The sequence below is a fragment of the Lactuca saligna genome, chromosome 1 (assembly GCF_052625555.1).
Source record: "Lactuca saligna cultivar CGN05327 chromosome 1, ASM5262555v1, whole genome shotgun sequence".
In the NCBI taxonomy this organism is placed as follows: Eukaryota; Viridiplantae; Streptophyta; class Magnoliopsida; order Asterales; family Asteraceae; genus Lactuca; species Lactuca saligna.
The window spans coordinates 105,874,141-105,939,598 of record NC_136417.1 but is presented as its reverse complement, the minus strand read 5'-3'; the positions used below and the strand labels follow the sequence as shown (position 1 = coordinate 105,939,598).

At 40.0% G+C, this 65,458-nt stretch overlaps 1 protein-coding gene across 2 annotated transcripts; it reads left to right on the top strand.

The window, feature by feature from the left end:
* The first annotated feature begins 18,766 nt into the window (after positions 1-18,766).
* Positions 18,767-25,113, top strand: LOC145042879 (disease resistance protein RPV1-like). Of its 2 annotated transcripts, XM_078991392.1 has the most exons (8): positions 18,767-18,881; positions 19,484-20,047; positions 20,771-21,891; positions 21,988-22,311; positions 22,425-23,345; positions 23,434-24,034; positions 24,165-24,230; positions 25,000-25,113. In XM_078991392.1, the coding sequence occupies exons 3-5, from the start codon at positions 20,983-20,985 to the stop codon at positions 22,725-22,727; spliced, it is 1,536 nt and encodes a 511-aa protein (XP_078847518.1). In that variant the 5' UTR covers positions 18,767-18,881; positions 19,484-20,047; positions 20,771-20,982; the 3' UTR covers positions 22,728-23,345; positions 23,434-24,034; positions 24,165-24,230; positions 25,000-25,113. The 2 variants fall into 2 exon arrangements, with proteins under 2 accessions (XP_078847518.1, XP_078847524.1); XM_078991398.1 differs by lacking the exon at positions 18,767-18,881 and having other exon boundaries at positions 19,449-20,047.
* The last annotated feature ends 40,345 nt before the right edge of the window (positions 25,114-65,458 follow it).

Below are 65,458 nucleotides of genomic sequence, written 5' to 3'. Positions count from 1 at the left end.
ATGTTCTCACTTCCTGAATAATTGTTGAAAATTGAAGATATATATGTAGTAATAATCACATGTGTGTGTGTTAAATAATAAATCCTTAAGTATATTATACATATTAATAACCGAGTTGACCGGGTTTACAATACCGATCAGTTCCGTAAGGGGCCGATCGAGGAGTACTCGGGATTCTGCAACTCGCCTAGGCAAGGGGGCGAGTAGCGAGTACTCGGAGGAGTAATCAGACAACTCGACGAGTTTTACAGCATTGAAGAAGACCCAAAGCCTAACAATAGCCCAAAGGCAGAAAGGCTAGTGACCCAACAAAACCTAAAACCCTAATAGCCCAAATATGGCCCAAACCATTAAAGCCCAAGATTGGGCCTAGTACGATATACGTACCAGAAGTACACCCAAATTATTGGGAAGCTTTCCTGATCAGGGGCTCGAACAGTTACGTGTAGCGTACGCTTATGTACGCCCAATATACGCACCCATTAAGCACTTTTTCCATTAAGGACTTAATGCTTACAACAAGACATCCAAACTTCAGATACAATCTTTAGGGAATGTCTTAATCATAAAGTTACTAGCTTGGATCCTTTTCAAGGCTCAAATGAACTCAAACCCTAGATTTAGCGTCCTACTTTCACCAAATGGACAAAAACCAATGCATGGTTGATCCTCAACCATCAAGATGCTAACTTTATGGACTAGGACATCAGAAACATTAAAAGAAGCAACTCCTAACTTCTGGAATGGAAGAATCCCACTAGATCTCATTTATGTGACTAAAAAGTCAATAGAACTCCTTAATAACTTGATCTAAGCATAAAATGACCAGGTTCCAAGATTTATACCTCGATGAAGCTGGAAATGATGAGTAGAATCTGAATCTATAAGCTCTCCCTAATCAAAGCTCCTTCTCCAAGTTTCTTCTTCCTAAAGGTTCACCAACACACACTAAAACACACACAAAGAGGTCAAATCTTCTCTATATGGGTCATGGTTTCTAAATAAGGCTTAAAGGGTAATGGAGGCTAGGAAGTGAGACGATCATAGGTCATAATGTTTCTTAAATAGGGTCCAAACCCTAAATTTAGAGTTTGTCCCCTGATTGCGTATGCCCAACATATGAGAAGTACGTCTAGCGTACTCCCACTTTTCTAAAAAGGAAATAACGCCCCTAGGGATGAAATTTACAAACTTTATACACACTAAGGATAAAAAATGAAAATTACCTTGAATTGGGTGTTATAATTCCTCTCCGTTTGAATTAGACTTTTTCCTTGAAGTCTTCTTCCGCAAATAAATCTGAGTAATGCTACCTCATCTCGTCCTCAGGCTCCCACGTCTATTCAGAACCCTTTCGGTGCTGCCACTACACCTTTACTAAATCCACCATCTTGTTTCGTAGAGTCTTCGCCCTCCTATCAAGGATCAGCACCGATATCTTTATATAATTTAGGCGGTCATCCACATGAATATCGTCTAATGAAACCACTTTGGAGTCATCAACCAACCACATCTTCAACAGAGAGACGTTAAAAGTGTTATGAATCTGACTAAGCTCTTCGGCAGATCAAACGATACGCCACCTTGCCCACCCGAGCTAAAATCTTGAAAGGACCAATATACATGGGGACCAAATTATCCTAATTCCTAAACCGGATGACACTTTTCCAAGGTGACATCATCAGGAGCACCATATCCTTAACGTGGAACTCCAAGTTTGACTGGTGTCTATCCACGTAACTTTTCTATCGGCATTGAGCTGTCTAAACTCTATCGCGGACCTTCTGAATCAATTTTTACGTCTTGAGTACCACCTTGGTACTCCTCATTACCCATTGACCGACCTCTCCCCAACGTATTTGGGTCCTCCACTTCCTTCCGTGAACTTCTCAAAAGGAGGTCGATGAATGCTGGCATGATAGCTGTTGTTATATGGAAATTATGCCAAAAGGAAGATACACATCCCATCGACCGTCAAAGGAGGAACTCGGCGAGTCCGAGCGGGATCCGGGTCGAGGAGTAAGTGACCGACTCGTCGAGTCGGCCAAAGGGACTCGGCGAGTCTGGTCTGTGCGAGGAAAACACTAAAATCGGGACTTTGAGCCTATTTAAACGCCTCATTCTCTCCCCTAGGGTTCCTTTACTGCCTCTTTCACCCAGAACATCAAACCTTATCCGCCATATCCATTATTTGAGCCATTTGTTGCCTTGAAGGGTGCATCAAAGCTTGGAGAAGGAAGAAGGAATTTGGAGGTGCAAGAAAGGACTAGAGATCTGGGATTGTGAGAGTATTTCTAAGCATTTGGAGGTAATAATCTAGTTCTTGGAGTCTTTTGCACCTAGATCTATGTGTGGTTGTTGGGGCTTTTTAGCCATACTGCTATTCATTTGAGTTAGAATCCAGATCTGAAGTTGCTACTTTAGATCTAAGCATTTTATGGTCTTGAGAAGCATAAAGTATCAGCCTTTGAGTTGTTTATGGAGCCTCTTTGCCTTAAACCCTAGTTTATGGTGTATTTTGCCTAGATCTCCTTCTCTACATGTAACGTTTGCAAATTTACGTGAGAAATAGGCTTGGGTAGGGTAGATCTACAGTTTGGAGTCCATGCATGACTCAAAAGCCCTCTGCATGTAAGGGGATTTGAATGGACTTGACGAGTAGCGTGAAGGTGAGGAGCAACTCGACGAGTGGGATGAACAGCTCGTCGAGTCAGATGAAGATTTCCTTGTACTTGGCGAGTCTGTTCTTGGACTCGGCGAGTCAGGTTGCGAAACCCCAAACCCTTCGAGTTGAGAGTTGAATCAGTGAGTCTGGTGGAGACTCGGTGAGTTGGACAAGTCAGGACTCAGAAATCGGTAGACTCGGCGAGTCAAGACGCAAAGAGAAGGATTCTGAATATATGAACTCGGCGAGTCAGTAGGGTGACTTGGCGAGTAGGGTTGCGAAACCCCAAATTACCCCCACCAACTAATGTGAAGGGCATTAGGAGTTTTTTGGGACACGCAGGTTTTTACCGGTGTTTTATAAAGGATTTTTCCAAAATCATGAAACCTCTAACACAATTATTACTTAAAGATGCACCCTTTAATTCTACGAAAGAGTGTTTAGAGGCATTTGAATTTCTAAAGGAACAATTAACTAATGCCCCGATCATTATAGCAGCAAATTGGAACTTACCCTTTGAGATCATGTGTGATGCTAGTGACTATGCATTAGGAGCGGTCCTTGGTCAAAGGGTTGATAAGCACTTTCAACTCATCTATTACGCTAGCAAGACCTTAAACCCCACCCAAGAGAATTATACTACTACTTAAAAAGAATTGTTAGCTGTGGTTTATGCTTTTGACAAATTTCGCCCTTACTTGGTTTTATCTAAAACCACTATTTTTACTGACCACTCGGCTATCAAGTATTTTTTTTCCAAACAGGATGCTAAGCCAAGACTGATACGATGGGTGCTGCTTCTTCAAGAATTCGATATAGAGATACGAGACAAGAAAGGAATGGAGAATGTAGCGGCCGATCATTTATCTAGGCTCGATAACCCGCAATTGCAAGAAGATAAAGATGGAGACGACTTTCCGGATGAATACATTATGATGTCTGTGGGAGAGGAGCCATGGTTCGCAGACATAGCTAACTATTTAGCTACAAATTATGTCCCGAAGGATTATAGTAGTCAGCAAAAGAAGAAATTCTTTGCGGAGATCAAATATTACTTTTGGGATGATCCATACCTCTTCCGAAGCTGTGCGGATGGAATTATAAGAAGATGTGTGTTCGGGAAGGAAAGCCGAAGAATACTAGAACATTGCCATAGCGGGCCCACGGGAGGACATCATGGAGCACACTATACCGCAAAGAAGATCTTTGACATTGGGTTCTATTGGCCTACAATCTTCAAAGATGCAGCCCAATATGTCAATGAATGTGATGCTTGTCAAAGGGTGGGAAACATTTCATCTCGAAATGAAATGTCACAACATAGCATTCAAGTGTGCGAGGTGTTCGACGTACGAGGCATTGACTTCATGGGACCTTTTCCCACATCCAAAGTAAACAAGTACATACTAGTGGCGGTCGATTATGTCTCAAAATGGGCAGAGGCGCATGCTTTACCTACAAATGACGGACATGTAGTGGTACGATTCTTAAATAAACTATTCTCATGGTTTGGTGTTCCGAAGGCCCTAATCAGTGACCGAGGCACACACTTTGCCAATGATCAATTGGAAAAGGTGCTCAAGAAATATGGGGTGACCCATAAGTTCTCCACGTCATACCATCCACAAACTAGTGGACAAACTGAAGTGACCAATCGAGCCTTGAAGCGTATTTTAGAGAAGTCGGTGGGAAGCAACCGCAAGGAATGGTCGGAGAAATTGGATGACGCGCTATGGGCATTTCGTACCGCTTTCAAAACACCTATTGGTTCTACACCATATAGGTTAGTTTATGGAAAGCAATGCCATTTACCGGTTGAGATCGAGCATAAGGCATATTGGGCTTTAAAGAGGTGCAACTTCGATATAGAAGAATTGAAGACCAACCGTTTGATGCAAATGAATGCCCTTGAAGAACTCAGAAATGATGCTTATTCTAGTTCGTGGCTCTATAAAGAAAAGACCAAGAGATGGCATGATAAAAGAATCAAGAGCAAAGACATTCATGAAGGCCAAAAAGTATTGCTTTTCAATTCCCGATTAAAACTTTTCTCGGGCAAACTCAAATCTAGGTGGGATGGTCCCTTTTTGGTCAAGACGGTGTTTCCACACGGGGCTATAGAGTTGATATCAAGAGACGGCACACCATTCAAAGTCAATGGTCATAGAGTGAAGAAATATGAAGAAGGTGTCCCCCGAAATGAAGGATTGGAGGAGTTGCTACTGTGCGGGATTGCAAACACGTAGACGGGGCGGAGTCCAGCTAATGACTCCATCAAAAGAAGCGCTTCTCGGGAGGCAACCCGAGTTTCAAGTTTGCATTTTCTTTCCTTTTCTTTATTTTTCATTTTGTTTTTTTTTCATTCTTCTTCGTTTATTCTATGTCTCTAATGCTTGAGGACAAGCTATGCTTTGAGTGTGGGGTGGATGGGCTAAACAAATGAATTGATACATTAAATTTTGCCAAATTACAAATTTTTTCAACCTGTGACATCTACTCGGCAAGTATATCGATTATACTCGGCGAGTAAATGCCCGATTGCAGCCAAAAGTTGATAACACGCGTGTCTACTCGGCGAGTAGACCCATTCTACTCGGCGAGTAGCCGGTTCAAACCTAGTAAAATAAAGCCTGTAAAAAAATGTTATTATTCACCAATTCATCCCAACACTCGCCGAGCACTTCCTCTCAGCCGCCTCTCTAAGCATTTTTCAAGATCTCTCCAAATTTCTACTTGTTTCTCTTCATTCAAGCAACAAGGTAACATCTTTACCCTTTAATTTCATGAAAGGTTCAATCTTTATCACAGATCTGCCCATATTTGATGTGATTTCGGATTTGGGGAGTTTTGCCCAAATTCTAGGGTTTTGATTTGTTCATGAATTAGATGTTGTTAGGAGTAATTTCTTCAAGATCTATGGTTAGATAAGTAATTATAACAAAACCCTATGAACAATTTGGACTATTGCACAGATTACATAGATCCGATCTCGATCTGTCACGAAGTTCATACTACTCGCCGAGTAGGTTCGTGTACTCGGCGAGTAGGTCACAATCAGATCATATATTTTCTTGTTTTAATTATTGGGTGTTGTTTGTTGTTGTGTTCTTGATATGTGTATGTAGGTAGCATGGCAAGAAGAGGCCAATCTTCACGAGGGTGAAGCCATAGTTAGCTTTTCAACAAATCACCTCCAAATCATCCAAAACTCGAGCCCTAAATAGGTTGGAAGCACTTCGACAGAAAGAAATCCACCTTCCAAATGCGGTGGATTGGGGATGGATGGGCAATGTTGGCTTGGAAGAAGAAGTCACCCCATACTTGGTGAAAGATTGTAACTTGGGCTATGCCAACATCACTTGTGATGGTTGGTTGCAATTGTTCAAAATCCAAGAGCCGGTATACGCGGAGTTGTGTTGGGAATTCTTTGCTACCATCTCATTCCGAGGTGGTAGTGAGTTTTACAATCCTAACACGATCTCGTTTTCCTTGGGTGGGAAGCTGCGACAATGCAGCATGGTTGAGTTCTCTTGGCGGTTGGGCATTTACGACCAAGACATGGCGATGACGGATTATTTTGAAGCCTTCTTGGAGAATACTTACAAAGAACTTCCCGAGGAGGTGGTGGCATCGACATGGTGGATTACAATTGCTAACCGAGTCTACATACCTTCCACTGCTCAAGAAGGTCATATCCGTTCTCCGATCCACCGATTCATTCACCGGTTCGTTGCAAGCATGATCAACATGCGGAAGGATGGGGACAAAGTTCCCACCCTTGACATCTTCTACTTGTGGAGTATCATCACTCCAAACGTCTTCTGCAACCTTCCGTACTGCATTGCCAAATTTCTTGCGGAGGGGGCGGTCAAGGAGAAGATAAATTCGAAGATAAATGGGGGCATGTTCATTACTCGACTTGCTAAATCATTTGGGATCTTGGATTTGCCGCAAGCTCAAGCGTTAATGATTATCCACCCTCCTCCATTCAACACTGCACTTTATAGGAGGGCTCGGATAGTTGAAAATTTTGGTGATTCCTTTACTATTCCGAATGAAGATGAGCCAGCGGTCCCCAAGGAGCCAGGAAGGCGGGTTCGGCCAAGGAGCGAACGGGTACGGGAAGACACACCGGTTATTCCGGTGGAGGATAACGATGGTTGGAACCAAGTAGAGTACCGACACTACTTGGATGATATTGGGCGAGGGGTTAATTACACCAATCAATCCTTCGAGTATCTTTTCCAACAAATGCACATTGCCCCGAGACTTGGACCCGGCTACCCTTATATCATGGATTGAGACGAGAGGATGCGAAGAAGGGATGGACAAGGAGGTAGTGGAGCAGGAGGAGCCGGAATGGAAGAGGGAGATTGAAGACTTTGCTGTGTTTTGTTTTTATTTATGATGTTTGTTTTAAGACAATTATTGACATGTTGGATTTTGTTATGGTGGTTGAAATATTAGTGTTACTGTTAGTTTTCTTTTCGGATATTGAAGATAGGAAGCATGCTAATTAGGAAGGGTCAAGAGAGGAATGAGAGACTTTTTGAGTGATTATGGAGTCTTGTTCCTAGGATTGAGTCCGTATGAGTCAAGAGTTTTATGGAGTGTTGCTGCTTAGGAAATTCGCGTGAGAGTACATTTATATTTCCATTTCAACACCAAAGTCAAGAGAGACAGCAATTCAAAGAAATCTGGAAATATACGCCCTACTCGCCGAGTTCACTAACACTACTCGGCGAGTACATCTGCTTTTACACGAACTGCTTTGCCATCGAGTTCTACTCGCCGAGTCTTCACGCCTACTCGCCGAGTCTTCACGCCTACTCGCCGAGTAGCCTGCTGCATGAAGAATTTCTGAATTGCTCTGGTTAATTTTTCTGCACCATTCATATACTCTTTATGAATTACTACTGAAGATTTTTCAACAACCCTGTTCCTTGGAGTTTTTCGAGCTATCAACCACACGAGACGTATGATGCCCGTGCCATGGATGAGCTGTTCCCATGGTTAAAGTCAATAGAAGAAGGAGCTGAAGAGGAGAGTGTCAACCTAGCGACTGTTACCCCAGGGGAGTTTGTTCCAACTTTCTCTCTATTTGCATTTTTAGTTGGTATAATATGCAATGAGGGCATTGCATAAAATAAGTGTGGGGTAGGGGGAAAGTCACATCTTAGAATCTTAATTTAGGCTAATTTTTAAAAATTGTTGCATACCAAAAATGCTTAGGTCTTAAATTAGAAAACTTTGGTAAAAGAATTAGGATTCCATGTTAGAATTGTGTTAATAATTGCATGAAAACCCAAATGTTTAGTTGAGCCTATATACGTTTTAGTGCATTTGTGGCTTCCTTATTTCAGTGAAATCATGAGACAAAAACACGACCTTGCTCAGCCTGAGGGATGCAATATGTTTAGCAGCCTAAACCTTAAATGTATCCAGGAAAGTTTTTATCATTAGCCAATAAAGGTTGAGATTGAGCGCCCCTACTTAAGCATGTAGGGATTTGAGTGAGAAAAAAATTGAGAAATACATGAAAAAAAAAGAAAAGAATTATTAGAAAAACTTATAAGAATTTTGGAGCAAATGAAGTGAAGATCTAAAGATCAAAATTCCAAGAAATCCAAAAAGTTGAAGATACCAAGAATCAATCAATACAAGGTGGTGAATTCAAAGATATCAAAGATCAAATATCAAGAAAGTGAAGAATTCAAAGAGCTCCATAGTGGTATTGAAAAGTTGTAATTCTAGAATATGTATGCTTGGGTTGCTCAATTAAAAATACCTTGAGGGTAAAGAGATTTTCTGAGGATGGATTCGGAGGGTTGCATAAAATGAGCATAGTTCGGGGTGAGTGGGCAAATGTTTATGAGGATTGTGAGTATTTGAAGTATGGGGGATTTTTTTAGGAAATTTTAGACACAAATGCATGCGTTGCGGTCTTGGCATAATGGCTAGGTTGGATTGGAGTTATTATATCTGATTCTAATATGTTTAAAATTTAGTTTTGCTTGGGGGCAAGCAAAAGTCAAGTGTGGGGTATTTTGATATGTGCATAATTAGTTAATTATTTAGCATATATTCTTAGTGATTTTTGATTAATTATGTGAGTAATGTGGACAAAAGGTACTTAAAATGTTGTGAATTTTGTTTTCAGTCCAAAAGATATGCTTGGAAGTAAAAAGGAGAAAAGGGAAGCAATTAAAGATCAAAGAGTGAAAGAAGGTGATATACTCGGCGAGTACACGAGGAAGTTCCAGAAGATAAATACGACTGCTGATTCAAGACGGATAAGTATGGATCTACTCGGCGAGTTGGTTTTGCTACTCGCCGAGTACACCCTGTTTTGGGATATCTATAAAATACGAATCCTTATCTCATGGCATGAGACTCCTGGCAATTTTTGAAGGTTTAGCTGCGACTAAGAGACCCAGAAGACGCTAAGGAACCCTAAGCTTGAATATTTGGAAGAATTCAAGCAATTAGGTTAATTCTACCACTTAGACTTAGGAATTGAATATGTTTGCTTTAGTAAACTTTGTTTTTATGTTTGTTTCTACTGCAATTATGAGCTAAATTCGTTTTTGTTTCTGTTTGGGGAATACCAAAGAACTCCTATGGTTTGATTATTGATTTTTGCTTAATTGTCTATTGGTGATTTATTAAATTAAGTTTGTTAAAGAACCTTATGTATTAATCACTACTATTTTCTGTTAATTGGAAGGCAATTAGGTTGCATGAACATCACTTAATTGTTAACCTCATATGTCTATGTGAATGCTAAACCATATGGTTAGAAGTAATGATTATGAAACTAAGATTAATAAGAAAATAGGAAGATTAATGTGTGAGCTTGTTTGAGAAACCATCAACAAGAGGTTAATTGAATTGATAACTTAATTGACCATTACAAATCTTATTTAATCCAAATAATTAATCTAGGGAATTAATTAGTTTAAACACTTGATCAACGCTTAAATTAGTTAATTGTCTAAGGGTTAGGAGTAATGAACATGAACCTAACTATTATAATTGGTAACCAATAGCAATTAATCTACCATAAACTTAAATAACCATAGGAGTGAATTGGTTGAACCTAAATGGAATCATCTTTATCAAATTTGGTGAATAGTTGTTGCTTTAGTTAATTAGTTAATTTAGTTTGTCTAAGTTTCTAGTCTTGAAAAACTAGAGAAAAACCCTTTACTTTTATTATTTGTTCTAGTTAAAATTAGTTATTAGTTTAATTTTCCGTTCCCTGAGTTCGATACCTTACTTATCAAACTATACCACTTAAAGACAGGTTCACTGCCTTTGTGTGCTCAATTTATTAATTAAAAGTAGGGATAAAACTAGTTGGTTAAACACACATCAGTGAGAGCACGCAAATCCAGAACGAGTACGTGACTTCTGAGAAGGAAAAGAGGTAGTTCAGCGTTTGATGATTGAGGAGTTCAGGGTTAGGAGTTTGAGAAACTCCCCCTCAGCCAGTACGTGTATTGGTGATGGTTATGTTGGATTAGTGTCTAAGTCCATAACTATTTTGGTATGTACTTGACCCGATGGTGCATGGTCCTTTTGGGTTGCCTTCACCAAAGCAACTTGATTGGAGAAATGAATAAAGAGAGAGAGGATAATATGATTTATTAATATGTTATAAGAATAATATATTAAAGGAGAAATCATATTTGTTTAATTAATATTGGTCAATAATTAATTAAGAATTAGTTTTGTGATCAAATGTAATTAATTAAACTAGAGGGGCTGATTTGTAATTATGTGATAGTTACAAAATAAGGTAAGAATTATCTTATATATATGGTGAACGAATTTGAGGTGTAAATCCCTTAGAATTAGAGTATGATAAGGATTCAAGGATTATCTTATTGGTTGCTTAATGGATAATCAACTAGATAAGGATAATGACTGAAACCCTATCTCTACACCTATATAAACACCCCTAGGGCCATGAATTCGTGTATCCCTTCCCAAGAGGTCCTAGATACGAATTCTAACCTCTCACTTCTCTCTTTATACCTTCTCCATTTGCTTATGGTGTTTGTAAGCCATTAGAGGAGTGACACTTGTGACTCTAAGCATTCCAAAGTCAATACAAGGAGATTTGGGATTGTTATTGCTACATAACAATCAAGGTAACACTACAAACTTATTCTCATGTTAATATGATTATATGTATGCTAGAATTAGGGTTTATAGTCTTGGATTCAAAGCATGTACAATAGAGAAACCTAGATCCAAGCATTAGGGTTTGTATGAGCACATAGGATGTCTTATGACCAAAACCCATCAGGTTAGTATGTGGTTGGGAATTCAGGTTGAAGGATCGCCTGTAGGACTCGTGTGAGCCGGAACGAAGATCTTGAGGTCAGATAGCATGAGATGCTTTCGTGTTAGTACACCGTGGAAGAGACAGCATGTAGAGCGGGAGAGCCTCAGCCTTTTTCAGCAGTCAGTGGTGGAAGGTGTTGTAAGACTACGGGGCAGCCGTAGCATTCACTAGCAGTTAGTGGTGGAAGGTGTTGTAAGACTACGGGGCAGCCGTAGCATTCACTAGCAGTCAGTAATGGAAAGTGTTGTCAGACTACAGGTCAGCCGTAGCATTCACTAGCAGATGGTGATAGAAGGTGATGTAAGACTGCGGGTAAGCCATAGCATTCCATAGTAGCTTCGTTGGTAGAGTTGGGGCGAGGCCCTTATCTCCTGGCATTCCAATAGAGATCAGGAATGGGTAATGGATGAGAATGGTAAGGAGTTTTCCTATGTAGCCCTTGAGAGGTGAGACCTTGGGAGAGGCCGTTCTAGGATATATAGTGGCTGAGAACCACGGGCGAGGCCCGAATGAGAATAACAGTGTAGGTGAGACTTGAGAGCAGGGTTGCTCAGTAGTATGGTTGGGTGAGACCCGTGGGCGAGGCCCTTGCGAGAGTAGTTAGGCAAGCAAGACTAGAAGGATAGGGGCGGGTGAGACCCGTGGGCGAGGCCCGTGAGTTTTAGCAGCACAGTTGGGACCTGGTAGGGATCTTAGTGTCTAGATAGTGGATTGGGGATCCCAAGAAATCGTAGTGCCAGCATGGTAGAATAGATTGAGCAGTATAGGTGGTTGAAGTTTCTTCGAATGTCGTTGGGAGCGACTAGCGGTTGTGTTGGGACAACGATCAGTGGGAGCCGGTAATCCAGATATTGATAGGTTGGTAGGGACCAGGGTGGTCTCAGTTCATCCAGAAAGCCAGATAAGGAATAGCAGAATTTCCAGTCAGTAGCAGTGCGAGTATTCAGCGTATGGTGGAATTCAGTTAGTCGATTGTGCGGTGCTCGACACCAAATGATAGTAGAAAGAATGCCCAGTGGATACTGGCGATGATGACCCGTACTGGGAGTAGCTGGAGTAATAGATTTAGTGGAGACAGGGTCTTCACAGTGGCAGAGGAGATAGATGGTTATGGAGCATTGCCTTGGGAAGGCAAGGAAATCGCGCAAGGAAAGAAGGGATGCACCCTGTGGGGTCAGTGCAGTAATTGCAGATTAGCAGAAGGATTGTCGGTTGAGTAAGTTGTGTTTTCAGAATGTTCAGGGTCAGGATGGACCCGGGATTATTATCCGTAAGGATTGATGCTAGCCTGAATGACTGAGTGGAAGGCCAGCAAAGGTAGGCAGCTGGTGGTAGAATAATTGGAGGGGTATTGGAGGCAGATCGCAGGCGGTGGATCATAGAAAACTTCGAGGATGAAGTTTAGTTTAAGTGGGGGAGAGTTGTAACACCCAAAGTCTGGAAGGCCAAGAAAGGAAAGAAAACCCTAATTTTAAAGGGCGACTCTATTATTCAAAGGAGGAACTCGGCGAGTCCGAGCGGGATCTGGGTCGAGGAGTAAGTGACCGACTCATCGAGTCGGCCAAGGGGACTCGACGAGTCTGGTCTGTACGAGGAAAACACTAAAATCGGGACTTTGAGCCTATTTAAACGCCTCATTCTCTCCCCTAGGGTTCCTTTACTGCCTCTTTCACCCAGAACATCAAACCCTAGCCGCCATATCCATTATTTGAGCCATTTGTTGCCTTGAAGGGTGCATCAAAGCTTGGAGAAGGAAGAAGGAACTTGGAGGTGCAAGAAAGGACTAGAGATCTGGGATTGTGAGAGTATTTCTAAGCATTTGGAGGTAATAATCTAGTTCTTGGAGTCTTTTGCACCTAGATCTATGTGTGGTTGTTGGGGATTTTTAGCCATACTGCTATTCATTTGAGTTAGAAGCCAGATCTGAAGTTGCTACTTTAGATCTAAGCATTTTATGGTCTTGAGAAGCATAAAGTATCAGCCCTTGGGTTGTTTATGGAGCCTCTTTGCCTTAAACCCTAGTTTATGGTGTATTTTGCCTAGATCTCCTTCTCTTCACGTAACGTTTGCAAATTTACATGAGAAATAGGCTTGGGAAGGGTAGATATACAGTTTGGAGTCCATGCATGACTCAAAAGCCCTTTGCATGTAAGGGGATTTGAATAGACTCGGCGAGTCCTTTGAGTGGACTCGGCGAGTAGCATGAAGGTGAGGAGCAAATCGACGAGTGGGATGAACAGCTCGTCGAGTCAGATGAAGATTGCCTTGTACTCGGCGAGTCTGTTCTTGGACGCGGCGAGTCAGGTTGCAAAACCCCAAACCCTTCGAGTCGAGAGTCGAATCAGTGAGTCGGGTGGAGACTCGGTGAGTTGGACAGGCCAGGACTCAGAAATCGGTAGACTCGGCGAGTCATGGACTGACTCGGCGAGTCGAGACGCGAAGAGAAGGATTCTGAATATATGAACTCGGCGAGTCAGTAGGGTGACTCGGCGAGTAGGGTTGACCTGGAAGGTTGACCTTGACCAGGACTTTGAGTTGGACCAGGGTTGACTTGGTTTTCTTTCGGGGGTCAGTTAGACTCAGTGTTGCATTGATATTGGTAGTTCGGGGAGCAAGGGGAGCAGGAGTGCAGTAAGTTGCCGGGCAGCAGCTAGTGAGATCATCATTAAGTTCAGCCAGTGCAGGTGAGTTTCCCTTTGTGTGAATGGGTCTAAGGCCACAATTTCGGCCCATGTAGTTATGAGTAGAAGACCCAGGGGTTAGCCCTAGGCACAGTATGCTAGTATGATATTCAGGATAGGTCCATTAATAGCGGGCGGGTGCCCAAGGATTTGTTTATATGATAGTTTATACTTGTTGTCTGTGTGATACATGTATGTGCCTGGTAGGGAGGTGAGTGTGGGCGAGGTCTCGTATCTCACCAATAGCAGAGTGTGGATGGGGTTCCATATCTCATTAGTAGCAGAACAGGGGCGAGGCCCAAGTTAGGGAAGGAGTGAGAGTGGGTTGGGCCCGTACCTCACTACCAGTAAGAGCGTGGACGGGGTTCCATGGCTCATCAGTAGCAGGACAAGGGCGAGGCCCAGGATAGGCGAGGCCTTAGGACAGAACCAGTTGTATGTGTTTAGTTTATGTGTTGTGATATGTTTATGTGTTATTATTCGTTGGCGGGCGAGACCATGTGACATGCAAGGCCTAAGTGAAACAGATCTGTATCCGAGCGGGGCTCGAAGCCTGGCGGAGCCTGGAGCGGCGGGGCTGTTGTAGCGGGCGAGGCTCGAGGCAAAGGGCAAGGCCCAAGATAGCGGGTGTGGCACAGTATGTGTAGCATGTGATTATGCTTGATATGTGGTAGGGTGGGGAACTCACTAAGCTTCGTGCTTATGGTTTTCAGTTTTGGTTTTAGGTACTTCTGGTAGCGGAGTGAAGAGCTCGGGGTGATCGCATGGCACACACCATAGATTAGACAGCCTGAGAATGCTTACTCTGATAATGAACATGTGTTTTGAAAATTAATACTCTGATTATGTTTTGGAATGATGACTTTGCTTAAAGTAATGTTTTATTAAAAGAAATTTTTGGTCTTGAATTTTGGGTCGTTACAACAACATATCTTCCAAAGTCTAGATAATCTACTCACTCTAACCGTCATTCTCTAGGTGAAAAGACATGCTAAAATGCAGACAAGTACCCAACTGCTCATGGAATCTCTTCCAGAACCTAGAAGTAAACCAAACATCCCTATCAGAGACCACATAAACTGGCACCCCATGGCATGCCACTACCTCCCGAATGTAGACATCGTCCAGCTTATCCACTGAAACACCCTCCTGAATCGGAATGAAATGTGTGCTCTTGGTTAATCAATCCACGTTGACCGATATCAAATCCACCATGTGCGCCGTCCGTGGTAACTTTCTAATGAAATCCATCGTAATATCTTCCCATTTCCAAACAGGAACTCCCAACGGCTCCATTTTCCATGAGGTCGCTAATGCTCGACCTTGACTTTCCTGCAAGTCAAGCACATCTCCGCATACCATGCCACATTTCGCTTCATGCATGGCCACTAATAGCCTATTTGGAGATCTGTATACATCTTTGTTGCTTCGGGGTGAATAGATAATCTCGACTTGTGCACCTCCTCCATCAAAACGTGACGTGCACCACCCTAATATGGAACCTATACCCTCCGATGAAGGATCAATAACCCCTGGATGTCATAATCAAAGGAAGTCACCTGACCCACTATGCGATCACTCTTCTAGAGCTTGTCCTTCATAGCCTTAACCTAAGCCACTCAAATTTTGTCTAAGAGGGGGTAATCACTATCATCCTCAAACACACATCCATAATCAAAGTAGCGAATGCCTTGTGGCTTCGAGCATCAACCGCCATATTGTCCTTCCCCGAGTGATAAAGGATCTCATAATCATAATCATTCACCACATCCAACAATCTATGCTGCCTCATATTCAGATTCGGTTGATCCATCAAATACCTCATGCTCTTGTGATCAATGTAAATAATACAGCGGGCCCCATAGAGGTAATGTCGCCAACTCTTGATGGCGAATAACACAACCCCCAACTCCAAATCGTGCATAGGGTAACTCACCTCTTGAGGATTCAGTTGCCTCAAAGCATCACAAAGTCCCCAACACCCTCCGACAGTATAGAATTGGCGCCTCACATAATTTCTGCCTTAGATTCTTAAAAGTTGCATGATGCTTAAGCCCCCAACAAAACATGACGGTGTTCTTCGTTAACCGGTCAAGGGAATTGTAATCTTGGAGAAATCCTGAATGAATATATGATAATAACCTTCCAATCCAAAGAAACTTTGAATCTTAGATGGAGACCTAGGAACCTCCCACTTCATCACTGCTTCAACCTTGGCCGGATCGACTAGAATATCTTTTTGGTTGACAAGGTGCCCTAGAAACTGCACCTCATGCAACCAGAACTCCAGTCGGAGAACTTTAAATATAATCTCTCCCTCATCATGGTCTCCAATACAACTCTTAGATGCTCGTCATGTTACTCCTAGGTCTTGGAGTAGACCATCATGTCATTAATAAACATAATCACAGACCGATCCAACATAGGCCTTCATATACAATTCATGAGATCCATGAATGTGGCTGGAGCATTGGTGATCCCAGAGGGCATCACCACAAAGTTATAATGACTTTAATGAGTTCAAAAGGCTGCCTTTTGCGTATCCTCTTCTCTGACCCTCATCTGATGACAACCAGCGTATGCACCATTGGCTAGTATGCTTAGCGTACGTGAATGTACGCTCCGCGTACTCTGTCAGTTTGGGCTTTATATTTTGGGCTTTGGATTGGGCCATATTTGGGACTTTGGGCCTTAGTGGGCCAGCAAAAGTTAGATGATGTGGGCCAAGAAGATGTTTGGGCCTGGGGTAAGGCCCATTAGAGGGTTTAGACCCGATTTAGCAAATTGGGCCTTTAGTGCACCACTAGTGGGTTTGGGAAGCCCATCTAGTGTTGGGCCTTTTATATTATGGTTTTGAGCCTTAGATATGGACCAAGTTAGACTAGGGGTAAAATGGTCATTTTACCCTAAGGAGGATTATTGATTTGGACTAACTGATATTTTGGCATTGATAGCTCGGGGATTCGAGGGATCAGCAGTTCGGGGATCTGCCAGCTAGTAACGAGAGGTTATTCGCAAGATTCTACAGTCAGCTTTGCGAGGTAAGTTTTCTCCTGTATGAACGGGTCTAAGGCACCAATGTCGGCTCGTTTATGTATGTTAGTGAATATCGGATTTAGATCCGATTTCGGGCGAGGCTCGAGGAAGGTTTATATGTATGTTTCCGAGCTACGGTTCGATGTCGGTTGGTACCCGAGGCAGTAGTGTAAGCGTAGTTATACTCTTTGTCTTTGTGATACATGTATGTGCCTGGTAGGTGGATGAGTGTGGGTGGGGGCCCGTATCTCATCACTAGCTGAGTGTGGATGGGGTTCTATATCTCATTAGTAGCAGAATAGGGGCGGGGCCTTGAGGCTAGCATTTATAGTATAGTGACTATGTTACCATGTTTATCTGTTATTTTTGTATGTGTGTAGCGGGCGGGGCCCGAAGATAGACAAGGCCTGGTAGAAACAAATATGTATACCGAACGAGGCTCGATGCTAGGCGGTTCCTGATGCCAGGCGGGGCCTGATGCCGATCGGGTACCGATGTAGCGGGCTAGGCCCAATATTTCCAGTATGTGATTATGTATGGGATGTGGTAGATTGGGGAACTCACCGAGCTTCGTGTTTACAGTTTATAGTTTTGGTTTCAGGTACTTCCGATAGCGGAGGGAGGAGCTCGGGATGACTGTCCCGCACACACCAGGAAGTTTAAGCCAGGGAGGCTTAAACTCTAATAAAAGAACATGTTTTGAGATGATACTCTACTTTGATATAACAACTTTTGTTTATGAACGATATGATTTGTTTATTATGGTTTATTTAATTAATTGAAAAGAAATTTTCGGGACCATGTTTTTAGGACGTTACAATAAAAGTAGAAAAAAATGGTAAAATTAGTCATTATACATACTCATAATGGTGAAACTTAATGGTATTGGTTAAAAGGACAAAATATGTAGCAACATGATATCTACCACGTGTATCTAGGGCTGTAAACGAACTGAACGTTCGGCGAACCGTTCGTGAACTGTTCGGCGGGAAGTTCGTTTATGTTCGTTTATTTAATAAATGAACGAACATGAACAAAAATTATCGTTCGTTTAGTTAAACGAACGAACATGAACAATGGTCTCGTTCGTTCATTTATGTTCGTGAACGTTCGTTTATGATGTTTGTTTACGTTCGTTTATGTTCATTCGTTTAAGTTTATTTATATTCATCTATATTTAATTAATTTTTATTATATTGCTATATTATATGTTCGTTTATGTTCATATATGTTCAATTGTGTTTTTTTTTTATCTTTGTTCGTTTATGTTTGTTCGTTTATGTTCGTTTAGCATGTTCACGAACATAAATGAACGAACATGAACAAAGTAATTTGTTAAACGAACGAACATGAATAAGGAAATCTCGTTCGTTTATCCGTTCGTGTTCGTTTGTTGTTCGGCTAACTTAAATGAACGAACATGAACAAGACCTTGTTCGTGTTCGTTTGGTTCGTTTACAGCCCTACGTGTATCAAAATCTAAAGTTGTCATGTACTTGAAAACTTTTCAACAACAAGGACCATTTATGTAATTTTGTATAATAAAAGCAGTAAAAAGCCAAAATCAATGTAATAATGTCTTTTTTTTAGTAAAAACCCAAAGTTAATGGAGCGAGACCAAAACAACAACAAAGTGAAACCACACTGATTATCCATGTAACTAAATCCAAAGTTGGACGAGTGTTGTAATTTTAATATACTACAATAATGACTTTTTCTATAATTAAATCATTATAATACGAGTAAATTAGAAATTTGATCATTATGATATACTCTCCGTTTTTATTAGTTTTTTTCAACCGTAAAATGATCATTAATAAGAAATCTACCACCCACTTAGATAAATTTCACCACACACATACCATATAGGCATCACATATACATAATATCAGGATGTCTTTGAGACATAATGGCAGTCATATCAAAACCTGCTAATTTGAGTGAAGTCAAGGGGCCATATGTATAATTTCCTAAAAAAAAGGGCCATATTGAAGGCGCTCCAGTAGAAAAAAAACCATTCTCCTCCGTCGTCGTCTCCCTTCTCCGTTGACCCGACATCTGAAGACTTACCACCGTTCGCTGTTCCTTCTGTCTGCCATTGCTTCGTCCACTATTCTCGCTGCTTTAGCGATCTTGTGTCCTCCAGGTAACTATGAAAGGACACTCTCACAAGCTACTTTGTCACGTTGTTAGACAATTTCCTCTTACTAATTATAAATCACATCATAATAATTTGTTTTTCAATTATCAGGCGATTGGAATTTCTATTATGTAAATGACTTTTTCTCTGTTTCTAAAGTGGTATTTGCTATTGATTTATAAACTGAACTTTAATTTGGATTTGTTTGGACAATGTTATGGAAGTATATGGTGTGTTATCGGATAAAGATAAAGGTTTTTTTATGTTGATTTAACAGACCGGTTCGATATTTTGTAGCACTAAATATAACCGGAAAACAGGTCAACCAATTAGTAAACAATTCGCATCTGAATGTTATATATGGGATTCAGTATAAATACATAATTGTATAAATGTTGATTATTTCTGAAGCATATTAAATTCACATTAAATGTTTGAAGGTGCATATGTATTTGTTTTTTAATTTTAATTATAAGCAGTTATCATTGAAGTTATTTTTCTGATGAGTCTTTAGTTGCATAAGGCATTAATAATATAGATTTTTCGGAACACAATACTTGCTTTCTAAGCGACCAATTCTAACTGATGATGTGTGGAAGAGTTTTCAGAGCTTACATGGATACACCAAATCATTAGGAGAAACGAGAAATAGAAATACACAAAATCGTGGGAAAGGTGAAGAGTCCTAAACCCATAACTCATAATGGTTGTTCTCCATGAAATGTCTAAAGGATCTTCATCTTCTTCATCAGCTCATGGTCATGGATATGATGTATTTTTAAGTTTCACAGGTCTTGACACTCGTCATAGTTTCACTAATCACCTTTATCATGCCCTCATTCATGCCAATATCACCGCCTTCTTGGATGATGAAGAGATTGAAATAGGGGAAGATCTGAAACCAGAATTGGAGAGTGCAATTAAAGCATCTAGGGCTTCTGTTATCGTGTTGTCTAAGACATATGCTGCTTCCACATGGTGTCTTATCATGTTGAGCCAACCGAAGTCAGGAAGCAACAAAATACCTTCGGAGATGCAATGGCTAAGCATAGACAGATAATGGAGGCAGAAACAAATGCAAGTAAAAGAAGTAATTGGGCTCAAAAGATGGACAGGTGGAATAAAGCCCTTACCGAAGTTGCTGGATTAAAAGGGAAGAACGTAAAAGGCAGGTAACTACTTTCTTAGCCATATTTCCATATTTTTTTTAATGTTGTTTAATCAACACATAAATTGTCATATCATCTTCTCCTTATGAATTTCGATACATTTCTTCATAATCATCAAATAGGCATATTTTTTATGCATTTAAAGTCGGATAAAATATGCTTGAAATTGATTATACTTTTGCAATTATGTAATCTCATAAGTTAATTCATGCAGGTAGGTTTAAGCATCCCGCTAATTTTAAAACATTTGTCATGCATTCTTTTATTTTATTGTAAATAAGTTCATTTTTATAAACCATTTTCATGATTTTATATGCTTTGAATAATTTAATTATATCTATATATAGCCATATTTTGATTGGTTGTAATGCATCGACTATTCTTTATATCATTCTACATTCAGGTCATATTGTATTTTATTATGATATTATAAGTACTATAGTTTAACTTATAATTATTCACTACCATTTTGTTACGATTCATTCAAAACCACGTCAATATTGAAGTTTGATTGCTTTGTAGAAAAAGAAAGAAATGTGGTTGACCCTTAATGAAGTCATACATTACCTTTGTGGCTCTGGTCGTATTATATGTAATAATTATGACCTTGCACATTAGACGCTTATATGATTAGAAGTGAAAATACCATAATATTTATGATATGAGAAATATTAGTTTTTTGGATTTGATTTTGTGGTTCTTACTTCTTATTAAATTAAATTTCAGGCCAGAGGTGGAGTTTATTGATGAAATTCTTAAGGATATCTTCCGTAAATTACGCTTATCATCAAGGTTTCCACTGCCACAACTTATTAGGATGGGCAATTCCATTAAATTCATCACTTCATGGTTGAAAGATGCATCCACACATACTGCAAAAGTACTCACTATTTTGGGTATGGGTGGGATCGGCAAGACGTCTTTAGCGAAAACTGCCTATGTGTTACATTCTCATGAATTTGACACAAGTAGCTTCATTGAAGATATTAGTAGGAGATGTGACGAAAGATATAATGGGATTATTGATGTACAAAAACAACTCTACGATGTCAAAACCAAATTCAATTCAAGTTCATGACGTTTCAATATACACCTCAATGATTGAGAATGCAGCAGCCCGTAAAAAAATATTTATGGTTCTTGATGATATTGGTAGTCTCGACCAATTAGATGCGTTACTTGGAAGAAAAGGTTTTCATCCGGGAAGCAAAATAATAATAACAACAAAGGACACATGGTTGACACAAAATTGTTCACTATTCAAAACGAACATTAAACCTAAGTTTACAATGCACAAGCTTGAAGGCTTATCTACTACTGAATCACAAAAAATTCTGTGTTTTCATGCATTCATGAGCAACAATCCTAAGGAACGTTATGAAGAAGTGTCTGAAAAGCTTGTGAGTTATTGTGAAGAGCATCCAATGGCTCTTAAGGTGTTGGGCAGGTCTCTATATAATCGAGATGTAAATTATTGGGTGGGGTACATAGACAGGTTGAAGAAAGAAAATGATTCCCCTATAAATAATGTGTTGAAAATGAGCTTTGACTCTTTGCCATCAGAAAATGATAACGAGTTGTTTAAACATATTGCTTGTATTTTTGTTAGAATGGATAGAAATGTTTCTATAACAATATTAGAGGCATGCAATATTGAAACAAAAACCAGGATCACGAATCTCATTGACAGATGCCTTCTTAGGATTGGACAAAATAACGAGTTGATGATGCATCAGCTTGTTCAAGAGATGGGAAGATTTGTAGTACGTAAAGAATCACTTTACAAACCATGGCAACGAAGTCGATTATGGGGTCATGAGTCATTTAGAGTGTTGAAACAAAAAAATGTAAGAGCCATGTACACTTGTTTAAAGCATGCATGTTGCATTTCTATATACATGTCTGTAATATTTTTAAGTATTTTTGCATCCACTTTTTCTTAGGGTACGGAAAATGTTCTTGGTCTCACTATTGACATGAGAATGCTTAAGAAAGAGAAGTTGCATGGATCAGTCGAGTTGAAAACAAATGTATTTGGTAACATGTATAGGCTAATGCTGCTACAACTCAACTATGTACAAATGACCGGCTCTTACAAGAATTTTCCTGAGGAATTAAGATGGTTGTGTATGCATGGGTTCCCTTTGAAATCTATACCTTCAGAATTACCGATGGAGAATTTGGTTTCTCTTGACATGCCGTATAGCAAGATTGAATCATTTGGGATTCATTATAGCTATCCACAACGACTTCATAAGAGGCTAAAGGTAATCTATCTATCACCATTTGTTATTCTTCTATGTCTGGTTGATAAATTCACTATTGTTTTAACTTATCTCAGTTTCAGCAATTGATTGGGTCTAACTTATCTCAATTTCAGCAATTGATTGGATCATGCTCAGAAGACAAAAGGTTGCTTGGATCGTTGAAAATTCTTAATTTGAGTTTCTGTGAACAGCTTCATAGTCTTAGTGGCTTTGACCACCTCCCTTCACTTGAGAGGTTAATACTTAAAGGTTGCATTGGTTTGCTTGAGATTTGTGTATCAGATGAGCAATGTCTTGAACTTATCCTTGTTGATCTGAGCTATTGCAACAAGCTTGAAAAACTTCCAAGAATCATAGGCATGTTAAAGAGAGTTAAAAGACTATTTCTAAATGGTTGTTATCTCAGTGAATCATAAATCAAGATTAGGGATATGGATTCAACAGAAAAGTTCAAGGCTAACAGCACCGGTGTAAACACTAAAATGGATTCCTCTGCTATTCTCGAGGTTATACCAAGTGATTTGAGGTTCTTTACAGTTTCTTTACCAAGATCTTTAGTAAGCTTATCACTTAAGGATAATAGTTTGTCCACAGAATCCTTTCCGATGGACTTCAATTACCTGTCCATGTTAAAGGAATTATATTTAGATGAAAATCCTATAGTTTCCTTGCCCAATTGTGTGAGAAGCCTTCCTAGGTTTGAGACACTTAGTATGGTAAAGTGTAATATGCTGACATCAGTCGAACATCCTCCACACACACCAACTTTTATGAAACTATATTTTGATTCTAAAAGGCCTTCGCTACGAAAAGTTATATTTCACCCACAAATGTCTCCACTCGATTTCTTTATGGACTGGAAGATGTTAGCACCTTCTTCATTTGAAATTGAAGGCATGGTTAAAACCCAACCAATGGAAAGTGTCGAGGAAAAGGTATTATGTAGTTTGGGCTGGACTAAGCTAGACTCTCATAACGATAGGTGCCTGGTAACATGTACAGGCTACAGAGGAAGAGAGGAATGTGAAATCCAGGTATAAATCTGGTTAAATATATGTCATTGTGTGAATATACATGTATATATAACTTATGGTGATTAATTACTGTGGTTGTATTTGGCAGATGTATTATGAATTTGGAATATTCAGCACAATTTATGGAGGCCAAGAGATGCCGAACTGGATTACGGATAGAAGAACGGGGCCATCAATATCATTTACCATACCATCATCCCCTAACAAGCTCACTGGATTGAATTTCTGCTTTGTGCAGATGCCTCTATTTGTCTCTGAGTCCTTTTATCTACCCTTGATCAAAATTAGTAATATAACAAAAAATCTCACCTGGATATACCAACATTACCTTGACGTAGTCTATCTCGGTGGAAAGTGTTTGACGTTGTTAAGCCATTGGATGTTTGGGTCGAATGAAATGGAATGTAGTGACCACGTTACTATTACTATTACCCAAAGGAAGGTTCCAGATGGTGATGCAGTTACAAAGGAGTGTGGGGTGAGTTTTGTGTATGATGATGGAGAAGAAGAAGAAGATGTGTTGGGTTATTACAAGTCATGGAATCACATCATTGGTGGAGATCTCACTGGATTTCAGTCAACAACAGGAGAATACATCCTAAAGAAAAGTCGAATTCTGCGGCCTTACGTTGATACGTATCTACTAAATTCTGGCAATCTTAGTGAAGAGGGAGCCCGCTTAATTAAAGGTAGAACTCATTCTTATGTATTATGTTTTATCTAAAGCTGATAATAATTAAATGATAGTGTTGCAGTGATAAATAATTCATGTTTTATTTTTTGCAATTGTCAAATCTTTAATCTATTTCTTTTCATTAGATAAGCGAGTCTACTTCAAAGCTTTGTCTCAAAGGAAGTCTGGAGTAGTGGAGGATGGCCCTTAAGGTAATTTTATCCCAAAACCCCTTTTTTCATCACATAGTAGAAAACTACAGAAATCAATGGTCACAAACATATTTCGAATATGTTTTCACATAAATAAATAAATTTCCAGCAGGCAGTAATTGTTAAGTTTTGTCATTCAACCAACTTACACTTTTGGCTCACCCGAACTTTGATCATATCCACAACTTTGCAATTCTAATTAGCCTTCTTTCCAGTTCATTTATATGTTTTCTAATGGCAATGAACATGCTTTTTGGTGTTTTGTTGTCCCAAAGAACTGGATCTTCCAAACTTCCATGTTGAAACTTTAACCAAAACTAAGCTGGATCTATTTTATTTATACATAATTTTCTCCTTCTCAATATACAATGAATTGCCCAACAGAGTGACGAGTCTCTAGAAGAGGGAAAAGGTCAATTAGAAAGTCATAGTTAAAAAGAAGTCAATGCTAGTCAAACTTAGTCAACAAAGAGTTAGTTAGAATGTTGATCAGGGTTCAGAGGTTAGTTGTGCAGTTAAGGAGTTGTGTATATAGCGGAGAGATGTGGGAGTAGGGACTCATTCATATATTTTGTGATAGATTTTTCTTTGAGAGAGATTTCACCTCTCTCATGAATAAAGAAGATAGTGTCAATATGTTCATCAAAGAGTTGATCATATAAACTGATCTTATGCTCTAGCTTTACTCACATATACTTGATGTCTTTCTAAAGGAAACAACATGTTACACATCTACCTCACTAATGAACTTTCATCCATAACCATGCAGGAATGGCACCCATCTAATGTTTGTTCAAAATTACTGTCCCCAACGACATAAACTTCTTTGGAAATTGGTAATAAGAGCATTAATGTATTGTTGCAGCTGAGAACATCAATCTAGTTATGTTTATTGTGACATTAATCATTAATGTATTGTTGGGTTTATTTTGATCTACATGTGCATTTGTCCTTTTTTGTTTCTTTTAATTTTTAACAATACTAAAAAATCAAATATAAATTGGGGTTGGGTGTATTAACTGTTGGATAATCTTGATGTGCATTTCGCCGTCCCCTTCCAGCATAGCGCAGCCTCCCGGAGCTCCGACCTCCTTCCAATTCATACAAGATTGGTGAAATTTCATCTTTTTATCGTATTTTTTATTTCATCTATTGTCATTGGAATTGAATGGTGGATGTGGTATTGGCTCCTCCCGCCTCCAACCCTTCGACCTGTATGTATTTTTGTTGTGATGTTGAAGAATTATGTTATTTCTTGTTTGATTGAAGAGTACAGTCCATGATGATAATTTATCATATTATAATTTTGTTATTTCTTCAGGTAACCATTTCATAAAACTAATATGATCTGATTTGCTTTCGGAATCAGCCGCTTCCAATCGTTTATTCAAGCTTTCTTAATGCTTTCGTTTTTTTTTTTTTTGTAATCTTTTAGTTTTTTGTTAACAAAATAATGCTGGTTCTTTTTGGTTTTTGACTGGAAATTTATAGTATGTTCTATTTGATTTTGCTTAGAAATATCAAAACATTATGGGTTCCTCTGTTTGATTCAATCATATTTTGGTTATTTCAAGTTTTTGCATTTATGCATTTGAAGATTAGATGAGGTTGTGAAGAGAAAGCTAGTAACCTGTCAAACCATAATTATTTTCTCCAAGGCCACATGTGATTGCTTTGGCCATGAACTTGTTTTAGTTGCTTCATGCTCTTGCATTTTTCTTGTATTTTTCTAACAGCGAGAGGCATCTTCTGGTTGTTGTTGACATTAGCGATCATGATCTTCATCAAGCAAACACTTGCCACTGTCACTCATGGGTACACATTTAACAAATTTTTTTTTTTTTTTAATTTAGATTTTAGAACACAATAAATATTTAATTCAATCATATTTTGGTTGTTCTTCCAATTGTTTGTCTTTATGCATTTGAAGATTGTATTAGAAATTGGAATTTATAGTGTTCTTATGTATGACTTTCTACTTTCAAGAAATGAGAAGAGCTTAGGCTTGGTGTTGGATCTCACAGATGGCTAGTTGGCTTCACAGTGGTGTAATCTTCATTGTTTTTGTTGTTGAATAGCTAAATTATGTAAAAAGTTATACTAATTTTATTGGTCTTTGGGTTCTTTTTTGAATGGGGATAATCTATTGTTGAATGTTTTTATAAAAAATATAATGTTATAACGTAAACGGTAAATCATAACGAAATTATAATAAAAATTGATGTTTAAGGGTAATATAGTCATTTTGCACAGTTAGTCAGATACAAAAACAACCAACAAATTTCAGTCAGAAGTCAACTCAGTCAGAACTTCTAACCCAGTCAGCTTCTAACCCGGTCAGCTTTAACTCAGTTAGCAACTATTAAACGACCCCTTAGTTTAATAATGAACTGGTTTGAAAGGGTTTCAAAAACGTGGACTTAGTAGTCCTATATTTTTTGTTCTTAGTTGATAGTTTTTTTTTTCTTAGCATGTTTACTAGTATAAATAGAGTAGAATTTCTTCTAGATGTATATGTATTTTCTATTTTCTTTGAAAGAGAAAATCCAGAAAAGTGGTGTGTGTATGATTGTTTTCTTGGGTCTGGACGAACATTAACAATTGTTTTCTCTCTCTCTCTCTCTCTCTCTCTCTCTCTCTCTCTCTCTCTCCCATGCCATGATAAAGGAATGGTGTTTGGCATGCTTATCGAGCTAAATGTTCTCCCTCCTTCAAGATAACATCACGGCCTTTCTACAAAAGTTTTGAGTTTCCTGTCTTCACTTCATAATGCATGCCATTTCTTTAAGAGAGTGTAAAGGTTAGACGAAGTGCAGAGTAGAAACTCAAACATCTTTTATTTGGGGATGATAAGGGTATTTTTGTCATTTTCCGAACAGATTTTAGTAATCATTACCTGGAACATTTCTTGTGTGGTAACTGTAACTTGCTCATGATCCTTAGGTCTACACATTGAGGACATTGCAAAAGAGGATCATCTTGAAGAGGATGAGGTTGAACTGGCTGGCTGACTTCATTATTGATGAAACAATTGATGAACAAGAAAAAACAAATGGCAATCTTGGATACATTCTTTATCACCAAATGCCTTTGGTTTCCTATTTTTGTTGATCTTTAGAGCATATCATGCCACATGCATAACATGGTCAACAAAATTGGTATGTTTCATTTGACTTTTTCCCAAAATTAGTACCAGGTGTTGATTTATCAAGTTGAAGCATAACTTGGTTTATTTACTCTTCATAATTTGGTTTTTTACTTCAAAAAGTTTGATGATGAGGATGTAACGTTTATGTGTTGTGTGTCTGATCACAGGTTATTTTCACACACATTTAACTTAGTTGTTGTCTTGAGGTCATGTTGAGCCATTTATGGTTCTTATTGGCACTAATCAATTATTTTTTATAAATCTTGTGAATATATTGCAATTTCGTTAAATGTAATCTATTCCAAAAGCAGTGCTTTTATTTCCATTTGTTAATCAATTCGTAGCTTACTTTTTCATTTTGCTTATGTATTTATTTCTCAATAGATCTTTGTGGATAGTCCTTTTACCATATCTATTTCCATGTCCTATAATTTGGTATGAATAATTGTTAAAATGATGTTTTTTTAGTTGACATTCATATATCTTGATGGATGGTGTAAATTTGTTTCAGTAAAGTTGTTTAAGCTGTTAAATGTTTTTATGTTTAAATTTGTGCATTTAAAGAAAGAAGTAGATACTTTGGTTGTTTTGTGTGCCAACAAGGTTTGGCCAAGGCTTCTTATTATTTGCAGGAAATTTTCTCGCATCTAGACATTCAGGGAAGTGGAGTTCAGGATTAGAAAGTAAATATTCATACCTAATACTATTAACAACCAACTTGATTTTGGAACTCTTTTTCTTGCAGTAGTATACCCTCTTTAGCCTACTGTTGTTTTTATGTTGGTTAACACAATTCATGTTGTTATGGTGGTGAGAGAAAATAAAGGCTCACCATGGTGATGTCAAGGACTTGAGCATAAAGTTTCTCCATCTCAATTAGGATATCTCTAAGAAAATTAAAATAAGAATCTAAGAAAATGTAGTTTAGAAATATATTATTGATTTTTGTATGTTTTGATGTACAAGATAATGTTTTTTGTTACAGACATATAGTTAGCATTAGAAAATAAAAACGAAAGTTTGTTCTTTTTTTTTAATGAAATATGTTTATATTTTCTTTTAATTTGGTAATGATGTTTGTAATTTAGTATCGTAATGGTATTTTGTTAATGTATTTTGAAGTTTAATTCATAAGTATCTTAAACAAAAAACATACTTGCAATAATGTAATAACCCAATTTTCATAAAATTTTTAAACTTTTATTTTCATAACATCAACCATAGTAAATATAAAAATCCCAATACATATCCATGTTATTTTAAAAGTTTAAAGTACATAGAACTAAATATGAAAACACTAGATAATGAATGTCTCATCATCAAGTCGGGGCCTTGCTCTTATCAATAGAAGTACTTGAAACATACATATAAATTGTAAGCACAAACTTAGTAAGTTTCCCAATCACACAAATCATATAATCACATAATGTCATACTCATACATATACATACAAATTGCCATGGACTCCCTCTATTGTCTTCAACTGAATGCCATGGGTTACACCATGGTCTTATATCATCTTGCCATGAGCTCCCCTCATGGTCTTGACATGTGCCATGGGCTCCTCCCATGGTTTTCACATAAACCCATACATAAATTAAATAACATATCATTTTCCTTTCAATACAAACATATCATATCAATTAATGGGTCGGCCTTGGTGCCTTCGACCCATGAGTGTAGTGAGAAGACTCACCTCAAATACTGATAGTAGCTGAATAGTCCCTAGCTCTGAGTATCTACTCTACTCAATCCCTAAACATAAATAGATCCTTACATTCAACTCAATGTTTCAAACCCTAAGAGTCAACATTAGTTAAATTCAAAGTCAAGGTCAACATTCCGAGCTGACTCAACTCGTCAAGTTTAGATATAAACTCGTCGAGTTCCATTGTTGACTGGCCGGATCGCAAAAAGTCCCACCAACTCGTCGAGTTCACTTATGAACTCATTGAGTTGGCCGGAAAACCCACTTCTTACTGCATTAAGCCATTTCCTTTGAATCCAAAGATTCTAAACCTTATATCGCTTTCAAAATGATGTCTATAAGGGTAAAGTTTCCAAACTTACCCTCAAGGACCATCCATAAAGCTTCAAACTCAAACCCTAGGTCCTTTTAAGAGGGTCTTGACCCATTAAGCCGTTAAACTCTCACTCCAATGTTCCAAAACACGGATCTGATGCCCAAGGTAGGCAAAACACGTAAAGTTTCCAACTTTATGTCCATGCATGCTAGAAATACCCTCTAACGCTCATTTATGACTTCATGATGGAGATATTGCATGTATGGGACATACGAACCAATAAAGTTTGCAAATTTAAGCTTCAAGAGGTCATGAAGGGGTTAGATCTACCTTGAAAACCCCTATAATCCATATCTTTTTGACAACTCAACCAAAACCCCTAAATCATGCTTAAACTTCTAATAAGAAGATCAAGATGAATAGATGATGACGTGCAACTTTATACCTAAAAAATGTTGCCTTTGAAGAAGAATTTATGGATCTAAAGCCTCTCCTTCAAGCTAGATGCTTCCCACATTCAAGCTCCTTTCAAGAATCACAAAAACCACTCTTTTAAGCTCACAACACTTAAGATGCAAGATAGAATACGAATCTAGGGTGTCTCTGGACAAGGAGGCTGGTAAGGAGGTCAGCCAAGAGGGTTTAAGTCCTTTTTATAGGGTGTAACACCCTAAAAATAGGGTTTCATCTTTGGCCGTCAACTTGTCGAGTTGGGGCTCCCTAACTTGTCGAGTTGGATTCTTAAACCCCGCGGTCAAATAGATTCCTACACGATGAGTTGGAGCTCCCCAACTCATCGAGTTCTAGCTCAAAACCTTAAAAATGTTGAGAAATGAATAATACATCGACCAAGCATTAGAAATCTCCCCCACTTGAGCTAGAATTCGTCCTCGAAGTTGATGCAAAAAGTTTTGGATAATGCTTCCTCATCTCATCCTCCGGCCCCCAGGTCCATTTGGAGCCTCTTTAGTGCTGCCATTGCACCTTTACTAACTTCACTTCCTTGTTCAAGAGGCTTTCGTTGCTTTGTCCAGAATCACAATGGGATTTTCTACATAATTCAAGCTCTTATCAATCTGAATATCATCAAGTGATACAACCATTGACTCATCAGCCACACACTTCTGCAACTACAAAACATGAAATGTACTGTGGATTTGCCCAAGATCCTCGGGAAAGTCCAACTAATACGCAACCTTGCCCACCCAGGTGATAATCTGAAACATGCCAATAAACATGGGCCTAACCTGCCTCACCTCTTGAACCGAATAACACCATTCCAAGGTGACACTTTCAGGAGTACCATATCCCCGACCTGAAATTCTAGGTCCGATCTACGCCTATCCACATAGTTGTTTTGCCTGCTATGCGTTATCTGAATTCAATCGTGAACTTGCTAAATCACCTTGGTTGTCTTAAGTACCACTTCGGTAATGTAACGACCCAAAATTTAAGACCAAAAATTTCTTTAATAAATCATTACTTAAAGTAACATCATCATCCAAAACATAATGTGAGTTTAAGTTTTCAAAACATATGTTCGTTATCAGAGTAAACATCCCCAGGCTGTCTAATCTATGGTGTGTGCCATGCGATCACCCCGAGCTCTTCCCTCCGCTACCGGAAGTACCTGAAACCAAAACTGAAAACCGTAAGCACGAAGCTTAGTGAGTTCCCCACCCTACCACATACCATGCATAACCGCATACTGCACATACTGGGCCACGCCCCCCCTATCTTGGGCCTCGCCCCTTACCATGGGCCTCGCCCGCTACAACGGCCCCGCCGCTCCAGGCCCCGCCTGGCTTCGAGCCCCGCTCGGATACAGATCTGTTTTACTTAGGCCCCGCCTGTCACAGGGCCTCGCCCGTCAACAAATAATAACACATAGACATTCATAACACATAACTAACACATGCAACTGGTTCTGTCCTAAGGCCTCGCCTTCCCTGGGCCTCGCCCATGTCCTGCTACTGAGGAGTCATGGAATCTCGTCCACACTCCTGCTGATAGTGAGGTACGGGCCCAGCCCACTCTCACTCCTTTCCTAACTTGGGCCTCGCCCCTACTCTGCTGCTACTGAGATGTGGAACACCATCCACACTCTGCTATTGGTGAGATACGGGACCTCGCCCACACTCACCTCCCTACCAGGTACATACATGTATCACACAGACAACAAGTATAAACTATCATATATAAACAATTCCTTGGGCGCCCGCCCGCTATTACTGGACCTCGTACTGCAAACAATGCTAGCATACTGTGCCTAGGGCTAACCCCCAGGTCTTCTACTCATAACTACATGGGCCGGCATTGTGGCCTTAGACCCATTCACACAAAAGGGAAACTCACCTGATACTGCTGAACTGTTGCTGCTAACCCCTTGACCGCTACCTGTCCGCTAACTCCGCACTGCTGCTCCGCTAGCTCCCCGATCTACCAATAACAACCTCATACTTAGTCTAACTGACCTCCAAAGGTCAACCAAGTCAACTCTGGTCAAAGTCCATGTCCTGGTCAAAGTCAACCTCCCAGGTCAACCCTACTCGCCGAGTCACCCTACTGACTCGCCGAGTTCATAAATCCAGAGTCCTTACACTCGTGACTCTACTCGCCGAGTCAGCCCCTGACTCGCCGAGTCTACTGATTCCCGATTCCTATCTTGTCCAACTCACTGAGTTCTGGCTCGACTCGCTGACTCGAGTCTTAACTCGAAGGGTTTGGGACCACTCGATCTGACTCGCCGAGTCTAAGAACAAACTCGCCGAGCACACGGCAATCTTCATCCAACTCGCCGAGTTGTTCATCCAACTCGCCGAGTTCATGCCTATCTTCATCCGACTCGACGAGCTGTTCATCCCACTCGTCGAGTTCCTCCTCATCTTCAAGCTACTCGCCGAGTCCACTCGAAGGACTCGTCGAGTCCACCAAGATCCACTTACATGCAGAGGACTTCCGAGTCATGCATGAGCTCCAAACTGTAGACCTACCCTCCCCAAGCCTATTTCCCACGTAAAGTTGCAAACTTTACGTGTAGAGAGGGAGATCTAGGAAAAATACACCCATAGCTAGGGTTTAGGACCAAGAGGCTCCAATTTCCACCCAATGGCTGATACTTTCTGGGATTCCATACCAAAACAAGCATGGATCTGAGGTAGCAACCTCAGATCTGGACCTCAAGCTCAAGATTGGTCTTAAACATGGCTTAAAAGCCCCAAAACTCATAACCAAGGAAAATCTGGAGGAGGGAAACGAATTGATACCTTCCACTGCTCTGAAATGCTTCCCAAACTTCAGATCCAAAGCCACTCCCTGATGCTTCAAAGATTCCCACTCCTTCTTCTTCCTTAAACCCACCCAAAAATGGCTAAAAGCTTGAATGAGCACAATGGGGGCTTAAGGTGCGGCGTTCTGGGTGTGAGTGGCTGCAAAGGAGCCCTAGGAAGAAGATTGAGATGCTTAAATAGGCTCCAAGCCCCGGATTTATGGTTTTCCTCGCACAGACCAGACTCGCCGAGTCCACTTGGCCGACTCGTCGAGTTGGTCACTTTCTTATCGACCCGGATCCCGCTCCGACTCGCCGAGTCCTTCCTTGGACTCGTCGAGTCCCTCTTAAATTTAGGGTTTCCTTTACTTTCTTGGCTTTCAAAATCCTGGGTGTTACAGGTAATCCCATAACTCGATGTCCGACCTCCCCCAGCAAACTGGAGTCCTGCATCTCCGACCATAAAGTGCCTCAAACGAGGGTTGGTTAATACTAGCATGATAATTATTGTTGTATGAGAACTCTGCTAGTGGAAGGTAAGTATCCCTACTCCCTCTGAAATCCAATACACATGCCCGAAACATATCCTCGGGTGTCTAAATCATCCTCTCACTCTAACGATCGGTATGGGGGTGATAAACAGTGCTAAAATGCAACTGAATTCCCAACTCCTCATGGAACTTCCTCAAAAACTTGGTGGTGAAACGAACATCATGATCCAAAACTACGGCCACTAGCACCGCGTGTCTAGTAACCACTTCCGGCACATAAATATCTCCTAACTTGTCGGCGGAGATACTCCCAGAGATCAGACTAAAATGAGCATTCTTGGTAAACCTATCCACAGTAACCCAGATGTAGTCCACACCCCATGTCATCCTAGGTTACTTCGTGATAAAATCCATGGAAATCTCTTCCCATTTCCACATGGGGATAGGTAGCATCTCCATCTTGCCGTGGGGCCTCTGGTGCTCCGTTTTGACCTTCTTGCAGGTCAAACACCGCTCAACAAACCATGCAATCTCCTGTATCATGCAGGGCTACCAACAGCTAAATCTCAAGTCACGATACATCTTCATTTCCCCTGGATGGATAGAAAACTTGGATTTATGCGCCTACTCCAATATCTTTTGCCTCACACCCCCGAAAGTCGGTACCTAAACTCTACTACATTGGGTCAATAGACCCCAACCGTCTCGAACAAAATAAATATGCCACCGAATCCGCTCCATCTTCTAGTTCTCCTTATTTAGTCGTTCAAACCGAGCCTCCTTGATCATATCCAATAGAGGTGAAATCACTGCTATCCTCAGGAAAACATCTCGGATCGGAGCACTCGCCACCTTACGTCTTAAGGCATCGACCACCACATTGGCCATCCTGGGATGGTACAAAATCTTGCAATCATAATCTTCTACTACATTGAGCCATCTCCTATGTCGCTTTTTCAAATTCTGTTGATCCATCAAATACTTCAGACTCTTATGATCAGTGAAAATGGTGATTTGGACCCCATACAAGTAATCTCTCCAAATCTTGATGGAAAATACCACCACCCCCAGTTCTAGGTCATGAGTAGGGTAATTCGCCTCATAAGGCTTCAACTGCCTCGAAGCATAAGTAATCACATGCCCCCTCTGAATCAGTACCGCTCATAATCTCAAAATAGAAGCGTCACAATACACTACAAAGTCATCTAATCCATCGGGTAATGCTAAAATCGGGGCCTCACATAATCTCTACCTCAAGGTCTCGAATACAAATTGCTGATCTGTACCCCACTTAAAGGTCATGCTTTTCTTGGTCAATTGGGTCAAGGGTACAAAGTCTTGGAAAAATCCTGAATAAATCTCTGATAGTACCCCGCAAGACCCAAGAAACTCGAGATCTGGGATGCATTCTTCGCAACCTCCCAATGCATTAACACCTTGATTTTGCCCGGATCGACCAAACTATCCTCCTAATTGATGATGTTCCCCAAAAACTACACCTCACGCAACCAAAAATCACATTTGGAGAATTTGGCGTATAGCCTGTTCATCCTCAAGGTCTCTAATACATCCCTCAAATGTTGTGCATGCTGCTCCTTGGTCTTAGAATAGACCAAAATATCATCAATGAAGATGATCACAGACCAATCCAACATCTGTTTACAAGCTTGATTCATGAGATCTACGAATGCCGCTGGAGCACTGGTGAGCCCAAATGGCATCACCACGAACTAATAACAACCGTAACAAGTTCTAAAGGTCGTCTTCGGCATATCCTCATTCGTAATCCTCATCTTGTGATATCCCGACTGAAGATCAATCTTGGAAAACCAAGATGCACCTTGGAGTTGATCGAACAAATCATCAATCCTCGGAAGCGGATAATGGTTCTTCACCTTTAGCTTGTTCAGCTCTCGATAATCGATATAAATCCTGTATGACCCATCCTTTTTATTCACGAACAGAATCAATTCTCCCCATAGGGAACTATTCAGAAGAATAAGTCCTCGGTCTAGCAGCTCCTAAAGCTAGGTAGACAACTCCTGCATCTCAAGCGAAGCTAGAAGATACGGTGCCATCGCTATCGGAGCCACACAAAGAACTAAATCAATACGGAACTCCACTTTCCTCTCCGGAGGTACCCCTGGGAACTCCTGAGGAAATATGTCAGGAAACTCTCGCACAACCGGAATACTGCTCAAATCTGGCGTGGCCTCAACCCTTGTGTCAGAAACATAAGCTAAGAACCCAGAACAAACCTGATGAAGAAGCCTTCTAGCCCTCGCAGCTAAACAGAGAGTTGTCCTATGCGAGGCTATCTCTTCATGAATAATCAATTCTTCCCCACTTAGGGTTCGAACTCTCACCAGCTGACGCTCACAATCTATCATGGCCCCATTGGGCCCCAACCAATTTGTCCCGATGATCACCTTCAATCCCCGTAAAGGAATTGTAAACAAGTCGATAGGAAACCTCTCCCCGAACACATTCAAAACGCTCCTCCAATAAACCCTTGCAACAATTACGGTGCAGTGATCCGTAATCTCCTCTTCAAGTAGGTAATCCAAGGTCCCCGGAGCACCCCAAATCTTCTTGCTGAGTGCAAGCGATACGAGTGATCAGGTGGCCCCTAAATAAAAGATAACATGAGCCGACAAACCATTGACCAGAAAGGTCCCTATACAAAATCAAAATAACATAAGCATAACAATCAAATAAATAAGCCAAAACAAATCACATACCAGTCATGACATCTGGCGCTGCTCGGGCCTCCTAATTACTCAGCTAAAATGCGCGAATCTTCACTGCAGGAGCCTTCGCCTTCATCGAGCGGCCATCTGTAAGCCTCATCATGGTGGGTACAGGTGCTGCTACAGCTCCTCCTCCCCTAACCAACATCGGACAGTCGGCCTTCTTATGACCGATCTGGTTGCAGGGGAAACAAATCACGCCCCGTCTTAAGACAATCCCAACTCATGTGATGTGTCTAGCCACATGCATAACTTCCTAATCCCTCTGGTCAGTTGCCTCCACTATGCAGATTACCGCACTCGGCACAACGGCCACGGCCCTATTGTCCCATACTGAGAGGATCAGTGGTCGTAGGCTTCTTGGCCTGACCTACTGCTGCCTGAAATTGCTCCGTCTTTCGCTTCGTGCAGAGCCCCAACTCAATCTCCTATTCTCAGGCCTTCTCCACCATCTCATTCAGGGTCTTGCACCCCGAAAAAATCACAAACTGATCAATATCATCTCTCAGCATGGAATGATACCTAGTATTCTTTATCTCCTTATCTGCAACAAACTGCTGAACAAAAATTTCCCTCTCTCGAAACGTGGTGATGATCTCCGCCACAATCTTGGTAGTCTGCTGTAAATCGTGGAACTCTCTCACGAATCGTTGCACCTCAACTGGTGGTCTAAACTCCCGATCAAACCTCCTCACAAGCTTCCCCCAAGTCATGTCAGTCACCCCGACTGATCCCATCTCATGGGTCACCTCCTCCCACTAGTCTTGTGCATAATCCCTCAACTTACAAGATGCGAACCCCACCTTGGCCACATTGGGGAAAGAATTCATGTGTTGGGAATTCTCCATATCTGCCACCCAGTGTAGGTTAGTGATGGGATCCCAGACCCCAAAGAACTCAGGCGCTACACACACCTTAAACTCCTAAACGAGGGAGCTCAGGCCCCAATATGGCCTGCAGCAATCTCGGCTCGAAAGGACTTGAGCCTCCCATCCATGATCTCCATGATGACTTCCTTGACAGTACGGAAAATCATCAGGGTAGCATCAAGGATGCCACTAGTAACCTCAGTTGCAGTAAGATCGCGAAACCTCTCATCCATGGGCTCTGTAGGGAGCCCGAACCTGATCCTAATCCTGATCCAGAGTCTAAACCTCGCGTGATCATCACCATCTTCAATTGAAAATATCACAAATAACCAAGATAAGGAAATCGAAAGGGACTCCTCCTCACAAAACTACTAAGAAGAACTACCAGATATGTCATTGCTTCGAGTACAAGTCCTATGCTTTTATTAGTACAACCCAATACTACCTTCCACATCTACTTGTACCTTCCCCAAGGCCATACCTGATATTCCTAAATAATCCAATCACAAATCATAACTCATAAACACAACACTAACTCTGATCCTAGACTGCCCTATGATTCTAAACCCTTACCAAACTAGAAAGCCAGATCAATCATAACAAGTTTCCCCATGCATGCAAGTTATACACAAAGAGAATCATATAGACTGTCAAATAAAGCTTCTACCCTAAAAAAACAAACAAGGAACATGAATAGAGAAAACTCTCTCATTCTAAGACAATGCAATCCTAAACGTGTAAAACTTTGAAATCATACACTTAGCAAATAATCCATACAAGCATTTTGCCATATATATCATAGCATGACTAAAACATTCAGAATATTTACTTGAGCTCAACCGATTACATACATTGTATTCTACCCTTTTTCTTACAAACTCATTTGCAAGAAATTAAACTTTGGTTTCTTTTTGAAAATCAAGTGTTACCATAACATTAGCTTGAGTTCTGACACACCTAGAAGTGTGTATGAATCTCTCAAACCAAGGCTCTGATACCAACTTGTAACAACCCTTTTTATAAAAAATTTATACTTTTATTTTCATAACATCAACCATCGTAAATATAAAAATCCCAATACATATCCATGTTATTTTTAAAATTTAAAGTACACAGAACTATATGTGAAAACACCAAAGAATGCATGCCTCGTCATCAACTCGGGCCCTTGCCTTAATCAACAGAAGTACCTGAAACATACAAATAAACTCTAAGCACAAACTTAGTGAGTTTCCTGATCACACAAATCATATAATCACATAATGTCATGCTAATACGTATACATACAAATTGCCATGCACTCCCTCCATGGTCTTCAATGGAATGCCATAGGTTACCCCCATGGTTTGATATCCTTTTGACATGGACTCCCCCATGGTCTTGACAAGTGCCATGGGCTCCTCCCATGGTCTTTAGATAAAACCATACATAAATAAAATAACATATCATTTCCCTTTCAATACAAACATATCATATCAATTAATGGGCCGACCTTGGTGCCTTCGACCCATGAGTGCAGTGAGAAGACTCGCCTCAAATACTAACAGTAGCTGAATAGTCCTTGGCTCTGAGTATCTACTCTACTTAATCCCTAAACATAAACAACTCCTTAGATTCAACTCAATGTTTAAAACCCTAAGAGTCAACATTAGTAAAATTCAAAGTCAAAGTCAACATTCTGAGTTAACTCAACTCGTCGACCTTGGCTATCAACTTGTCGAGTTCTCTTTTTGACTGACCGGATCCCACCAACTAATCGATTTCACTCACGAACTTGTCGAGTTGAATAGAAAACTCAATTCTTATTGAATTAAGCCATTTCCTTTGAATCCAAAGACTCCAAACCTCAGATTCCTTTCAACATGATGTATAGAAGGGAAAAGTTTCCAAAATTACCCTCAAGGACCATCCATAAAGCTTCAAACTTAAACCCTAGGTCCTTTTAAGAGGGTATTGATCCATTAAGCCCTTAAACTCTCACTCTAATGCTCCAAAACACAGATCTGACGTCCCAAGGTAGGCAAAACATGTAAAGTTTCCAACTTTATGTACATGCATGCTATAAATACCTTCTAAGGATCATTTATGACTTTATAATGGACATATTGCATGTATGGGACATATAATCCAATAAATTTTTCAACTTTAAGCTTCAAGTGGTCATGAAGGGGTTAAATCTACCTTGACAACCCCTGTAATCCACATCTTTTGGAAAACTCAGCCAAAACCCCTAAATTATGCTTAAACTTCAAATAAGGAGATCTAGATGAATACATATGGTGCCTTCGCTATCGGAGTCACACCCGTCACTAAATCAATACGGAACTCCACTTGCCTCTCCGGAGGTACCCCTGGCAACTCCTCAGGAAATATGTTGGGAAACTGTCGCACGACCAGAATACTGCTCAAATCTGGCGTTGCCTCTATCCTCATGTCGGAAACATAAGCTAAGAACCCAGAACAACCCTATTGAAGAAGCCTCTTAGCCCTCGCAGCTGAACAGAGAGCTGGCCCATGCAAGGATCTCTCTCCATGAGTAATCTGTTCTCCCCCACTTGGGGTTCGAACTCTCACTAGATGACACTCACAATCTATCAAGGCCCTATTAGGCCCTAACCAATCCATTCTGATGATCACCTTTAATCCCCTTAAAGGAATTGGAACCAAATCGGTAGGAAACCTCTGCCCGAACACATTCACAACACTCCTTCGATAAACCCTTGTAGCACTCACGGTGCAGTCATCCTTAATCTCCACCTCAAGTGGGTAATCCAAGGCCCCAGAGCATCCCAAAAATTCTTGCTGAGCGCAAGGGATATGGACGATCGGGTAGCCACCGAATCAATGACAACATGAGATGACAAACCATTGAGCAGAAAGGTTCCTATACAAAATCATAATATCATAAGCATAACAATAAAATAAACAAGCCAGAAGAAATCACATACCAGTCACGACATCTAGAGTTGCTCGGGCCTCATCAGTAGTCAGCTGAAATGCGCGACTTTTCACCGTAGGATCCTCCGCCTTGATCGAGCGGTCATCTGTAATCCTCATTGTGGCGGGTATAGGTGCCACCACAACTACTCCTCCCTAACCAACATCGGACATTTGGCCTTCTTATGATCGATCTGGTTACAATGGAAACAAATCAAGCCCGTCTTTGTGGAAATCCCGGCTTATGTGACCCGTCTGGCCACATGTATAACATTCTAAGCCCGCTGGTCGGCATGCTACATTTTATGGCTTACCTCACTTGGCACAATGACCACAAACCTACTGTCCCCTGCTAGGAGGATCGTTAGTCTTCGACTTCTTAGCCTGACCTACTTCTGCCTAAACCTGCTCTGGCTTCCACTTTGTGTGGAGCTCCAACTCAATCTCCTGTTCCCGGGCCTTCTCCACCATCTCATTTAGGGTCTTGCACCCCAAAAAACTAACAAAATCATAAATATCACCTCTCAGCATCAAATGATACCTACTCTTCTTCATCTCCTCATCTGCAGCATACTATCGAACCAAAAGTGTCCTCTCTCGAAACTTGGCGGTGATCTCCACCATAATCTCGGTAGTCTGCTGTAAATCCTGTAACTCTCCCACCAATCGATGTACCTCAATGGGTGGTGCAAACTCCTAATCACATCTCCTCCCAAGTCATCTCAGCCACCCTGGCTGATCTGACCTCATGGGTCACTTCCTCCCACCAGTCTCGTGCCTGATCCCTCAACTTACAAGATGCAAACCCCACCTTGGCCGCATCGAGGCAAGAATTAGTGCGATGGGCATTCTCCATGTTTGCTACCTAGCATCGGCTAGTGATGGGATCCCATATTGCAAAGAACTCAAGCACTCCATACGCCTTGAACTCCCTTAAAAAGGGAGATCGGGCCCCAATCTTTCCCACAACAATCTCGACTCGAAAGGAAATGAGCCTCCCCTCCATGATCTCCATGATGTCCTCCATGATGGTACCGGAAATCATTGGGCTAGCATCAAGGATGCCACAACTAACCTTGGTTGCGATAAGATTGCACAACCTCTTATCCTTGGGCTCTACATGGAGCTCGAACCTAATCCTGATCCTAAACCTCGCATAATCATCACCATCCTCAAATAAAAATATCACAAATAACCAAGACAAGGAAATCGAAAGGGATTCCTCTTCACCAAACTACTAAGAACTACCAGGTATGTCATTGCTTTGGGTACTGGTCCTGTGCTTTCAGTAGTATGGGCGCAATGCTACCTTCCACATCTAGTTGTACCTTCCCCAAGGCTATACCTGATATCCCTAAATAATCCAATCACAAATCATAATTCATAAACACAACACTAACTCTAATCCCAGACTGCCCTATGATTCTCAACCCTTACCAAACTAGAAATCCAAATCAATCATGATAGGTTGCCCTATGCATGCAAGTTATACACAAAGAGAATCACATAGACTATCAAATAAAGCTTCTACCCTAAACCACAACCAAACAAGGAACAGGAATAAGGCAGACTCTCTTATTTTAAGACTATGCAGTCGTAAACATGTACAACTTTGAAAGCATACACATAGAAAATAATCCATACAAGCATGTTGCCATATATATGATAGCATGACTAAAACATTCAAAACATAAACAACTCCAAGTATCTAGTCCACTCAATCCCAAAACATAAATAGCTCCTTAGATTCAACTCAATGTTTCAAACAATAAGTGTCAACATTAGTCAAATTCAAAGATTCCGAGTTGATTCAACTCATCGAGGTTGGGTATCAACTTGTCAAGTTCCCTTGTTGACTGGACAGATTCCACTAGTTAGTTGATTTCACTCATGAACTCATCGAGTTGGCTATAAAACTCACTTCTTACAACATTAAGCTGTTCCGATTGAATCCGAAGACTCCAAACCTCATAAACCTTTCAAAATGATGTCTAGATGGTTAAAGTTTCCAACTTTACACTCAAGGACCATCCATAAACCTTCAAACTCAAACCCTAGGTCCTTTTAAGAGGGTCTTGGCTCATTAAGCCCTTAAACTCTCACTCCAATGTTCCAAAACACAGATCTGTTGCCCAAGGTAGGCAAAACACATAAAGTTTCCAACTTTACATCCATGCAAGCTAGAAATACCATCTAAGGCTCATTTATGACTTCATAATGGACATATTGCATGTATGGGACATAGGGACGAATAATGTTTGCAACTTTAAGCTTCAAGAGGTCATTAAGGGGTCAAATCTAGCTTGACAACCCCTGGAATCCACATCCTTTGGACAACTCAGCTAAAACCCTAAAATCATCCTTAAGCTTCAAATAAGGAGATTTAGATGAATACATGATAAGGTGACGACTTTATACCTCAAAAATGTTGCCTTTGAAGAATAGTTTTTAGATATAAAACCCATCCTTCAATCTACATGCTTCTCACATTCAATCTCCTTTCATGAATCACCAAAAACCACTCTTTTAAGCTCACCACACTTAAGATGCAAGATAGAATACAAATCTAGGATTTCTCTTGACAAGGAGGCTGGTAGGGAGGCCAACCAAGAGGATTTAAGTCCTTTATATAGGGTGCAACACCCTAAAATTAGGGTTTCATCTCTGGTCAACAACTCGTCGAGTTAGGGCTCCCTAACTTGTTGAGTTGGTTGCTTAAACTTTTCCGCTAAATAGATTCCTACACGACGAGTTGGAGCTTGCCAACTCGTTGAGTTCCAGCCCAAAACCATAAAATTGTTTAGAAATGAATAATACCTGAAACAAGTGTTACAAATAAATTGTTTTTGTTTGTGGTGTCAAGTTAAAATAAAGTTAAGACTTTGAAATTTTGTAGTGTTTATATTAGAAGTGTTTGTTGAAATTTATATTAGAATGACGGAGATCAAGTGAAAATCATAAATGTTGAATTTGAGTAAGAAGTTTGATAGAAATATTGAAAAAAAAAAAACAAAATTCTAACATTGAGAAATAAAGTTTTGAAAATTATATGAATTAGACTAACTCTAAAATTTTATCATCCCGAATAAATTTATAGTTTATACCAGCTCGACATGTCTATAAAACATTATAATTTAAGAGCTACAAATAAATAAGAACGAAATTTATTTGATTGTTAGAAATGAATAATAAACAAAAGCATACATTAAGAGGAAAAGATTGGATAGAAAAAATCGAGACCACTACTGAAATGTCCGGACAGGAAAAGACAGGCTTGATATCGTTCGGATCACCCGGAAAAAAAATGAACAATCCATCATAATGAGATCATTGCAAAAAAAAAATTATTGTATCGTTTTGAAATTAATTTTAGATAGGTCTAATTTATCATATGTTAAAAAAAAATATTTTAAATTTTGTGTATTTGTGTCATAAATTATTTCATGTTATATGAATTATTTTTTACTTAATTTCTATTTATTTTAAAACAAAGTTATCAAGTTATTGATAATAATTATAAATCTAACATTAAAATTATGTTAAATATCATGTATAAGTGTATGTTAAATTCAAAAATCAAAGTTTTGAAATACATTTTTTTGTAGGTTGATTTTATTGCTTAAAAAATAATTAAAAAATAATAAATTATATGAAATAATCAAGATATCTATAAAAATTTCATAAAATAAAAGTCAAATTTTTATTTTTAGTTTGATGTAATATGACAATAAAATAATGTTATATAAAATCCGATGGCAAGATTTATATAGTTTCAATCGAATTTTACAAAATTTAACTAATATAAACGAACGGTTTAAACTCTAATAAAAACATGAACATCAAAATCCATACAAAATACAATAATAAAATAAAATGCTCAAAAAAAATAAAAAAATAAAAAAAAAAAAAAAAAAAAATTGTGCCAAAAACACTAACAAAAAAATACCGCTATACCAAAATTGGAATAGAAAAAACTCGGTAAAATAACAAACAAGTAATTTGCATGATTTTTTTATTTGGTTATTAGTATATATAAAATAGCAATATGTTATTACCATTCTTTGAAACCGTTCACATTAGCTATTTATTATAATCAATATAGGTTTTAATTTATGTTAACTACCAACAAATCGATAGGTAACAATTTGACAACCATCATAACCGAACTAACTTTAGTCTTAAAACTAATTGGAAAAATGAAACTAGTGGTCATCGCCGCAACGTGCGTATATCCTACTAGTGTGTGTATATATATATATATATATATATATATATATATATATATATATATATATATATATATATATATATATATAAAGTTCAATAGATAACCATTATCAATGGTTTTCCTAACAAACAATAATTTTCATGTTTTAGAATTTATTTTTTACCTAAAAAAAACTAAAAACATAAAAATTCATTACTTAACATTTTGATTGCTAAATATATTTTTGTGATTCACCTTGTCAATTTATATTCACCTTGTGAATCTGCATAATTCACACTGTAAATTTATCAAAAAAAAAAAGTAAAATAGTTTTTTATTGAATTTAATGTCATTGGAAAAGGAATAAAATGTTATAAATTTCTATATTTTGAGTTTATCTTTTTGATGAAAAATAAGCTGTAAAAGTTGAAAATAAGATTGGTTCCTTAGTTTCATTGTTAATAATGGTTTTCTATTGAATTTCAATATATATATATATATATATATATATATATATATATATATATATATATATATATATATATAAGTTTAATTGAGAAAATAAAAAAAGTTAAAAATAGGGGAATTCTCAGCCAATCATTTGTTTTTGGTACAAAACCCTCAATCGTACCGACGGAAAGGGAAAATGAATATACGTGTGTTTTCCAACCATACATGTTTCCTTAAACTATGATAATCCTTTTCGATTCACTGAATAACTCCATGGTACACCCGCAGTTAACCCTCGACACTCTCACCTGATGATCATAGTGATCTCAATCTCTAATGCTCTATCCAACTCCCCCGGAGCCTCGACAAACAGCTTGCTAAGCGTAACTCACACAAAGCATCGGGTAGCCCTCGAATCGAAAAGCACCAAAGTGGAACAATGTGCACAACGAATGATCCTAATACATAACATACACATATAAGTAGAGGAATCAATATAAATAAAGAGTTGAAGAGAGGAGACATACTCGTCACCACATCTAGTGCATCACACGCCTCCTCGACTGTCAGTTAAAAACCTCTGCTCCTCACAATCGGCACATTCGTCTTACCTGGTGGCCATTAGTAATACGCAGGGTAGCTGGAGCAGTTGCTACCACTGGTCCTCCTACTACTAAACTTGGGCGGTTGGGCTTCTTGTGTTTCCTCTAATTGCAATGCAAGCAAATCAGATCTAATGTATGGGTGGTGATGATATAAGCAGTCCAATCCTTGCTAAAGTGCCATGTATTGCCTCAGTTATAGCAGCCCGAACCACCCGCTCTGCATACCCCCTCATGTGACCTACCGCATTTGCCATAGCGGCTCCTGCCCTGCTGGCCCTTCAACCTAGAGTAGAACCCTTTAGGTTTCTTTGCTGAAACCCCAATCATTTTCCGATGCTCCACCTTCTTCTTCCCTAAGTGCTCCAAATCAATCTCTCACTCCCGAGCCCTGGCTATCATGTCATCCAAGGTCAAGTAGGCTGTAAAACTAACGAACTCTCTAATGCCAGATCTCAACATACCACGGTGTCGGGTCTTCCTCGTCTCCTTATCAGTCGCATACTGCAGCACCAATAAAGCCCTTTCCTAAACTTGGCGGTTATCTCCACCACCGTCTAAGTCGTCTGCTTCATGTCAATAAATTAGGTCATGAAACTTGGTGCAAACTCATCTCGAAACCTGGGGAACCAACAAAGCCCTTTTCCTAGCTAACTCTTAGACATCAACAACTGGTGCAAACTCAGCTCGAAACGCAGTCAAAAATTGGGCCAGGTCATGGCCTTGATGGTTGGAGCTCCCAGAGCATAGCTAACCTCCTCCCATCAATCTCGATGTAACATCCTAAAAATACAAGCCAAAAATTTCATTTTAATTTAATAATAAAAACCATAATCATCATACGTCGTAGAAAAATCATAAACAATGTATCTCAGAATACTATAACAACTGTCATGTGTATCAGAGCATAAGCATCCCAGGCTGAACAAATGGTGTGTGCACTGCAACCTTCCCAAGCTCCTCCTTTGAAACCTAAAGTACCTGAAACCAAAACTGAAACTATAAGCACGGAGCTTAATGAGCTCCCCCATACTACCACGTACCATACAAAGCACATATAAAAAATAGCATAACTCTTGGACCCTTCCCAACTGCATCGGGACGAATCCCGACATCAGCTTACCCGACATCAGACTCGTGTCCGACATCAGGCTCACCCCGGCATCTGACCACATCGGGCATCGGGCTCACCCCGGCACCGGGCTTACCCCTACACATACACAACATAATATATATCATAAAAACATAACATAATCACGTAAACTGCATCGGGTAGGCCCCGACATCAGACCAAAGTCTGAAACAATTAATATAATAATATAATTTGCATCAGGCTTACCCGGCATCGGACCGAAGTCCAGAACATATAACATATAAACTAGCATACATCAGGCTTGCCCAGAATACATAATACATGGCATAATGACTAACATACATCGTGCTTGCCCCGACATCAGACCAGAGTTCTGAACACATAACACATAAACATGCATGAATCACAAAGACATCAAGCATACATAACTACTTCTCGGGACCGCCTGACATCGGGTCGATGTTCGGAAACATACAAATTGCATCGGGCTAACCCCGACACCGGTCTTACCTCGACATACTCTACTACTTAAATAGGCCATCATTGGTGCCTTAGAGCCGTTCCTACTGGAGGAAAACTCACCTTACATTGCTGGAGTCCCACTAACAAAACCATAGCTGCTGGATGACAGATTCCCGGTCTGTCAATCTCAAAATAACACCCAATTAATAGTTAGGTTATCTTAGCTTGACTCAAGCCCAAGGCCCAATCGAAATGCCCAAAAATTCTAATAATGGACCAAAGGCCAACTATGGCCGAATTTTCCCAATTGGGCCTAAGTCTCTACATGGTCTTGATCAAAGGCCCAATCATTCATGCTTGGTCCAACACTTGACAATCTTATAGTTCAACATCTCATAATCATCAAGGCCTAGATTATGGCCTATCTATGGCCCAATTTTCCAAATTGGGCTCAAACCCTAACAAGGGTCTTACTCTAAGCCCATTAAATTATTCTAAGCCCAATTGCTTGTTCTTGGATGGCCCATTATCATCCCAATATGTGGATTTCCATATCTTCACTGCTACACCCGAACTAGTGGCTACTACTGTTCTTTCCGCATCCTAACAATGCACTCACGCTATCTACCAACCTAGTCAATGCTACGGCTACACCCGCAGACTTACAACACTCTATCACTATCTGGCAGCTAGTGAATGCTATGGCTACTCCCGCAGAGTTACAAAACTCTAATACTATCTGGATGCTAGTGAATGCTATAGGTACACCCGCATACTTACAACACTCAAACACTATATGGCTGCTAGTGAATGTTACGGCTACACCCGCAGACTTACAACACTCTAAAACTATCTGGCTGCTAGTGAATGCTACGTTTACACCCGCAGACTTAAAATACTCTCCATACTGGATTGAACACGCGCTTGACTTGCACTCAACTGAACTTATGTCTTGACTGGAATCCCCAACCTGGTTCCCTAAGGCTTGATAGCAAACATTACAGAAACGCAATCTCCTTACTGGCAAGTTTTTTCGAACTTCCATCTCACACTATCCTCAAACCAGATAGCCACTTGGGCTATCTTCATTCCAGACAAGGATGCGAAACTTATCACAGTTTCAAAACTGCTCCTACTTCGAAATCCTTGGGTGATTCTCGCCCACTTTGATTCAACTAACGTCTTACAGCACACAATACTGGAAGGATTCTCAATCCTTCTTACCATTCAATACCCAAATCTGTTGAAAACCACACTTACTATTGCTAGTGTTTCAAGACTTGCCGGTCTGAAAGATCACACCACCTCCAAGAACCCGAATAAATCTCCAGTAATAACCTTCTAGACCCAGGAAGCTTCGAATCTCATTTGGATACCTCAGAATCTCCCACTGCATCATTGCCTCTATCTTGGTCGCATCGACTAGTACACCCTTCTGGTTGTAAGGGTGCCCAAGGGATTGCGCCTTGCACAACCAGAACTCACATTTGGAGAACCTTGCAAAAATTCTCTCCCTCCTCAAATTCACTAGCACCTCTCTCAGGTGCTTCTCGTGCTGCTCCTCAGTATTGGAAAAAACAAAGATGACGTTGTACTCTCCCAATCCTGTAAATTGGGAAATGCTCTATCACTATTTGCTAATGCTTCTTAGTATGCAATTGGCATGTGAAAGACTCTTGAAAATATAATTTAGACACAAACCGAGGATTACTCAGGGTTACACTTACTCAAATCCTTGAAATGAAAGACTCTATCGTGCAGTTTCCTGCATGTGCTGTACCGAATCTAACCCTAATGGTCCTTCAAAAGCTTATCTGAAATCTAGCGTCTCCTCCCGAGACCCCTCTATAAAAGCAACTGATCTGATTCCCTCTTACTAATGTGCTTCAAGTCCATATCTCGTCCTCAAGCTCAAGAAGTCATATCATTCAGGGTCTTGCACCCCGAGATACTCACGATCTCCCTGCTATCATTCTACAGTATGTTCTAACAACTTACCTTCTTCCTTTCCTCATCTGCTGCATACTATGGTACCATATAATCTCTTTCCGAAGACTTGGCAGTGATCTCTACCATAGTCTTAATTGTTTGGTAGAGATCTAACAACTCTTGCGCCAACTGATGCGCCTCATTCGCCTGTCCAATAACATAGCATCAACTGATTCATCACTTAACTCCCTACCAACCGTTTCTATCAATCTCGTGCTTTGTCCCTCAGGAGACAGGAAGTAAGTCGGATCGTGTCTCCTTTCGAGACAATGTATGGTACAAAAAGTTTTGGCGACACCTACCAACCATCTGTTACTAACAATGGGGTCCCTAACCGCATGACAATCTGAAGCCTCACAAACTCTGAATTCCCAAAACATCAACGTACAGGTCCCTATCATGACTGCTATCTTAGTGTAAATTTCACTCGACCTCACATCACAAATATCTATAATGTCATCCTTGATCATACTGAGCATCACCAGAGTTTGGTCAATGATATTGCACACAATCTCAGATGGAATAAACTCCGTCGTCTGATAATCGAGCTGCCCGAGTACATAGTCTGAGCCTGATCCCTCTTCGACACCAAAACTACCATCTAGTCTACTACGTAGCATCACTATACTCAGTAATATACCATCACTAATATCACAATACTCATCAAAACTCGAAGGATCTCACACACTACATGTTTCCTTGTCTTATCTCATCCTTCCTTGATTCGAGTGCGGATCATCTGCTTTAAGTAGTACGGGCCCATACTACCTTCCACATATATCCGTACTTTCCTCAAGAACTGCCTTGACTCCACCAAGTCCCTTCTACTGGTACTGCTCTCTGCTACCCTCATCCTAGGCTTGCCCTAGGGAAATCAACAACTCACTCTCTGCCATAAGCTGCATAGAAAGTCCCTGCTTTCTTCCCCCAACTAGCTCGCGAATATTATTACATATTAATAAGACTAGATAATTCTTCGAATGAGAGATCCTACCCTACACCGGTTGGACTCAACCAAGAGCTGCGCAATAGAGCTAGACCTAACCTTCTGAAATTATTTAATCCTCGCAATATGTAACGTAACATATTTATTTACTAGTTAGTAAGAGATAACTAAGACTCCTAAAAGCACAAAGCAAGCAGCATTCGAGCATCGAGAACACATAATCAAGCATATACTACTCTGACTATCATACTGACAATTCTATACTAGCATGCAGTTCTCATAGAGCTTAAACACATACAACAGGCACATAAGGCATCCTTCCTAGATCCTTAGTCCTAATCTGGCATGTTGTTCTAATAAAGTTGATAATCATAACATAGCATAAACATGTATGGGTAATTTGGGAGTACATACTTGAGCTCGGCTAACTGCATGCACCACACCCTTTTTCTCTTTTCAAATTTCTTATCTTTCTAAAAATTCTTTTCATTTTCTAAAACTCTTTTCTTTAAAAAAAAAACTTTATACCACTTCGTTAGTTTGAGTTCAGACACACCCAGAAGTGTGCCCGAATCCCTCAAACCAAGTCTATGATACCAACTTGTAACATACCAAAAGTACAAGCCAAAAATTTCATTTTAATTTAATAATAAAAACCATAATCATCATACATCATACAAAAATCATAAACAATGTATCTCAGAATACTATAACTACTGTCATGTATATCAGAGTATAAACATCCCAGGCTGAACAAATGGTGTGTGCACTGCAACCTTCCCGAGCTCCTCTTTTGAAACCTAAAGTACCTTAAACCAAAACTAAAACTGTAAGCACGAATCCTAGTGAGCTCCCCCAAACTACCACATAGCATACAAAACACATATAACAAATAGCATAACTATGGGACTCTTCCCAACTGCATTGGGACGAATCCCGACATCGGCTTACCCGGCATCGGACTCACCCCGACATCCGACCACATCGGGCATCGGTCTCACCCCGACATCAGGCTTGCCCCTGCATCGGGCTTACCCCGACACATACACAACATAACATATATCATAAACACCTAACATAATCACGTAAACTGCATCAGGCTTGCACTGGCGTCAGGTTTCCCCACCCAAACATGGCACAATAGGCCCAAAAAAAATCTTTAAGCCCAATAGGGTTTCGCTTGTGGGGCACCAACCACTACCACCTCCGGTAGTGGTGGTTAACGACGGCTCACGGAGGCGGTCACCACCTTACGGTGATGGTTATGGTTCTTTTCATTACATTTTCTACTAATAACAATTACAAGTTTTTAATCCACAAATAAACACACACACACACAGTAACTACTCTAACACACACACACAATCACATCCACTCTAGTGGTGTCCTGCGGTGGTACAAGTGATAGCCACCACCTCAAGGTGGTGGTGGTGGCTTTCCCCATGAACTCCAGCTAGACAAAACACACAAATACTTTAGATGGCATACAACACTCCAGCCACCAACCTGGTAGCTCAAGGGGTTAACATCGATAGTTTTGGGATGGTAGCCACCACCTCATGGTGGTAGCGGTGGTTTCTGTTGGTTCCTAGATAAGTAGCAACATACCCACACGACTTTGTTTGCAAGACGCACCCAGCCACCCACCTGGTGGCGTTTGGCAATGGCAGCAACAAATAAAGCGGCTCATCGGTGACACAACGGTGGCTAATAGTGGCGGCGATGTACAGCGGGATAAGGTGGAAGCAACGATGTAACCATCGGAAAGAAATGGAACGCACCCACTCACAGCCACACTCACGGTGGCCCATGGCATTCGAAGAAAAAGATGATGGAATAGCCTCCTTCGTCGTTTGAACAAGTAGTGGCGGCGGCTAGCTGCTATGGAACGTCTCAGAAGCGGGTGGTTCTTGTTGTTGCCGGTAGCAAGAAAGAGAGAAGAGGGGTGGCGATCGGAGGTGAAGAAGTGAGAGTGGTGGCTGATGGGGGAGGCATAAGGAGGGTGACGGCTAATTGCTTCCATTAGGGTTAGGGTTAGATAATGAGATCATATATACCCGTGTACCACAAACTTTAATCCCATAATGACATAAACAGTCCTTCCCTTCAGAAATCGTTTCGAAATAGATCCCATAATTTACCCTTTTAACTCCTTCTTCAGAAAACCCTTACAAATTAAGCCCAAAACTTACACTTTATCCCCTGTCCCATAAAATCTTCTAAATATTAACCTAATAATTACCAAACATACTGTTGCTTCTAAAATTCTTCTCAAAACAACTCCGTAACTTACTAAACAACCTCCAACTTTAAAAATTCTTCACAAATTAGTCCAGATATTACATCTTAACTCCAAAACTAACTCCTTGCTACATTATTTTGCATTTAAGCTATTATTCTTTTTATAAATATTTATCTATTTATTTATCTACTAAACGGTGTGTTATAACTCTCCCCCACTTAACTTAGATTTTATCCTCGAAATCATTCCCTACCATTCCTTACACTCCAAACCACTCAAATAACAAGACCACAATCTTGTGCACACCCTAGTCTTCCCAAGGGTAGCCGTGACCATCCTTCGCAAGGCCCTAAATTCTATAGATGAAAGAAGTCCTAGCAACAGTATCACATCTACTCCGTCTGAAATCTGTTGTCTCGAGATGGTCTGAATCCCCGATAGACCACTCATACTAAATCATTATAGATGAACCCCACGGTGGGTTACTTAGTATTACTCAACAATCTGTTATGCTTACCATACATGAGAAACCCAAATAATATTACTACTGGAGACCCAAAACTGTATGAAACACTGATCTGCCTAAAAACACTGAACAACCTGAAACACTAACTGCTTTCCAACATCTACTGAGACCAACCTGGTCTCAAATTTTTGCTAATCATCTAAAATATTGGGTTTCGACCCGGTTGCAGAGCCAAAGGACTCCCACTTAGTCGCCTCACACGACTTCTGAATGAAATTCTTCTCTGGAACTAGTTGGAACTAGTTATCATGCCACTGTGACTCTAACAACTTTTTGATCTAACCGATTGGTTCCATGCGTCGAGTCCTGACATCACCAAGCCTATGGCTAAAAGTAATTGCTATATGACCATTTGTAGCCTAATGTCATGAATAACCTTAAGCAGTCCACTTCTTCCTTCCTCTCATATCTGTAGTGGCACTTCAACAGTCTTATCACTGGCTTAACCAGGTCTAATCCGTCTGGGTAATTCCAACATCCAATCCGTGGATTTCCATATCCTCACTGCTACACCCGAACTGGTGGGTACTACTGTTCTTTCTGCGTCCTAACAACACACTCACGCTATCTACCAACCTAGTGAATGTTATGGCTACACCCGTAGACTTACAACACTCTATCACTATCTGGCTGCTAGTGAATGCTACGGCTACTCCCGTAGAGTTACAACACTCTAATACAATCTGGATGCTAGTGAATGCTACGGCTACACCCCCCCCCCCCCGACTTACAACACTCTAACACTATCTAGCTTCTAGTGAATGCTAGGGCTACACACGCAGACTTACAGCACTCTAAAACTATATGGTTGCTAGTGAATGCTACGTCTACACCCGCATAATTACAATACTCTCCATACTGGATCGAACACGCGCTTGACCCGCACTCAACTAAACTTATGTCCTGACTGGAATCCCCAACCTGATTCCCTAAGGCTTTCTAGTAAACATTACAGAAACGCGATCTCCTTACTGGCAAGTTTTTCCGAACTTCCATCTCACACTATCCTCAAACCATACAACCGCTTGGCTATCTTCCTTCCAGAGAAGGATGCGAAACATATCCCAGTTTCAAAATTTTCTTACTTCTGAATCATTGGGTGATTCTCCCCCACTTTGATTCAACTAACGTCGTACAACACACAATACTGGAAGGATTCTCAATCCTTCTTACCATTCTATGTCCAAATCTGCTGAAAACCAAACTTACTATTGCTAGTGTTTCAATACTAGCTAGTCCGAAAGATCACACAACCTCAAAGAACCCGAATAAATCTCTAGTAATAACTTGTTAGACCCAGGAAGCTTCGAATCTCAGTTGGATACCTCTGAATCTCCTACTTCATCATGGCCTCGATCTTGGCTGGATCGACTAGTACACCCTTCTGGTTGACAGGGTGCCCAAGGGATTGTGCCTTGCAAAACCAGAACTCAGTATGCAATTAGCATATGATATCTCTTGAAAATACAATTCAGACACAAACCAAGGATAACTCAGGGTTACACTTACTTAAATCCTTGAAACAAAAGACTCCATCGTGCAGTTTCCCGGATGTGCTATACCGAATCTAACCCTGATGGTCCTTCAAAATCTGATCCGAAATCTAGGCTCTCCTCCTGAGACCCCCTATATAAGCAGTTGATCTGATTTCCTTTTACTAATGTGCTCCAAGTCCATATCTCGTTCTCAAGCTCAAGAAGTCATATCATTAAGGGTCTTGCATCCCGAGATACTCACGATCTCCCTGCTAGCATTCTACATCATGTTCTAACAACTTACCTTCTTCCTTTCCTCATCTGCTGCATACTATGGTACCATATAATCTCTTTCCCGAGACTTGGCAGTGATCTCTACCACAGTCTCAGCCGTCTGGTAGAGATCTAACAACTCTTGCGCCAACTGATACACCTCAATCGCCTGGGCACACTCTACCAAGAATTTGGTTTAAATGTCATCCAATAACATAGCATCAACTACTTCATCACTTAAATCCCTACCAACCATATCCTATCAATCTCGTGCTTTGTCCCTCAGGAGACAGGAAGTAAGTCGGATCGTGTCTCCTTTCGAGACAATGTCTGGTTCGAAAATTGTTGGCGACACCTACCTACCATCTGTTACTAACAATTGTTGGCGACACTTAAGGCGTCATTCCTACATCCTTAGTCCTAATCTAGCATGCTCTTCTAATAAAGCTGATAATCATAACATAGCATAAATTTGTATGGGTAATTTGGGAGTATATACTTGAGCTCGGCTGATTGCATGCACCACACCCTTTTTCTCTTTTCAAATTTCTTATCTTTCTAAAAATTCTTTTCATTTTTCTAAAACTCTTTTCTTTTAAAAAAACGTTATACCACTTCCTTAGTTTGAGTTCAGACACACCCAGAAGTGTGCCTGAATCAACCAAGGCTCTGATACCAACTTGTAAGATACCAAAAATACAAGCCAAAAATTTCGTTTTAATTTAATAATAAAAGGCATAATCATCATACGTCATAGAAAAATCATAAACAATGTATCTCAAAATACTGTAACTACTGTCATGTATATCCGAGTATAAACATCCCAGGCTGAACAAATGGTGTGTGCACTGCAACCTTCCCGAGTTCCTTTTTTGAGACCTAAAGTACCTAAAACCAAAACTAAAACTGTAACCACGAATCTTAGTGAGCTCCCCCAAACTACCACATACCATACAAAACACGTATAACAAATATCATAACTCTGGGAATCTTCCCAACTGCATCGAGATGAATCCCGTCATCGGCTTAGCCGGCATCAGACTTCTGTCCGGCATTGGGCTCACCCCGGCATTCGACCACATCGGACATCGGGCTCACCCTGGCAACGGACTTGCCCCGACATCAGGCTTACCCGACACATACACAACATAAGATACATCACAAACACATAACATAATCATGTAACATGCATCGGGCTAGCCCCAGAATCGGACTGAAGTCCGGAGCATACATCGGGTTTGCCCTAAATACATAATACATGACATAATAACTAACATACATCGGGCTTGCCCCGACATTGAGCTTACCCTGGAACACATAACATATAGCATATTCACATATATTGGATCGGGCTTCCCCGACATCGGACCGGATTCTAGAACACATAACACATAACACATAAACGTGCATGAATCACAAAGGCAATAAGCATACATAACTACTTCTCGAGACCGCCTCGGCATCAGATCGAAGTCTGGAAATATACAAACTGCATCGGGATAACCCCGACTTCTGGCTTACCTCGGTATACTCTACTACTTAAACGGGCCAGCATTGGTGCCGTAGACCCATTCTTATTGGAGGAAAACTTACCTCACACTGCTGAAGTCCCGCTGACAAAACCATAGTTGTTGGATGGTAGATTTTCGGTCTGTCAATGTCAAAATAACACCGAATTAATAATTTGGTCCCAACACATATACGTATAATTCCATGCTTGGGTTAAAAGACTACTTTACCCCTGTCTTAGCTTGACTCAAGCCTAAGGCCCAATCCAAAGGCCCAAAAGTATAATAATGGACCAAGGCCAATCTATGACCCAATTTTCCCAATTGGGCCCAAGTCTTTACATGGTCTTGATCAAAGGCCCAATCATTCATTCTTTGTGAAACACTTGACATTCTCAGAGTTCAACATCTCATAATCATCAAGGCCCAGACCATGGCCCATCTATGGCCAAATTTTCCAAATTAGGCCCAAACCCTCACATGGGTCTTACTATAGGCCCATTAAATTATTCTATGCCCAATTGCTTGTTCTTGGATGTCCCATTATCATCCTAATCATCAAAGCCCAATAGAAAGCCCCAACTCAAGGTCGAAGTGAAATTACGGTTTCACATAAAATGACAACTAAAGTTAAGTGTTTCTCACTTAATTCATTAAGGACTTAATCCATTAAGTCATTTACTTTAGTAGATAAATTATGCGGACTAGTTGGATTTAATACACAATCCATTCTAATGGCCTAAAAGTGGGTCCCAATAAGTCCAAGGCCCAAGTACTCACAATTAAGGTTTTCTAAACCCCAATTAGGGTTTCCCCAACCAAACATGGCCCAATAGGCCTAAAACAAATCTTTAAGCCCAATAGGGTTTTGCTAGGTCCATTAGGGTTTTGCTTGTTGGGCACCACCCACTACCACCTCGGGTAGTGGTGGTCCACGGCTGCTCACAACGGCGGCTACCACCTTATGATGGTGGTTATGGTTCTTTTCATTACATTTTCTACTAATTACAATTACAAGTTTTTAATCCACAAATAAACACACACACACACACACTAACTACTCTAATACACACATACATGCACTCTAGTGGTGGCCAACAGCGGTAGAAGTCGGCAGCCACCACCTTACGGTGGTGGTAGTGGCTTTTCCCATGAACTCCATCTAGACAAAACACACACACATACTTCAGATTGCATACATCAATCCAGCCACCCTCCTGGTAGCTCAAGGGGACAGCAGCGAAGGTTTTTGGATAGCAGCCACCACCTCACAGTGGTAGCAGTGGTTTCTGTTGGTTCTTAGAGAAGCACCCACCCACCCACCTGGTGGCGTTTGGCAATGGCAGCGGCAACTCAAGCGGCTCATTGGTGGCACAATAGTGGCTAATAGCGGCGACGATATACAACGAGACAAGGTGGCAGCAATGATGTAAACATTAGAAAGAAATGGAGAAAAGAGAAGGCTGATCGACAACGAACTAAGCAAGAGAATGCATCCAATCACAGCCACCCTCGCGGTGGCCTATGACAGTCGGAGGAAAAACTATGGAATAGCCTCCTTCGCCAATTGAACAAACGGTGGTGGCGGCTAGCTACTGTGGAACAATATCAGAAGTTAGTGGTTCACGTTGTCGCTGGTAGCAAGAAAGAGAGAAGAGGGGTGTCAATCTGAGGTAAAGAAGTGAGAGTGGCAGCCGATGGGGGAGGCATAAGGAGGGTGATGGTTGGTTGCATCCAAGAGGGTTAAGGTTAGACAATGAGACCATATATACCCGTGCACCACAAAATTTAATCCAATAATGACATAAACATTCCCTCCCTTTAGAAATAGTTTCGAAATATATCCCATAATTTACCCTTTTAACCCCTCCTTTAGAAAACCCTTACAAATTAATCACAAAACATACACTTTAGCCCTTGGCCCTTAAAATCCTCTCAATATTAACCCAATCATTACCAAACATACCCTTGCTTCTAAAATTATTCTCAAAACAACTCCGTAACTTACTAAACAACCCCCAACTATCAAAATTCTTCACAAATTAGTCCATAAATTACATCTTAACTCCAAAACTAACTTCTTGCTACATTATTTCGCATTTAACCTATTATTCTTTTTATAAATCTTGATCTATTTATTTATCTACTAAACGGGGTTTTACACTCGAGCTCGCTCCCTGAGACAACCAGCAATAAATGTCACCTTTGACCCATAGAGGTAGAAGCTCATCATATGGGCACACTCAATGTCAGTTATCCAAGGTCTGGCTGCAATACGGTCCTTCACCCAAAGAACACTGGTACCCCACATCCTCTGAAATCTTTAAAAGATACGTAATGGGTCCCAGATTGGCTAGAGGCCAGATTAGCCTTGAAGGCTTGAAGGCGATCCTCCATCAGCTCAATGATAACCTTCTTGATCGACCTAAATATCACCGAGGTCACATCAAGGATGCCTCTAGTAATCGCGGATGCAATGAACTCTCATAAGCCCTTGTCAATTGGTTGGATCTTGTGCCCAAACCAGATGCAGATCCTAACCCCCCTACTCCATGACATGTCATCACCATACTGAAACATAACCACATAAACAATTATCAATGACACAAGAAGGTTCACACTCTCGGGTTCCCTAGATTCATCATGGTCTTCCTTGTCTCAAGTTTAAATCTTGTATTTTTAGTAGTACGGGCCCAATACCACCTTCTATACCTATTTATACCCTCCACAAGGACGACCTCGACTCCTCCAAGTCAATCTTTCCAACTGATACATTCCTTAAATTATAAGGCATCCTACACACCGATGTATCTCATAGGGACTCCCTAAGACTCCCTTCCTCAACCCTCTCTGCTATCAGCTACAGAAGGAGTTCCACACATACTACATAACTACTTCATGAATACAATTACATACTACTAGTATTAGTTAATTCATCTAATGATAGGTCCCACCCTATAACAGTTGGACTCAAACAAGAGTTGTGTAATAGAATTAAACTTATCCTTCTAGAATTATCCAATCACAATAGTATGTAACTCAATGCATTCATCCACTAATTAACTAGAATCAATAGAATTTCCTAAAGCACAAAGCATGCAATATTCCAACATCAGGCAAGTATACTCAAAACTTACCCTATACAAGCCATCCTAATAAGTAATTGATTTTAAATGCATTCATATCACACAATAGTAATATTAAAATAGTCAAAAAAAGTGTCATAGTAAAATGTTCTCATAGTACAAAATCCCAAAATCTTTAAATATAGAAATCATAGGGTGATGCGATGTGATGACGTCGAGCCCTTTCCTTTTGAACTGGATGTACCTGAAACATAATCTAAAAAATGTAAGCACAAAGCTTAGTAAGTTCCACAAAATACCATAGACAAAACAAACGTAGTGCAAAGCATATTTGAGTGCTTGCCTCTCCCTTCGGTCAATTTCAATCCAATGCTATCAAGCATATATGGCTGGTTGCAGTTCGCTTCATTTTCTTTCAATCGGATATTGGGTCTACTTCACCCCTTACTACTACCACATATTATCAACATGAATCACATAATCATCAAACAAATATAGGCATATCTGATAATTATCATAAAGACAAACATCACACCACATCATAAACTAGCGGGTTGACATGGGTGCCTTCGATCCACAGATGAGCTACACCAGTGCTACTCCACACCTAGATAATCATGCAAGGAAAACCTTAGATTTGTCCTTCAAAACCAAGAGTTGACCAAAGTTAACTCATGTGAAAATTCAATGCCTAGGGTCAAAGTTCAACTTTCTCCTTAGCTCACCCTCACATCTTGACCACTAAGGATCATGTCGTAAGGCTAGACTTGACTTGGCCACACTCAGCGAGTCAAATTAGTTTCACTCATCCAAGATGGTCCTCAGATCGGGACAACCACCCGCCTCACGTCGTGAGGTTTAATTTCTTTCGTTGTGTGATTGGTTTAGACCAACTTTGAGCATTAAGCTCTTAATATTGTAAGAGACACCATGATACTCTCTACAACACCTCCTCGACCCCAAGGACCATTAAAATTGTAGCTTTTCAGGCATGCATGTCTAAGATATGACTTGGACACTAAGTACGTCAAAAGAAGGTTATTAAGATCAAGACTCAAACTTGTAGTCCAAAACTCACACCAAAACTCATATCCAAGGACTCACATATACAAGATGTCTCAATGATCCATATTGTTGCCAACTTTATGGATATCATGCTTGTTAAACAACCAAACTAAACAAAGAAAGGTGCCAAAGCTTAGATCTAGCATACTTAAGAAAAAAGATAAGAATTTTATGAATTAAAAATGATCACAAGCTTAACAAATCCAAGAGGTAGAAGCTATATTGTAAAAATGAAGCTCCATAAGAGCCTTCGTCCACTTCATGGAACCAAAAAATTTCAACTAAGCTCTTTAAAATTACCATCAATGGTCCAAAGTCTCAAGGATGTCGAAGTTAGGGTTTTCAGGGGGCTAAAGAGTAAGAGAGGCAGAGGATGAGTGATCCTAGCCCTTTCTTTCCATTAAATACTCGAAAATTAGGGTTTTGGGTCATCAGACCTGGCTCACGCCATGAGACTTTATGCCTCATGTCGTGAGATTCAAGGATGTCAATCAAATGATCAATGGGTATTGTCACTTTATGAAGACTATAGCTCACGTCGTAAGCCTCCTCCAAAATGCAAAAATTCAAGAATTTAAGTACCACACGGATTCATATGCTACACATTTTTTAATTTTCTACTCTTACGTAAGTTAATTACCATTTCTTAGGTGCTTATACTGCACCATTCTAATTCTACAACAGCTGAATACTCACCACTTCCTTTAACTCTTTTATAACTCTTTGTGAAGTATTACATATAGTCACTTCACTTTCTTTCTAAAGTGTTGTATCTACTACACCTCTTCTTACTCCATAACCTCTTAAAATTTTGGGCACCAAATTTTCTCATACATCTTTCTTTTACTTGCTAGACATCCAATTCTCATCTAAACATGGCATATTCTTTCAAGTACCATGTTAATCGTTCTTGTACCACCGTTCGATCCTCAGGTGTAACACCCGGAATTCCGTGTGGTACCTTTTTACACTTGTGTTAAATTTAATTTTCTTGGGAGGCCCTTCTATATGTTGGGCGTACATAAGTGTACGCTTAGCATACATGGGTGATTTGGATGCGGAGCTTAACCACATACGTTGGGCGTACTAAGGTATACGCGGGGTGTGTGTGGCCAGTGACCAAAACCCTAATATTTGGACTTGTTATCTATTTAAACCCATTTATGGACTTTGGACCCTCACCTTTATTAGCCTCCTCACCTTTGAACGTCCCTTGAAACCCTAAGCGGCTAGTAGAAGTAATTTTGAGCTTGAAGTAACAAAAAAGAGCCATTTATTTGGTGGTAGCAAGAAGAAGGAGTTGTGGTGTAAACCTTGGACATGGTTGAACTTCTAGTTCCAACATCTACAACATCTAAGGGGCCATTAGAGGTATAAAGTTCATGCCTTTGTTATCTATTGCTTAGATCTCTCCTTAGGCTTATTATGGTCCCTTTTTGGTTAGACTTAAAGAGTTAAGAGCAGTTAAAATGACAATAATGTGGTCTGGACGTTTAATAGAATCGTTAAGCTTAAAGGTAAAACCTTTATGGTGTGTGTTACCTTGATATGAGTATATTTAGTTATAAAATTCATGCACTATCTTAATACTTTATGTTAATTTTATCTCAAATAATGAACCAAAGGTGCTGAATTAGCTTAAATATTTCATTTTCAGTAACAAAGACATGCTCGGATAGAAAAGGAAGCGGAACTGGCGATTGGACGCATGGATCTTGGATTTTGAAGAAAGAAGGATGTTGCTGGACAGCTTGACCCCTCGTCAGTGTTTTGGCCATATCTCATGAACCGTAACTCCGATTGACGAGATTCAAAATGTTCTGAAAGTAGACACAATTTTGGACGACTTTCGTGTTTTGAGAAAATGTTGATTCGAAACGTACTCGGCGAGTAGGGTCGATTACTCGCCGAGTTGGTCAGAAGTTTCGTGATTCTGGACGCGCTGACTTGCCGTACACGGGTTTTAAGTGATGAACTCGCCGAGTAGGTCACTGGACTCGCTGAGTAGCCCCTGTTTTGTGAAAATCTATATAAAGGGACTTCCAGATCGATACCCGAGGAGATAGATGAACCCTTGGAGGCCAATTATCGACTAAAGGTGCTGTTGGAGCGTGGGAAGCAAGGGAATCAACCCTACATTCAATTTTAAGGAGAATCAAGTCAAAATCAAGTTTACTCTTACCTAATCTCTTGTTTGAACTATGTTTTTACCAATTGATTTCGTTTTTGTGCTTGTTTCCATTGTAATCATGAGCTAAAAACTCATAACTTCTGTTTAGGTAGATGAATTTGTGAACATGGATTGATTATTTGATTAGGATTAATTTTAATTGGTGATTATGTTTTATTAAGATTGTTAAAGAACCTTATGTGTTAACAATAACTATTCTTCTGTTAATAAATTAGTAATTAAGTTGTATGAACATCTCTTAGTTATTAATTTCATATGATTTATTGTGACCACATAGTTGTATGTCTAGGAATAACGAATGTGAAACTAGAATTAACTAGAAGATGGGTAAGTTAATGTGTGAGATTGTTTGATGAACATCAGCAAGAGGTTAATTGAAGGGCCAATTTAATTAACCATTACAAGTCTTATTTAACCCGAATCAATAACTAGGAAATTCGTTAATTTACACAACTGGCCACTGCTTGAGTTAATTTGTTTCCTAAGGATTAGTAATAGCAAACGTGAAACTAATCATCTTAGTCGGTAGCCAATGAAGAATTAATCCGATACATTGAAATCATCCATGGGAACAAATGAATCGAACCTAAACAGAAGTCCTCTTTATTATTGAATTTAGTTGATTTTTATTTTCTTAGCTCTTAGTTTGTTAGTTTAAGTTTTAGTTAATTGTTTAAGTTTCTAGTCTTGCAAAACTAGAGAAAATCCCCTTTCTATTACTTGTTTTATTTAGATAATATTAGCATTTATTTTAATTGTTTACCGTTCCCTGTGTTCGATACCCTACTTGCTTGAACTATATTACTAATCGATGGGTACACTGCCTTTCGTGTGTTTATTTTGTGTCTAAGTTAGTAGGATTAAAACTAGTTTGTTTCACACACATCATACCTCTAATCAAGTATTAAGTCATGTATTAATCTCTTTTTAGCTTTATGACCTCATTAAGCTTTTCATGCAAGTAGTAACCACTGCAAGTGAATCATATATGAGTCTTAGGGATAATGTCTTAATCAATTAAGAGCTAAAAGGAAAGTTAGCGAATCTGAGGAGTATGTTGGGCATACAAGCTCGTATGCGTAGCGTACATGCTCTTAAGCGTGTATGCTTAGCGTACAAGCCGAGTACGCCTCGCATACTTAGCAGTGGGATGTGGTGTTTGGTCCTTTTGTCTTGAGCTTTATTTTGGACCATAGATCTTTAAATTTGAATGGTGGGACACTAGAATATCTTATTGGGCCTTATCTAGTTTTGGGTCTTGGCGTGTTTGGGTTAAGTGGTCGTATTTTTCATTTACGAACCTTGTATGTCTTGGTATGGTCCTTTAAACTTGTTAATGGACCTTAGGTGGAATTGTTTGGACTTTCGGCATGTTATTGCTTTTAGATCAAGAACAGCGGGGCCCATTAAAGGAGAAAGGCTTTTTGGCCTTAATAGGAGAATTTAGACATACGGATTTTGGGCCCGTGATTCGTTTGTGTCATAATCCTAATTAGGGTAATTTATATGTATGTATGTATGTGTGTGTGTGTATATATATATATATATATATACATATAAGTGTGAGATTTTCGAACCAACAACCTAACAGTTATTATTTATCAGCAGTCTGAGGTGAGTCTTCTCACTATACCAATGGGTCGAAGGCACAAATGTTGGCCCATTATCTGACATGTGGATTGACAATTGTTATGTATTTACTTATATGGAGAAGATGGGGTAGCCCGTGGCATTTGGATAGCAAACCGTGGGGGTAGGTCATGGTTTTCTAAGTAAAGACCATGGGGTCGCCCATGTCATTCCAGGTAAAGACCATGGTGTCGCCCATGACAATTATATGTATGTTGCTTGGTATTATGTGGTTGAATGTTACATGATATTTTGGGAACTCACTAAGCTTTTGCTTTAGTTTATTTGGGTGTTTTCAGGTACTTCCTGTACTAAGGGGAAGGGTTCGGCTTGATACCACAACATTCACTCTCTATAAATTTCCTCGTTTATTTATATCGATACTCTGATCTTTTGACATGACATGATGTAATGTATTTTGGATGCAAATTATGATTGTAATTCCTATTTCTAAAATGAAACAAAAGATTATCCGGTTTTTGGGCTGTTACAAATTGTTATCAGAGCCTTGGTTTGATGGATTCGAGCATAACCTCGGTGTGTCAGAACTTAAACTGAGGAAATGGTTACCTTTTTCAAAAGAACAAAGACAATTTTTTCTGAAAACTATTTTCTGAAGTAAAAAGGGAGAGTGCAAAGCGTGGGATCGACCAAGCTCAAGTAAGTGTTTCCCAAAATTAAATCATGCTTATGTATTACAACTAGTATATTAATATGTGAAGTGCATGCTAGAGTAGGGTTAAGGATACCTTCAGGAGTTATGTGATAAATTCGCCTGATTTGTGTGATGCCTTGTAGCCTAGCAAAATTCGATGTGATATTTTTCTTGGAACAAATGTTGACTCTGTTATTTGCTAAGTGTATGCTTTCAAATTTATATATATATATATATATATATATATATATATATATATATATATATATATATATATATGCTTAGGATAACATAGCCCTAAAATGATGGATTCTGCCTCATTTCCTGTTCCTTTTTTGGTTGTGGAGTTAGGGTAGAAACTTTATTTGATAGTCTATTTGATTCTATTTATGTATAACATGCATGCATAAGGTAACCTGCAGTGTTGATTGAGGTTTCTAGTTTTGTGAGGATTGAGTAATCCTAGAAGCGTCTAGGATATGTGTATGTGATGTGTTTTGTGGGTCATGTTTTGAGTATGGTCGGGTGAATTAGGGGTAACAGGTATCACCTTGGGGAAGATACAGGTAGGTGTGGAATGTAGTATTGGTCCTGTACTACTGAAAGCACGGGACATGTACCCGAGACAAGGGCAGGCATGGAAACTCTAAAGAGTACGGTGACGAGGAATCCCTATGAACTTTCTTATCAATTGCTTTATATGTTGTATTTTCACTTTGAGGATGATGATGGCTACACAAGGAGGTTCAGGTTCGGGATCGGGTTCAGGTTCCGGTGCAGAGCCTATTAATGAGAGGCTGTGCGACCTTATCACAGTCGAGGTTACTTACGGTATCCTTGATGCTACCCAGGTGATTTTCAATACCGTTAAGGAGGGGTCATTGAAATTATGGAGGTCTTTCCGACCCAATATCATTGCGGGTCTGATTAGGACTCGAACTTCCTCATTTCGGGTGTTCAAGGTGTGCAGAGCACCTAAGTTCTTTAGGGCTAAGTACACCATCACTAATCACCGCTGCATCATTGAAATGGATAATGCTCAGTGGAGGAGATTTTTCCCCAAGGTAGAAAAGGTAGGATTCGCGTCCTACATGCTAAGGGACCGAGCGCGGGACTGGTGGGAGGAGGTTACCCATGAGGTTGGGATAGCAGGTGTGACAGCGATGACATGGGAGGATTTTGTGTGGAGGTTTGATTAGGAGCTCCAAAATCTTCACCAGACTACGGAGATCACCACCAAGTTTAGGGACATGGAGTTTCTAGTCCGCAGTAGGCTGCGGACAAGGACATGAGGAAGACGAGGTATCATGCTATACTAAGGGATGATATCTGGGACTATGTG

Excerpts from the sequence above, each read along its gene's own strand:
- LOC145042879 (XM_078991392.1), top strand. The coding sequence starts at position 20,983 with ATGTGTTACATTCTCATGAATTTGACACAAGTAGCTTCATTGAAGATA. Across the intron at positions 21,892-21,987 it reads GAGTGTTGAAACAAAAAAAT|GGTACGGAAAATGTTCTTGG; the intron begins GTAAGAGCCATG and ends ACTTTTTCTTAG. Across the intron at positions 22,312-22,424 it reads GACTTCATAAGAGGCTAAAG|CAATTGATTGGATCATGCTC; the intron begins GTAATCTATCTA and ends TCTCAATTTCAG.